The 72,089-nt window shown below is 42.7% G+C and overlaps 1 non-coding gene across 1 annotated transcript; it reads right to left on the bottom strand.

Moving 5' to 3' along the window:
• Positions 1 to 44,673: 44,673 nt before the first annotated feature.
• On the bottom strand, positions 44,674 to 44,746 carry TRNAP-CGG (transfer RNA proline (anticodon CGG)). Its single transcript has one exon. It is a non-coding gene; the product is annotated as a tRNA-Pro (tRNA).
• Positions 44,747 to 72,089: the final 27,343 nt, after the last annotated feature.

The following is a 72,089-nucleotide window of genomic DNA, read 5'->3' as shown; positions in this document are numbered from 1 at the left end:
CTCTTATACAACCTAAACACACCAAGTCTGCCAGTACGAGACCCTCGTTCAATAAAATAAGGGAAAGAAGTGTATACCTAAGGGCTCGTTTTTCCGTGATTTAACACAACATTAATGAGATCTAACAGACAGTCATTCCAAGGAATGTACAGGGGAAGTTATTATAACCAATGGAATGTCAATAAAAAGAAAGAAAATGGATGAAAAAATAACCAGCCGTGGGCAGAAATCGAACCTAAGACCTTCGAATAACGCGTTCGATGCTCTAACCACTGAGCTACCACAGCGGCCTTCCCTCCATCCACTTTTCGAATTTATGTGTGAATTTAGAAGTAGGAGTGACAGTCAGCGCCATCTATAATTCAAACGACGAATGTGTAAACACACTTATGCGCATGTTTGGCGTCACGTAGCACGTGAACTTATTATGAGTGGGCAGCTGATTAATTGTCCCTCTTATACAACCTAAACACACCAAGTCTGCCATTACGAGACCCTCGTTCAATGAAATAAGGGAAAGAAGTGTATACCTAAGGGCTCGTATTTCCGTGTTTTAACACAATAATAATGAGATCTAACAGACAGTAATGCCAAGGAATGTACATGATTGATTGATTTGTGGGGTTTAAAGTCCCAAAACCAGCATTTGTTTATGAGAGACGCCGTAGTGGAGGGCTCCGGAAATTTCAACCACCTGGGGTTCTTTAACGTGCGCCCAAATCTGAGCACACAGGCCTACAACATTTCCGCCTCCATCGGAAATGCAGCCGCCGCAGCTGGGCAAGGAATGTACAGGGGAAGTTATTAGAACCAATGGAATGTAAATAAGAAGAAAGAAAAGTGGATAAAAAAATAACCAGCCGTGGGCAGGAATCGAACCTACGACCTTCGAATAACGCGTTCGATTCTCTAACAATTGAGATACCACAGCGGCCTTCCCTCCATCCACTTTTTTGAGTTTAGATGTGAATTTAGAAGTAGGAGTGACAGTCAGCGCCATCTATAAGCGAAACGACGAATATGAAAACACTCTTAAGCGCGTGTCTGGCGTCACGTAGCACGTGAACTTATTATGAGTGGGCAGCTGATTAATTGTCCCTCTTATAGAACCTAAACACACGAAGTCTGCCAGAACGAGATCCTCGTTCAATGAAATAAGGGAAAAAAGTGTATACCTAAGGGCTCGTTTTTCCGTGTTTTAACACAATATAATTGAGATCTAACAGACAGTAATGCCAAGGAATGTACTGGGGAGGTTATTAGAACCAATGGAATGTATATAAGAAGAAAGAAAAAAGGATGAAAAAATAACCAGTCGTGGGCAGGAATCGAACCTACGACCTTCTAATAACGCGTTCGATGCTCTAACCACTGAGCTACCACAGCGGCTTTGCCTCCATCCACTTTTTCGAGTTTATGTGTGAATGTAGAAGTAGGAGTGTCAGTCAGCACCATCTATAAGCCAAACATCGAACGTGAAAACACTCTTTTGCGCATGTTTGGCGTCATGTAGCACGTGAATTTATTATGCGTGGGCAGCTGATTAATTGTCCCTCTTATAACACCTAAACACACCAAGTCTGCCAGTACGAGACCCTCGTTCAATGAAATTAGGGAAAGAAGTGTATACCTAAGGGCTCGTTTTTCCGTTTTTTAACACAATATTAATGAGTTCTAACAGACAGTAATGCCAAGGAATGTAGAGGGGACGTTATTAGACCCAATGGAATGTCAATAAAATGAAAGAAAATGGATGAAAAAATAACCAGCCGTGGGCAGGAATTGAACCTTCGACCTTCGAATAACGCGTTCGATGCTCTAACCACTGAGCTACCACAGCGGCCTTCCCTCCATCCACTTTTTCGAGTTTATGTTTGAATTTAGAAGTAGGAGTGACAGTCAGCGCCATCTATAAGCCAAACGACGAATGTCAAAACACACTTATGAGCATGTTTGGCGTCACGTAGCATGTGAAATTATGAGCGGGCAGCTGAATAATTGTCCCTCTTATACAACCTAAACACACCAAGTCTGCCAGTACGGGACCCTCGTTCAATAAAATAAGGGAAAGAAGTGTATACCTAAGGGCTCGTTTTTCCGTGATTTAACACAACATTAATGAGATCTAACAGACAGTCATTCCAAGGAATGTACAGGGGAAGTTATTATAACCAATGGAATGTCAATAAGAAGAAAGAAATTGGATGAAAAAATAACCAGCCGTGGGCAGGAATCGAACCTAAGACCTTCGAATAACGCGTTCGATGCTCTAACCACTGAGCTACCACAGCGGCCTTCCCTCCATCCAATTTTCGAATTTATGTGTGAATTTAGAAGTAGGAGTGACAGTCAGCGCCATCTATAATTCAAACGACGAATGTGTAAACACACTTATGCGCATGTTTGGCGTCACGTAGCACGTGAACTTATTATGAGTGGGCAGCTGATTAATTGTCCCTCTTATACAACCTAAACACACCAAGTCTGCCATTACGAGACCCTCGTTCAATGAAATAAGGGAAAGAAGTGTATACCTAAGGGCTCGTATTTCCGTGTTTTAACACAATAATAATGAGATCTAACAGACAGTAATGCCAAGGAATCTACATAATTGATTGATTTGTGGGGTTTAACGTCCCAAAACCAGCATTTGTTTATGAGAGACGCCGTAGTGGAGGGCTCCGGAAATTTCAACCACCTGGGGTTCTTTAACGTGCGCCCAAATCTGAGCACACAGGCCTACAACATTTCCGCCTCCATCGGAAATGCAGCCGCCGCAGCTGGGCAAGGAATGTACAGGGGAAGTTATTAGAACCAATGGAATGTAAATAAGAAGAAAGAAAAGTGGATGAAAAAATAACCAGCCGTGGGCAGGAATCGAACCTACGACCTTCGAATAACGCGTTCGATGCTCTAACCATTGAGATACCACAGCGGCCTTCCCTCCATCCACTTTTTTGAGTTTAGATGTGAATTTAGAAGTAGGAGTGACAGTCAGCGCCATCTATAAGCGAAACGACGAATATGAAAACACTCTTATGCGCGTGTCTGGCGTCACGTAGCACGTGAACTTATTATGAGCGGGCAGCTGATTAATTGTCCCTCTTATAGAACCTAAACACACGAAGTCTGCCAGAACGAGATCCTCGTTCAATGAAATAAGGGAAAGAAGTGTATACCTAAGGGCTCGTTTTTCCGTGTTTTAACACAATATAATTGAGATCTAACAGACAGTAATGCCAAGGAATGTACTGGGGAGGTTATTAGAACCAATGGAATGTATATAAGAAGAAAGAAAAAAGGATGAAAAAATAACCAGTCGTGGGCAGGAATCGAACCTACGACCTTCTAATAACGCGTTCGATGCTCTAACCACTGAGCTACCACAGCGGCCTTGCCTCCATCCACTTTTTCGAGTTTATGTGTGAATGTAGAAGTAGGAGTGTCAGTCAGCACCATCTATAAGCCAAACATCGAACGTGAAAACACTCTTTTGCGCATGTTTGGCGTCATGTAGCACGTGAATTTATTATGCGCGGGCAGCTGAATAATTGTCCCTCTTATAACACCTAAACACACCAAGTCTGCCAGTACGAGACCCTCGTTCAATGAAATTAGGGAAAGAAGTGTATACCTAAGGGCTCGTTTTTCCGTTTTTTAACACAATATTAATGAGATCTAACAGACAGTAATGCCAAGGAATGTACAGGGGACGTTATAAACCCAATGGAATGTAAATAAAAAGAAAAAAAAGTGGATGAAAAAATAACCAGCCGTGGGCAGGAATCGAACCTACGACTTTCGCATCACGCGTTCGATGCTCTAACCACTGAGATACCGCAGCGGGCTTCCCTCCATCCACTTTTTCGAGTTTATGTGTGAATGTAGAAGTAGGAGTGTCAGTCAGCACCATCTATAAGCCAAACATCGAACGTGAAAACACTCTTTTGTGCATGTTTGGCGTCATGAAGCACGTGAATTTATTATGCGCGGGCAGCTGATTAGTTGTCCCTCTTGTACAACCTAAACACACCAAGTCTGCCAGTACGAGACCCCCGTACAATGAAATAAGCGAAAGAGGTGTATACCTAAGGGCTCCTTTTTCCGTGATTTACCACAGCAATAATGAGATCTAACAGACAGTAATGCCAAGGAATGTACAGGGGAAGTTATTATAACCAATGGAATGTCAATAAAATGAAAGAAAATGGATGAAAAAATAACCAGCCGTGGGCAGAAATCGAACCTACGACCTTCGAATAACGCGTTCGATGCTCTAACCACTGAGCTACCACAGCGGCATTCCCTCCATCCACTTTTTCGAGTTTATGTTTGAATTTAGAAGTAGGAGTGACAGTCAGCGCCATCTATAAGCCAAATGACGAATGTGAAAACACACTTATGAGCATGTTTCGCGTCACGTAGCATGTGAAATTATGAGCGGGCAGCTGATTAATTGTCCCTCTTATACAACCTAAACACACCAAGTCTGCCAGTACGAGACCCTCGTTCAATAAAATAAGGGAAAGAAGTGTATACCTAAGGGCTCGTTTTTCCGTGATTTAACACATTAATGAGATCTAACAGACAGTCATTCCAAGGAATGTACAGGGGAAGTTATTATAACCAATGGCATGTCAATAAGAAGAAAGAAAATGGATGAAAAAATAACCAGCCGTGGGCAGGAATCGAACCTAAGACCTTCGAATAACGCGTTCGATGCTCTAACCACTGAGCTACCACAGCGGCCTTCGCTCCATCCACTTTTCGAATTTATGTGTGAATTTAGAAGTAGGAGTGACAGTCAGCGCCATCTATAATTCAAACGACGAATGTGTAAACACACTTATGCGCATGTTTGGCGTCACGTAGCACGTGAACTTATTATGAGTGGGCAGCTGATTAATTGTCCCTCTTATACAACCTAAACACACCAAGTCTGAAATTACGAGACCCTCGTTCAATGAAATAAGGGAAAGAAGTGTATACCTAAGGGATCGTATTTCCGTGTTTTAACACAATAATAATGAGATCTAACAGACAGTAATGCCAAGGAATCTACATGATTGATTGATTTGTGGGGTTTAACGTCCCAAAACCAGCATTTGTTTATGAGAGACGCCGTAGTGAAGGGCTCCGGAAATTTCAACCACCTGGGGTTCTTTAACGTGCGCCCAAATCTGAGCACACAGGCCTACAACATTTCCGCCTCCATCGTAAATGCAGCCGCCGCAGCCGGGCAAGGATTGTACAGGGGAAGTTATTAGAACCAATGGAATGTAAATAAGAAGAAAGAAAAGTGGATGAAAAAATAACCAGCCGTGGGCAGGAATCGAACCTACGACCTTCGAATAACGCGTTCGATGCTCTAACCATTGAGATACCACAGCGGCCTTCCCTCCATCCACTTTTTTGAGTTTAGATGTGAATTTAGAAGTAGGAGTGACAGTCAGCGCCATCTATAAGCGAAACGACGAATATGAAAACACTCTTATGCGCGTGTCTGGCGTCACGTAGCACGTGAACTTATTATGAGCGGGCAGCTGATTAATTGTCCCTCTTATAGAACCTAAACACACGAAGTCTGCCAGAACGAGATCCTCGTTCAATGAAATAAGGGAAAGAAGTGTATACCTAAGGGCTCGTTTTTCCGTGTTTTAACACAATATAATTGAGATCTAACAGACAGTAATGCCAAGGAATGTACTGGGGAGGTTATTAGAACCAATGGAATGTATATGAGAAGAAAGAAAAAAGGATGAAAAAATAACCAGTCGTGGGCAGGAATCGAACCTACGACCTTCTAATAACGCGTTCGATGCTCTAACCACTGAGCTACCACAGCGGCCTTGCCTCCATCCACTTTTTCGAGTTTATGTGTGAATGTAGAAGTAGGAGTGTCAGTCAGCACCATCTATAAGCCAAACATCGAACGTGAAAACACTCTTTTGCGCATGTTTGGCGTCATGTAGCACGTGAATTTATTATGCGCGGGCAGCTGATTAATTGTCCCTCTTATAACACCTAAACACACCAAGTCTGCCAGTACGAGACCCTCGTTCAATGAAATAAGGGAAAGAAGTGTATACCTAAGGGCTCGTTTTTCCGTGTTTTAACACAACATTAATGAGATCTAAGAGACAGTAATGCCTAGGAATGTACAGGGGAAGTTATTAGAACCAATGGAATGTATATAAGAAGAAAGAAAAAAGGATGAAAAATAACCAGTTGGGAGCAGGAATCGAACCTACGACCTTCGAATAACGCGTTCGATGCTCTAACCACTGAGCTACCACAGCGGCCTTGCCTCCATCCACTTTTTCGAGTTTATGTGTGAATGTAGAAGTAGGAGTGACAGTCAGCGTCATCTATAGGCCAAACAACGAATGTGAAAACACACTTTTGCGCATGTTTGGCGTCATGCAGCACGTGAATTTATTATGCGCGGGCAGCTGATTAATTGTCCCTCTTATACAACCTAAACACACCAAGTCTGCCAGTACGAGACCCTCGTTCAATGAAATAAGGGAAAGAAGTGTATACCTAAGGGCTCGTTTTTCCGTGACTTAATACAGCATTATTGAGATCTAACAGACAGTAATGCCAAGGAATGTACAGGGGAAGGTAATATAACCAATGGAATGTCAATAAGATGAAAGAAAATGGATGAAAAAATAACCAGCCGTGGGCAGGAATTGAACCTACGACCTTCGAATAACGCGTTCGATGCTCTAACCACTGAGCTACCACAGCGGCCTTCCCTCCATCCACATTTCGAATTTATGTGTGAATTTAGAAGTAGGAGTGACAGTCAGCGCCATCTATAATTCAAACGACGAATGTGTAAACACACTTATGCGCATGTTTGGCGTCACGTAGCAGGTGAACTTATTATGAGTGGGCAGCTGATTAATTGTCCCTCTTATACAACTTAAACACACCAAGTCTGCCATTACGAGACCCTCGTTCAATGAAATAAGGGAAAGAAGTGTTTACCTAAGGGCTCGTATTTCCGTGTTTTAACACAATAATAATGAGATCTAACAGACAGTAATGCCAAGGAATGTACATGATTGATTGATTTGTGGGGTTTAACGTCCCAAAACCACCATTTGTTTATGAGAGACGCCGTAGTGGAGGGCTCCGGAAATTTCAACCACCTGGAGTTCTTTAACGTGCGCCCAAATCTGAGCACACAGGCCTACAACATTTCCGCCTCCATCGGAAATGCAGCCGCCGCAGCTGGGCAAGGAATGTACAGGGGAAGTTATTAGAACCAATGGAATGTAAATAAGAAGAAAGAAAAGTGGATGAAAAAATAATCAGCCGTGGACAGGAATCGAACCTACGACCTTCGAATAACGCGTTCGATGCTCTAACCATTGAGATACCACAGCGGCCTTCCCTCCATCCACTTTTTTGAGTTTAGATGTGAATTTAGAAGTAGGAGTGACAGTCAGCGCCATCTATAAGCGAAACGACGATTATGAAAACACTCTTATGCGCGTGTCTGGCGTCACGTAGCACGTGAACTTATTATGAGCGGGCAGCTGAATAATTGTCCCTCTTATACAACCTAAACACACGAAGTCTGCCAGAACGAGATCGTCGTTCAATGAAATAAGGGAAAGAAGTGTATACCTAAGGGCTCGTTGTTCCGTGTTTTAACACAATATTATTGAGATCTAACAGACAGTAATGCCAAGGAATGTACTGGGGAGGTTATTAGAACCAATGGAATGTATATAAGAAGAAACAAAAAAGGATGAAAAAATAACTAGTCGTGGGCAGGAATCGAACCGACGACCTTCTAATAACGCGTTCGATGCTCTAACCACTGAGCTACCACAGCGGCCTTGCCTCCATACACTTTTTCGAGTTTATGTGTGAATGTAGAAGTAGGAGTGTCAGTCAGCACCATCTATAAGCCAAACATCGAACGTGAAAACACTCTTTTGCGCATGTTTGGCGTCATGTAGCACGTGAATTTATTATGCGCGGGCAGCTGATTAATTGTCCCTCTTATAACACCTAAACACACCAAGTCTGCCAGTACGAGACCCTCGTTCAATGAAATTAGGGAAAGAAGTGTATACCTAAGGGCTCGTTTTTCTGTGTTTTAACACAATATTAATGAGATCTAACAGACAGTAATGCCAAGGAATGTACAGGGGACGTTATTAGACCCAATGGAATGTAAATAAAAAGAAAAAAAAGGATGAAAAAATAACCAGCCGTGGGCAGGAATCGAACCTACGACCTTCGCATAACGCGTTCGATGCTCTAACCACTGAGCTACCGCAGCGGGCTTCCCTCCATCCACTTTTTTGAGTTTATATGTGAATTTAGAAGTAGAGTGACAGTCAGCGCCATTTTGAGGCCAAACGGCGAATGTGAAAACACACTTATGCGCATGTTTGGCGTCACGTAGGATGTGAAATTATGAGCGGGCAGCTGATTAATAGTCCCTCTTATACAACCTAAACACACCAAGTCTGCCAGTACGAGACCCTCGTTCAATGAAATAAGGGAAAGAAGTGTATACCTAAGGGCTCGTTTTTCCGTGTTTTAACACAACATTACTTAGATCTAAGAGACAGTAATGCCAAGGAATGTACAGGAGAAGTTACTAGAACCAATGGATTGTATATAAGAAGAAAGAATAAAGGATGAAAAAATAACCAGTTGTGGGCAGAAATCGAACCTACGACCTTTGAATAACGCGTTCGATGCTCTAACCACTGAGCTACCACAGCGGCCTTGCCTCCATCCACTTTTTCGAGTTTATGTGTGAATGTAGAAGTAGGAGTGACAGTCAGCGCCATTTATAAGCCAAACAACGAATGTGAAAACACACTTTTGCGCATGTTTGGCGTCATGTAGCACGTGAATTTATTATGAGTGGGCAGCTGATTAATTGTCCCTCTTATACAACCTAAACACACCAAGTCTGCCATTACGAGACCCTCGTTCAATGAAATAAGGGAAAGAAGTGTATACCTAAGGGCTCGTAATTCCGTGTTTCAACACAATAATAATGAGATCTAACAGACAGTAATGCCAAGGAATCTACATGATTGATTGATTTGTGGGGTTTAACGTCCCAAAACCAGCATTTGTTTATGAGAGACGCCGTAGTGGAGGGCTCCGGAAATTTCAACCACCTGGGGTTCTTTAACGTGCGCCCAAATCTGAGCACACAGGCCTACAACATTTCCGCCTCCATCGGAAATGCAGCCGCCGCAGCTGGACAAGGAATGTACAGGGGAAGTTATTAGAACCAATGGAATGTAAATAAGAAGAAAGAAAAGTGGATGAAAAAATAACCAGCCGTGGGCAGGAATCGAACCTACGACCTTCGAATAACGCGTTCGATGCTCTAACCATTGAGATACCACAGCAGCCTTCCCTCCATCCACTTTTTTGAGTTTAGATGTGAATTTAGAAGTAGGAGTGACAGTCAGCGCCATCTATAATTCAAACGACGAATGTGTAAACACACTTATGCGCATGTTTGGCGTCACGTAGCACGTGAACTTATTATGAGTGGGCAGCTGATTAATTGTCCCTCTTATACAACCTAAACACACCAAGTCTGCCATTACGAGACCCTCGTTCAATGAAATGAGGGAAAGAAGTGTATACCTAAGGGCTCGTATTTCCGTGTTTTAACACAATATATTTGAGATCTAACAGACAGTAATGCCAAGGAATGTACTGGGGAGGTTATTAGAACCAATGGAATGTATATAAGAAGAAAGAAAAAAGGATGAAAAAATAACCAGTCGTGGGCAGGAATCGAACCTACGACCTTCTAATAACGCGTTCGATGCTCTAACCACTGAGCTACCACAGCGGCCTTGCCTCCAACCACTTTTTCGAGTTTATGTGTGAATGTAGAAGTAGGAGTGTCAGTCAGCACCATCTATAAGCCAAACATCGAACGTGAAAACACTCTTTTGCGCATGTTTGGCGTCATGTAGCACGTGAATTTATTATGCGCGGGCAGCTGATTAATTGTCCCTCTTATAACACCTAAACACACCAAGTCTGCCAGTACGAGACCCTCGTTCAATGAAATTAGGGAAAGAAGTGTATACCTAAGGGCTCGCTTTTCCGTTTTTTAACACAATAATTATGAGATCTAACAGACAGTAATGCCAAGGAATGTACAGGGGACGTTATTAGACCCAATGGAATGTAAATAAAAAGAAAGAAAAGTGGATGAAAAAGTAACCAGCCGTGGGCAGGAATCGAACCTACGACTTTCGCATAACGCGTTCGATGCTCTAACCACTGAGCTACCGCAGCGGCCTTCCCTCCATCCACTTTTTTGAGTTTATATGTGAATTTAGAAGTAGAGTGACAGTCAGCGCCATTTTTAAGCCAAACGACGAATGTGAAAACACTCTTTTGTGCATGTTTGGCGTCATGATGCACGTGAATTTATTATGCGCGGGCAGCTGATTAGTTGTCCCTCTTGTACAACCTAAACACACCAAGTCTGCCAGTATGAGACCCCCGTACAATGAAATAAGCGAAAGAGGTGTATACCTAAGGGCTCGTTTTTCCGTGATTTACCACAGCATTAATGAGATCTAACAGACAGTAATGCCAAGGAATATACAGGGGAAGTTATTATAACCAATGGAATGTCAATAAAATGAAAGAAAATGGATGAAAAAATAACCAGCCGTGGGCAGGAATTGAACCTACGACCTTCGAATAACGCGTTCGATGCTCTAACCACTGAGCTACCACAGCGGCCTTCCCTCCATCCACTTTTTCGAGTTTATGTTTGAATTTAGAAGTAGGAGTGACAGTCAGCGCCATCTATAAGCCAAACGACGAATGTGAAAACACACTTATGAGCATGTTTGGCGTCACGTAGCATGTGAAATTATGAGCGGGCAGCTGATTAATTGTCCCTCTTATACAACCTAAACACACCAAGTCTGCCAGTACGAGACCCTCGTTCAATAAAATAAGGGAAAGAAGTGTATACCTAAGGGCTCGTTTTTCCGTGATTTAACACATTAATGAGATCTAACAGACAGTCATTCCAAGGAATGTACAAGGGAAGTTATTATAACCAATGGCATGTCAATAAGAAGAAAGAAAATGGATGAAAAAATAACCAGCCGTGGGCAGGAATCGAACCTAAGACCTTCGAATAACGCGTTCGATGCTCTAACCACTGAGCTACCACAGCGGCCTTCCCTCCATCCACTTTTCGAATTTATGTGTGAATTTAGAAGTAGGAGTGACAGTCAGCGCCATCTATAATTCAAACGACGAATGTGTAAACACACTTATGCGCATGTTTGGCGTCACGTAGCACGTGAACTTATTATGAGTGGGCAGCTGATTAATTGTCCCTCTTATACAACCTAAACACACCAAGTATGCCATTACGAGACCCTCGTTCAATGAAATAAGGGAAAGAAGTGTATACCTAAGGGCTCGTATTTCCGTGTTTTAACACAATAATAATGAGATCTAACAGACAGTAATGCCAAGGAATCTACATGATTGATTGATTTGTGGGGTTTAACGTCCCAAAACCAGCATTTGTTTATGAGAGACGCCGTAGTGGAGGGCTCCGGAAATTTCAACCACCTGGGGTTCTTTAACGTGCGCCCAAATCTGAGCACACAGGCCTACAACATTTCCGCCTCCATCGGAAATGCAGCCGCCGCAGCTGGGCAAGGAATGTACAGGGGAAGTTAATAGAACCAATGGAATGTAAATAAGAAGAAAGAAAAGTCGATGAAAAAATAACCAGCCGTGGGCAGGAATCGAACCTACGACCTTCGAATAACGCGTTCGATGCTCTAACCATTAAGGTACCACAGCGGCCTTCCCTCCATCCACTTTTTTGAGTTTAGATGTGAATGTAGAAGTAGGAGTGTCAGTCAGCACCATCTATAAGCCAAACATCGAACGTGAAAACACTCTTTTGCGCATGTTTGGCGTCATGTAGCACGTGAATTTATTATGCGCGGGCAGCTGATTAATTGTCCCTCTTATAACACCTAAACACACCAAGTCTGCCAGTACGAGACCCTCGTTCAATGAAATTAGGGAAAGAAGTGTATACCTAAGGGCTCGTTTTTCTGTGTTTTAACACAATAATAATGAGATCTAACAGACAGTAATGCCAAGGAATGTACAGGGGACGTTATTTGACCCAATGGAATGTAAATAAAAAGAAATAAAAAGGATGAAAAAATAACCAGCCGTGGGCAGGAAGCGAACCTACGACCTTCGCATAACGCGTTCGATGCTCTAACCACTGAGCTACCGCAGCGGGCTTCCCTCCATCCACTTTTTTGAGTTTATATGTGAATTTAGAAGTAGAGTGACAGTCAGCGCCAATTTTAGGCCAAACGACGAATGTGAAAACACACTTATGCGCATGTTTGGCGTCACGTAGGATGTGAAATTATGAGCGGGCAGCTGATTAATAGTCCCTCTTATACAACCTAAACACACCAAGTCTGCCAGTACGAGACCCTCGTTCAATGAAATAAGGGAAAGAAGTGTATACCTAAGGGCTCGTTTTTCCGTGTTTTAACACAACATTACTTAGATCTAAGAGACAGTAATGCCAAGGAATGTACAGGAGAAGTTACTAGAACCAATGGATTGTATATAAGAAGAAAGAATAAAGGATGAAAAAATAACCAGTTGTGGGCAGGAATCGAACCTACGACCTTTGAATAACGCGTTCGATGCTCTAACCACTGAGCTACCACAGGGGCCTTGCCTCCATCCACTTTTTCGAGTTTATGTGTGAATGTAGAAGTAGGAGTGACAGTCAGCGCCATTTATAAGCCAAACAACGAATGTGAAAACACACTTTTGCGCATGTTTGGCGTCATGTAGCACGTGAATTTATTATGAGTGGGCAGCTGATTAATTGTCCCTCTTATACAACCTAAACACACCAAGTCTGCCATTACGAGACCCTCGTTCAATGAAATAAGGGAAAGAAGTGTATACCTAAGGGCTCGTATTTCCGTGTTTCAACACAATAATAATGAGATCTAACAGACAGTAATGCCAAGGAATCTACATAATTGATTGATTTGTGGGGTTTAACGTCCCAAAACCAGCATTTGTTTATGAGAGACGCCGTAGTGGAGGGCTCCGGAAATTTCAACCACCTGGGGTTCTTTAACGTGCGCCCAAATCTGAGCACACAGGCCTACAACATTTCCGCCTCCATCGGAAATGCAGCCGCCGCAGCTGGGCAAGGAATGTACAGGGGAAGTTATTAGAACCAATGGAATGTAAATAAGAAGAAAGAAAAGTGGATGAAAAAATAACCAGCCGTGGGCAGGAATCGAACCTACGACCTTCGAATAACGCGTTCGATGCTCTAACCATTGAGATACCACAGCGGCCTTCCCTCCATCCACTTTTTTGAGTTTAGATGTGAATTTAGAAGTAGGAGTGACAGTCAGCGCCATCTATAATTCAAACGACGAATGTGTAAACACACTTATGCGCATGTTTGGCGTCACGTAGCACGTGAACTTATTATGAGTGGGCAGCTTATTAATTGTCCCTCTTATACAACCTAAACACAACAAGTCTGCCATTACGAGACCCTCGTTCAATGAAATAAGGGAAAGAAGTGTATACCTAAGGGCTCGTATTTCCGTGTTTTAACACATTATAATTGAGATCTAACAGACAGTAATGCCAAGGAATGTACTGGGGAGGTTATTAGAACCAATGGAATGTATATAAGAAGAAAGAAAAAAGGATGAAAAAATAACCAGTCGTGGGCAGGAATCGAACCTACGACCTTCTAATAACGCATTCGATGCTCTAACCACTGAGCTACCACAGCGGCCTTGCCTCCATCCACTTTTTCGAGTTTATGTGTGAATGTAGAAGTAGGAGTGTCAGTCAGCACCATCTATAAGCCAAACATCGAACGTGAAAACACTCTTTTGCGCATGTTTGGCGTCATGTAGCACGTGAATTTATTATGCGCGGGCAGCTGATTAATTGTCCCTCTTATAACACCTAAACACACCAAGTCTGCCAGTACGAGACCCTCGTTCAATGAAATTAGGGAAAGAAGTGTATACCTAAGGGCTCGCTTTTCCGTTTTTAACACAATAATTATGAGATCTAACAGACAGTAATGCCAAGGAATGTACAGGGGACGTTATTAGACCCAATGGAATGTAAATAAAAAGAAAGAAAAGTGGATGAAAAAATAACCAGCCGTGGGCAGGAATCGAACCTACGACTTTCGCATAACGCGTTCGATGCTCTAACCACTGAGCTACCGCAGTGGCCTTCCCTCCATCCACTTTTTTGAGTTTATATGTGAATTTAGAAGTAGAGTGACAGTCAGCGCCATTTTTAAGCCAAACGACGATTGTGAAAACACTCTTTTGTGCATGTTTGGCGTCATGAAGCACGTGAATTTATTATGCGCGGGCAGCTGATTAGTTGTCCCTCTTGTACAACCTAAACACACCAAGTCTGCCAGTATGAGACCCCCGTACAATGAAATAAGCGAAAGAGGTGTATACCTAAGGGCTCGTTTTTCCGTGATTTACCACAGCATTAATGAGATCTAACAGACAGTAATGCCAAGGAATATACAGGGGAAGTTATTATAACCAATGGAATGTCAATAAAATGAAAGAAAATGGATGAAAAAATAACCAGCCGTGGGCAGGAATTGAACCTACGACCTTCGAATAACGCGTTCGATGCTCTAACCACTGAGCTACCACAGCGGCCTTCCCTCCATCCACTTTTTCGAGTTTATGTTTGAATTTAGAAGTAGGAGTGACAGTCAGCGCCATCTATAAGCCAAACGACGAATGTGAAAACACACTTATGAGCATGTTTGGCGTCACGTAGCATGTGAAATTATGAGCGGGCAGCTGATTAATTGTCCCTCTTATACAACCTAAACACACCAAGTCTGCCATTACGAGACCCTCGTTCAATGAAATAAGGGAAAGAAGTGTATACCTAAGGGCTCGTATTTCCGTGTTTTAACACAATAATAATGAGATCTAACAGACAGTAATGCCAAGGAATCTACATGATTGATTGATTTGTGGGGTTTAACGTCCCAAAACCAGCATTTGTTTATGAGAGACGCCGTAGTGGAGGGCTCCGAAAATTTCAACCACCTGGGGTTCTTTATCGTGCGCCCAAATCTGAGCACACAGGCCTACAACATTTCCGCCTCCATCGGAAATGCAGCCGCCGCAGCTGGGCAAGGAATGTACAGGGGAAGTTAATAGAACCAATGGAATGTAAATAAGAAGAAAGAAAAGTCGATGAAAAAATAACCAGCCGTGGGCAGGAATCGAACCTACGACCTTCGAATAACGCGTTCGATGCTCTAACCATTGAGGTACCACAGCGGCCTTCCCTCCATCCACTTTTTTGAGTTTAGATGTGAATTTAGAAGTAGGAGTGACAGTCAGCGCCATCTATAAGCGAAACGACGAATATGAAAACACTCTTATGCGCGTGTCTGGCGTCACGTAGCACGTGAACTTATTATGAGCGGGCAGCTGATTAATTGTCCCTCTTATAGAACCTAAACACACGAAGTCTGCCAGAACGAGATCCTCGTTCAATGAAATAAGGGAAAGAATTGTATACCTAAGGGCTCGTTTTTCCGTGTTTTAACACAATATAATTGAGATCTAACAGACAGTAATGCCAAGGAATGTACTGGGGAGGTTATTAGAACCAATGGAATGTATATAAGAAGAAAGAAAAGAGGATGAAAAAATAACCAGTCGTGGGCAGGAATCGAACCTACGACCTTCTAATAACGCGTTCGATGCTCTAACCACTGAGCTACCACAGCGGCCTTGCCTCCATCCACTTTTTCGAGTTTATGTGTGAATGTAGAAGTAGGAGTGTCAGTCAGCACCATCTATAAGCCAAACATCGAACGTGAAAACACTCTTTTGCGCATGTTTGGCGTCATGTAGCACGTGAATTTATTATGCGCGGGCAGCTGATTAATTGTCCCTCTTATAACACCTAAACACACCAAGTCTGCCAGTACAAGACCCTCGTTCAATGAAATTAGGGAAAGAAGTGTATACCTAAGGGCTCGTTTTTCCGTTTTTTAACACAATATTAATGAGATCTAACAGACAGTAATGCCAAGGAATGTACAGGGGACGTTATTAGACCCAATGGAATGTAAATAAAAAGAAAGAAAAGTGGATGAAAAAATAAGCAGCCGTGGGCAGGAATCGAACCTACGACCTTCGCATAACGCGTTCGATGCTCTAACCACTGAGCTACCGCAGCGGGCTTCCCTCCATCCACTTTTTTGAGTTTATATGTGAATTTAGAAGTAGAGTGACAGTCAGCGCCATTTTTAAGCCAAACGACGAATGTGGAAACACTCTTTTGCGCATGTTTGGCGTCATGTAGCACGTGAATTTATTATGCGCGGGCAGCTGATTAGTTGTCCCTCTTGTACAACCTAAACACACCAAGTCTGCCAGTACGAGACCCCCGTACAATGAAATAAGCGAAAGAAGTGTATACCTAAGGGCTCGTTTTTCCGTGATTTACCACAGCATTAATGAGATCTAACAGACAGTAATGCCAAGGAATGTACAGGGGAAGTTATTATAACCAATGGAATTTCAATAAAATGAAAGAAAATGGATGAAAAAATAACCAGCCGTGGGCAGGAATTGAACCTACGACCTTCGAATAACGCGTTCGATGCTCTAACCACTGACCTACCACAGCGGCCTTCCCTCCATCCACTTTTTCGAGTTTATGTGTGAATTTAGAAGTAGGAGTGAAAGTCAGCGCCATCTATAAGCCAAACGACGAATGTGAAAAAACACTTATGCGCATGTTTGGCGTCACGTAGCACGTGAAACAATGAGCGGGCAGCTGATTAATTGTCCCTCTTATACAACCTTAACACACCAAGTCTGCCAGTACGAGACCCTCGTTCAATGAAATAAGGGAAAGAAGTGTATACCAGAGGGCTCGTTTTTCCGTGATTTAACACAGCATTAATGAGATCTAACAGACAGTAATGCCAAGTAATTTACAGGGGAAGGTATTATAACCGATGGAATGTCAATAAGATGAAAAAAATGGATGAAAAAATAACCAGCCGTGGTCAGGAATCGAACCTACGACCTTCGAATAACGCGTTCGATGCTCTAACCACTGAGGTACCACAGCGGCCTTCCCTCCATCCACTTTTTCGAGTTTATGTTTGAATTTAGAAGTAGGAGTGACAGTCAGCGCCATCTATAAGCCAAACAACGAATGTGAAAACACACATATGAGCATGTTTGGCGTCACGTAGCATGTGAAATTATGAGCGGGCAGCTGAATAATAGTCCCTTTTATACAACCTAAACACACCAAGTCTGCCAGTACGAGACCCTCGTTCAATGAAATAAGGGAAAGAAGTGTATACCTAAGGGCTCGTTTTTTCGTGTTTTAACACAACATTAATGAGATCTAAGAGACAGTAATGCCAAGGAATGTACAGGGGAACTTATTAGAACCAATGGAATGTATATAAGAAGAAAGAAAAAAGGATGAAAAATAACCAGTTGTGAGCAGGAATCGAACCTACGACCTTCGAATAACGCGTTCGATGCTCTAACCACTGAGCTACCACAGCGGCCTTGCCTCCATCCACTTTTTCGAGTTTATGTGTGAATGTAGAAGTAGGAGTGACAGTCAGCGCCATCTATAAGCCAAACAACGAATGTGAAAACACACTTTTGCGCATGTTTGGCGTCATGTAGCACGTGAATTTATTATGCGCGGGCACCTGATTAATTGTCCCTCTTATACAACCTAAACACACCAAGTCTGCCAGTACGAGACCCTCGTTCAATGAAATAAGGGAAAGAAGTGTATACCTAAGGGCTCGTTTTTCCGTGACTTAACACAGCATTATTGAGATCTAACAGACAGTAATGCCAAGGAATGTACAGGGGAAGGTAATATAACCAATGGAATGTCAATAAGATGAAAGAAAATGGATGAAAAAATAACCAGCCGTGGGCAGGAATTGAACCTACGACCTTCGAATAACGCGTTCGATGCTCTAACCACTGAGCTACCACAGCGGCCTTCCCTCCATCCACATTTCGAATTTATGTGTGAATTTAGAAGTAGGAGTGACAGTCAGCGCCATCTATAATTCAAACGACGAATGTGTAAACACACTTATGCGCATGTTTGGCGTCACGTAGCAGGTGAACTTATTATGAGTGGGCAGCTGATTAATTGTTCCTCTTATACAACTGAAACACACCAAGTCTGCCATTACGAGACCCTCGTTCAATGAAATAAGGGAAAGAAGTGTATACCTAATGGCTCGTATTTCCGTGTTTTAACACAATAATAATGAGATCTAACAGACAGTAATGCCAAGGAATGTACAGGGGAAGGTAATATAACCAATGGAATGTCAATAAGATGAAAGAAAATGGATGAAAAAATAACCAGCCGTGGGCAGGAAGCGAACCTACGACCTTCGCATAACGCGTTCGATGCTCTAACCACTGAGCTACCGCAGCGGGCTTCCCTCCATCCACTTTTTTGAGTTTATATGTGAATTTAGAAGTAGAGTGACAGTCAGCGCCAATTTTAGGCCAAACGACGAATGTGAAAACACACTTATGCGCATGTTTGGCGTCACGTAGGATGTGAAATTATGAGCGGGCAGCTGATTAATAGTCCCTCTTATACAACCTAAACACACCAAGTCTGCCAGTACGAGACCCTCGTTCAATGAAATAAGGGAAAGAAGTGTATACCTAAGGGCTCGTTTTTCCGTGTTTTAACACAACATTACTTAGATCTAAGAGACAGTAATGCCAAGGAATGTACAGGAGAAGTTACTAGAACCAATGGATTGTATATAAGAAGAAAGAATAAAGGATGAAAAAATAACCAGTTGTGGGCAGGAATCGAACCTACGACCTTTGAATAACGCGTTCGATGCTCTAACCACTGAGCTACCACAGGGGCCTTGCCTCCATCCACTTTTTCGAGTTTATGTGTGAATGTAGAAGTAGGAGTGACAGTCAGCGCCATTTATAAGCCAAACAACGAATGTGAAAACACACTTTTGCGCATGTTTGGCGTCATGTAGCACGTGAATTTATTATGAGTGGGCAGCTGATTAATTGTCCCTCTTATACAACCTAAACACACCAAGTCTGCCATTACGAGACCCTCGTTCAATGAAATAAGGGAAAGAAGTGTATACCTAAGGGCTCGTATTTCCGTGTTTCAACACAATAATAATGAGATCTAACAGACAGTAATGCCAAGGAATCTACATAATTGATTGATTTGTGGGGTTTAACGTCCCAAAACCAGCATTTGTTTATGAGAGACGCCGTAGTGGAGGGCTCCGGAAATTTCAACCACCTGGGGTTCTTTAACGTGCGCCCAAATCTGAGCACACAGGCCTACAACATTTCCGCCTCCATCGGAAATGCAGCCGCCGCAGCTGGGCAAGGAATGTACAGGGGAAGTTATTAGAACCAATGGAATGTAAATAAGAAGAAAGAAAAGTGGATGAAAAAATAACCAGCCGTGGGCAGGAATCGAACCTACGACCTTCGAATAACGCGTTCGATGCTCTAACCATTGAGATACCACAGCGGCCTTCCCTCCATCCACTTTTTTGAGTTTAGATGTGAATTTAGAAGTAGGAGTGACAGTCAGCGCCATCTATAATTCAAACGACGAATGTGTAAACACACTTATGCGCATGTTTGGCGTCACGTAGCACGTGAACTTATTATGAGTGGGCAGCTTATTAATTGTCCCTCTTATACAACCTAAACACAACAAGTCTGCCATTACGAGACCCTCGTTCAATGAAATAAGGGAAAGAAGTGTATACCTAAGGGCTCGTATTTCCGTGTTTTAACACATTATAATTGAGATCTAACAGACAGTAATGCCAAGGAATGTACTGGGGAGGTTATTAGAACCAATGGAATGTATATAAGAAGAAAGAAAAAAGGATGAAAAAATAACCAGTCGTGGGCAGGAATCGAACCTACGACCTTCTAATAACGCATTCGATGCTCTAACCACTGAGCTACCACAGCGGCCTTGCCTCCATCCACTTTTTCGAGTTTATGTGTGAATGTAGAAGTAGGAGTGTCAGTCAGCACCATCTATAAGCCAAACATCGAACGTGAAAACACTCTTTTGCGCATGTTTGGCGTCATGTAGCACGTGAATTTATTATGCGCGGGCAGCTGATTAATTGTCCCTCTTATAACACCTAAACACACCAAGTCTGCCAGTACGAGACCCTCGTTCAATGAAATTAGGGAAAGAAGTGTATACCTAAGGGCTCGCTTTTCCGTTTTTAACACAATAATTATGAGATCTAACAGACAGTAATGCCAAGGAATGTACAGGGGACGTTATTAGACCCAATGGAATGTAAATAAAAAGAAAGAAAAGTGGATGAAAAAATAACCAGCCGTGGGCAGGAATCGAACCTACGACTTTCGCATAACGCGTTCGATGCTCTAACCACTGAGCTACCGCAGTGGCCTTCCCTCCATCCACTTTTTTGAGTTTATATGTGAATTTAGAAGTAGAGTGACAGTCAGCGCCATTTTTAAGCCAAACGACGATTGTGAAAACACTCTTTTGTGCATGTTTGGCGTCATGAAGCACGTGAATTTATTATGCGCGGGCAGCTGATTAGTTGTCCCTCTTGTACAACCTAAACACACCAAGTCTGCCAGTATGAGACCCCCGTACAATGAAATAAGCGAAAGAGGTGTATACCTAAGGGCTCGTTTTTCCGTGATTTACCACAGCATTAATGAGATCTAACAGACAGTAATGCCAAGGAATATACAGGGGAAGTTATTATAACCAATGGAATGTCAATAAAATGAAAGAAAATGGATGAAAAAATAACCAGCCGTGGGCAGGAATTGAACCTACGACCTTCGAATAACGCGTTCGATGCTCTAACCACTGAGCTACCACAGCGGCCTTCCCTCCATCCACTTTTTCGAGTTTATGTTTGAATTTAGAAGTAGGAGTGACAGTCAGCGCCATCTATAAGCCAAACGACGAATGTGAAAACACACTTATGAGCATGTTTGGCGTCACGTAGCATGTGAAATTATGAGCGGGCAGCTGATTAATTGTCCCTCTTATACAACCTAAACACACCAAGTCTGCCATTACGAGACCCTCGTTCAATGAAATAAGGGAAAGAAGTGTATACCTAAGGGCTCGTATTTCCGTGTTTTAACACAATAATAATGAGATCTAACAGACAGTAATGCCAAGGAATCTACATGATTGATTGATTTGTGGGGTTTAACGTCCCAAAACCAGCATTTGTTTATGAGAGACGCCGTAGTGGAGGGCTCCGAAAATTTCAACCACCTGGGGTTCTTTATCGTGCGCCCAAATCTGAGCACACAGGCCTACAACATTTCCGCCTCCATCGGAAATGCAGCCGCCGCAGCTGGGCAAGGAATGTACAGGGGAAGTTAATAGAACCAATGGAATGTAAATAAGAAGAAAGAAAAGTCGATGAAAAAATAACCAGCCGTGGGCAGGAATCGAACCTACGACCTTCGAATAACGCGTTCGATGCTCTAACCATTGAGGTACCACAGCGGCCTTCCCTCCATCCACTTTTTTGAGTTTAGATGTGAATTTAGAAGTAGGAGTGACAGTCAGCGCCATCTATAAGCGAAACGACGAATATGAAAACACTCTTATGCGCGTGTCTGGCGTCACGTAGCACGTGAACTTATTATGAGCGGGCAGCTGATTAATTGTCCCTCTTATAGAACCTAAACACACGAAGTCTGCCAGAACGAGATCCTCGTTCAATGAAATAAGGGAAAGAATTGTATACCTAAGGGCTCGTTTTTCCGTGTTTTAACACAATATAATTGAGATCTAACAGACAGTAATGCCAAGGAATGTACTGGGGAGGTTATTAGAACCAATGGAATGTATATAAGAAGAAAGAAAAGAGGATGAAAAAATAACCAGTCGTGGGCAGGAATCGAACCTACGACCTTCTAATAACGCGTTCGATGCTCTAACCACTGAGCTACCACAGCGGCCTTGCCTCCATCCACTTTTTCGAGTTTATGTGTGAATGTAGAAGTAGGAGTGTCAGTCAGCACCATCTATAAGCCAAACATCGAACGTGAAAACACTCTTTTGCGCATGTTTGGCGTCATGTAGCACGTGAATTTATTATGCGCGGGCAGCTGATTAATTGTCCCTCTTATAACACCTAAACACACCAAGTCTGCCAGTACAAGACCCTCGTTCAATGAAATTAGGGAAAGAAGTGTATACCTAAGGGCTCGTTTTTCCGTTTTTTAACACAATATTAATGAGATCTAACAGACAGTAATGCCAAGGAATGTACAGGGGACGTTATTAGACCCAATGGAATGTAAATAAAAAGAAAGAAAAGTGGATGAAAAAATAAGCAGCCGTGGGCAGGAATCGAACCTACGACCTTCGCATAACGCGTTCGATGCTCTAACCACTGAGCTACCGCAGCGGGCTTCCCTCCATCCACTTTTTTGAGTTTATATGTGAATTTAGAAGTAGAGTGACAGTCAGCGCCATTTTTAAGCCAAACGACGAATGTGGAAACACTCTTTTGCGCATGTTTGGCGTCATGTAGCACGTGAATTTATTATGCGCGGGCAGCTGATTAGTTGTCCCTCTTGTACAACCTAAACACACCAAGTCTGCCAGTACGAGACCCCCGTACAATGAAATAAGCGAAAGAAGTGTATACCTAAGGGCTCGTTTTTCCGTGATTTACCACAGCATTAATGAGATCTAACAGACAGTAATGCCAAGGAATGTACAGGGGAAGTTATTATAACCAATGGAATTTCAATAAAATGAAAGAAAATGGATGAAAAAATAACCAGCCGTGGGCAGGAATTGAACCTACGACCTTCGAATAACGCGTTCGATGCTCTAACCACTGACCTACCACAGCGGCCTTCCCTCCATCCACTTTTTCGAGTTTATGTGTGAATTTAGAAGTAGGAGTGAAAGTCAGCGCCATCTATAAGCCAAACGACGAATGTGAAAAAACACTTATGCGCATGTTTGGCGTCACGTAGCACGTGAAACAATGAGCGGGCAGCTGATTAATTGTCCCTCTTATACAACCTTAACACACCAAGTCTGCCAGTACGAGACCCTCGTTCAATGAAATAAGGGAAAGAAGTGTATACCAGAGGGCTCGTTTTTCCGTGATTTAACACAGCATTAATGAGATCTAACAGACAGTAATGCCAAGTAATTTACAGGGGAAGGTATTATAACCGATGGAATGTCAATAAGATGAAAAAAATGGATGAAAAAATAACCAGCCGTGGTCAGGAATCGAACCTACGACCTTCGAATAACGCGTTCGATGCTCTAACCACTGAGGTACCACAGCGGCCTTCCCTCCATCCACTTTTTCGAGTTTATGTTTGAATTTAGAAGTAGGAGTGACAGTCAGCGCCATCTATAAGCCAAACAACGAATGTGAAAACACACATATGAGCATGTTTGGCGTCACGTAGCATGTGAAATTATGAGCGGGCAGCTGAATAATAGTCCCTTTTATACAACCTAAACACACCAAGTCTGCCAGTACGAGACCCTCGTTCAATGAAATAAGGGAAAGAAGTGTATACCTAAGGGCTCGTTTTTTCGTGTTTTAACACAACATTAATGAGATCTAAGAGACAGTAATGCCAAGGAATGTACAGGGGAACTTATTAGAACCAATGGAATGTATATAAGAAGAAAGAAAAAAGGATGAAAAATAACCAGTTGTGAGCAGGAATCGAACCTACGACCTTCGAATAACGCGTTCGATGCTCTAACCACTGAGCTACCACAGCGGCCTTGCCTCCATCCACTTTTTCGAGTTTATGTGTGAATGTAGAAGTAGGAGTGACAGTCAGCGCCATCTATAAGCCAAACAACGAATGTGAAAACACACTTTTGCGCATGTTTGGCGTCATGTAGCACGTGAATTTATTATGCGCGGGCACCTGATTAATTGTCCCTCTTATACAACCTAAACACACCAAGTCTGCCATTACGAGACCCTCGTTCAATGAAATAAGGGAAAGAAGTGTATACCTAAGGGCTCGTATTTCCGTGTTTTAACACAATAATAATGAGATCTAACAGACAGTAATGCCAAGGAATCTACATGATTGATTGATTTGTGGGGTTTAACGTCCCAAAACCAGCATTTGTTTATGAGAGACGCCGTAGTGGAGGGCTCCGGAAATTTCAACCACCTGGGGTTCTTTAACGTGCGCCCAAATCTGAGCACACAGGCCTACAACATTTCCGCCTCCATCGGAAATGCAGCCGCCGCAGCTGGGCAAGGAATGTACAGGGGAAGTTAATAGAACCAATGGAATGTAAATAAGAAGAAAGAAAAGTCGATGAAAAAATAACCAGCCGTGGGCAGGAATCGAACCTACGACCTTCGAATAACGCGTTCGATGCTCTAACCATTAAGGTACCACAGCGGCCTTCCCTCCATCCACTTTTTTGAGTTTAGATGTGAATGTAGAAGTAGGAGTGTCAGTCAGCACCATCTATAAGCCAAACATCGAACGTGAAAACACTCTTTTGCGCATGTTTGGCGTCATGTAGCACGTGAATTTATTATGCGCGGGCAGCTGATTAATTGTCCCTCTTATAACACCTAAACACACCAAGTCTGCCAGTACGAGACCCTCGTTCAATGAAATTAGGGAAAGAAGTGTATACCTAAGGGCTCGTTTTTCTGTGTTTTAACACAATAATAATGAGATCTAACAGACAGTAATGCCAAGGAATGTACAGGGGACGTTATTTGACCCAATGGAATGTAAATAAAAAGAAATAAAAAGGATGAAAAAATAACCAGCCGTGGGCAGGAAGCGAACCTACGACCTTCGCATAACGCGTTCGATGCTCTAACCACTGAGCTACCGCAGCGGGCTTCCCTCCATCCACTTTTTTGAGTTTATATGTGAATTTAGAAGTAGAGTGACAGTCAGCGCCAATTTTAGGCCAAACGACGAATGTGAAAACACACTTATGCGCATGTTTGGCGTCACGTAGGATGTGAAATTATGAGCGGGCAGCTGATTAATAGTCCCTCTTATACAACCTAAACACACCAAGTCTGCCAGTACGAGACCCTCGTTCAATGAAATAAGGGAAAGAAGTGTATACCTAAGGGCTCGTTTTTCCGTGTTTTAACACAACATTACTTAGATCTAAGAGACAGTAATGCCAAGGAATGTACAGGAGAAGTTACTAGAACCAATGGATTGTATATAAGAAGAAAGAATAAAGGATGAAAAAATAACCAGTTGTGGGCAGGAATCGAACCTACGACCTTTGAATAACGCGTTCGATGCTCTAACCACTGAGCTACCACAGGGGCCTTGCCTCCATCCACTTTTTCGAGTTTATGTGTGAATGTAGAAGTAGGAGTGACAGTCAGCGCCATTTATAAGCCAAACAACGAATGTGAAAACACACTTTTGCGCATGTTTGGCGTCATGTAGCACGTGAATTTATTATGAGTGGGCAGCTGATTAATTGTCCCTCTTATACAACCTAAACACACCAAGTCTGCCATTACGAGACCCTCGTTCAATGAAATAAGGGAAAGAAGTGTATACCTAAGGGCTCGTATTTCCGTGTTTCAACACAATAATAATGAGATCTAACAGACAGTAATGCCAAGGAATCTACATAATTGATTGATTTGTGGGGTTTAACGTCCCAAAACCAGCATTTGTTTATGAGAGACGCCGTAGTGGAGGGCTCCGGAAATTTCAACCACCTGGGGTTCTTTAACGTGCGCCCAAATCTGAGCACACAGGCCTACAACATTTCCGCCTCCATCGGAAATGCAGCCGCCGCAGCTGGGCAAGGAATGTACAGGGGAAGTTATTAGAACCAATGGAATGTAAATAAGAAGAAAGAAAAGTGGATGAAAAAATAACCAGCCGTGGGCAGGAATCGAACCTACGACCTTCGAATAACGCGTTCGATGCTCTAACCATTGAGATACCACAGCGGCCTTCCCTCCATCCACTTTTTTGAGTTTAGATGTGAATTTAGAAGTAGGAGTGACAGTCAGCGCCATCTATAATTCAAACGACGAATGTGTAAACACACTTATGCGCATGTTTGGCGTCACGTAGCACGTGAACTTATTATGAGTGGGCAGCTTATTAATTGTCCCTCTTATACAACCTAAACACAACAAGTCTGCCATTACGAGACCCTCGTTCAATGAAATAAGGGAAAGAAGTGTATACCTAAGGGCTCGTATTTCCGTGTTTTAACACATTATAATTGAGATCTAACAGACAGTAATGCCAAGGAATGTACTGGGGAGGTTATTAGAACCAATGGAATGTATATAAGAAGAAAGAAAAAAGGATGAAAAAATAACCAGTCGTGGGCAGGAATCGAACCTACGACCTTCTAATAACGCATTCGATGCTCTAACCACTGAGCTACCACAGCGGCCTTGCCTCCATCCACTTTTTCGAGTTTATGTGTGAATGTAGAAGTAGGAGTGTCAGTCAGCACCATCTATAAGCCAAACATCGAACGTGAAAACACTCTTTTGCGCATGTTTGGCGTCATGTAGCACGTGAATTTATTATGCGCGGGCAGCTGATTAATTGTCCCTCTTATAACACCTAAACACACCAAGTCTGCCAGTACGAGACCCTCGTTCAATGAAATTAGGGAAAGAAGTGTATACCTAAGGGCTCGCTTTTCCGTTTTTAACACAATAATTATGAGATCTAACAGACAGTAATGCCAAGGAATGTACAGGGGACGTTATTAGACCCAATGGAATGTAAATAAAAAGAAAGAAAAGTGGATGAAAAAATAACCAGCCGTGGGCAGGAATCGAACCTACGACTTTCGCATAACGCGTTCGATGCTCTAACCACTGAGCTACCGCAGTGGCCTTCCCTCCATCCACTTTTTTGAGTTTATATGTGAATTTAGAAGTAGAGTGACAGTCAGCGCCATTTTTAAGCCAAACGACGATTGTGAAAACACTCTTTTGTGCATGTTTGGCGTCATGAAGCACGTGAATTTATTATGCGCGGGCAGCTGATTAGTTGTCCCTCTTGTACAACCTAAACACACCAAGTCTGCCAGTATGAGACCCCCGTACAATGAAATAAGCGAAAGAGGTGTATACCTAAGGGCTCGTTTTTCCGTGATTTACCACAGCATTAATGAGATCTAACAGACAGTAATGCCAAGGAATATACAGGGGAAGTTATTATAACCAATGGAATGTCAATAAAATGAAAGAAAATGGATGAAAAAATAACCAGCCGTGGGCAGGAATTGAACCTACGACCTTCGAATAACGCGTTCGATGCTCTAACCACTGAGCTACCACAGCGGCCTTCCCTCCATCCACTTTTTCGAGTTTATGTTTGAATTTAGAAGTAGGAGTGACAGTCAGCGCCATCTATAAGCCAAACGACGAATGTGAAAACACACTTATGAGCATGTTTGGCGTCACGTAGCATGTGAAATTATGAGCGGGCAGCTGATTAATTGTCCCTCTTATACAACCTAAACACACCAAGTCTGCCATTACGAGACCCTCGTTCAATGAAATAAGGGAAAGAAGTGTATACCTAAGGGCTCGTATTTCCGTGTTTTAACACAATAATAATGAGATCTAACAGACAGTAATGCCAAGGAATCTACATGATTGATTGATTTGTGGGGTTTAACGTCCCAAAACCAGCATTTGTTTATGAGAGACGCCGTAGTGGAGGGCTCCGAAAATTTCAACCACCTGGGGTTCTTTATCGTGCGCCCAAATCTGAGCACACAGGCCTACAACATTTCCGCCTCCATCGGAAATGCAGCCGCCGCAGCTGGGCAAGGAATGTACAGGGGAAGTTAATAGAACCAATGGAATGTAAATAAGAAGAAAGAAAAGTCGATGAAAAAATAACCAGCCGTGGGCAGGAATCGAACCTACGACCTTCGAATAACGCGTTCGATGCTCTAACCATTGAGGTACCACAGCGGCCTTCCCTCCATCCACTTTTTTGAGTTTAGATGTGAATTTAGAAGTAGGAGTGACAGTCAGCGCCATCTATAAGCGAAACGACGAATATGAAAACACTCTTATGCGCGTGTCTGGCGTCACGTAGCACGTGAACTTATTATGAGCGGGCAGCTGATTAATTGTCCCTCTTATAGAACCTAAACACACGAAGTCTGCCAGAACGAGATCCTCGTTCAATGAAATAAGGGAAAGAATTGTATACCTAAGGGCTCGTTTTTCCGTGTTTTAACACAATATAATTGAGATCTAACAGACAGTAATGCCAAGGAATGTACTGGGGAGGTTATTAGAACCAATGGAATGTATATAAGAAGAAAGAAAAGAGGATGAAAAAATAACCAGTCGTGGGCAGGAATCGAACCTACGACCTTCTAATAACGCGTTCGATGCTCTAACCACTGAGCTACCACAGCGGCCTTGCCTCCATCCACTTTTTCGAGTTTATGTGTGAATGTAGAAGTAGGAGTGTCAGTCAGCACCATCTATAAGCCAAACATCGAACGTGAAAACACTCTTTTGCGCATGTTTGGCGTCATGTAGCACGTGAATTTATTATGCGCGGGCAGCTGATTAATTGTCCCTCTTATAACACCTAAACACACCAAGTCTGCCAGTACAAGACCCTCGTTCAATGAAATTAGGGAAAGAAGTGTATACCTAAGGGCTCGTTTTTCCGTTTTTTAACACAATATTAATGAGATCTAACAGACAGTAATGCCAAGGAATGTACAGGGGACGTTATTAGACCCAATGGAATGTAAATAAAAAGAAAGAAAAGTGGATGAAAAAATAAGCAGCCGTGGGCAGGAATCGAACCTACGACCTTCGCATAACGCGTTCGATGCTCTAACCACTGAGCTACCGCAGCGGGCTTCCCTCCATCCACTTTTTTGAGTTTATATGTGAATTTAGAAGTAGAGTGACAGTCAGCGCCATTTTTAAGCCAAACGACGAATGTGGAAACACTCTTTTGCGCATGTTTGGCGTCATGTAGCACGTGAATTTATTATGCGCGGGCAGCTGATTAGTTGTCCCTCTTGTACAACCTAAACACACCAAGTCTGCCAGTACGAGACCCCCGTACAATGAAATAAGCGAAAGAAGTGTATACCTAAGGGCTCGTTTTTCCGTGATTTACCACAGCATTAATGAGATCTAACAGACAGTAATGCCAAGGAATGTACAGGGGAAGTTATTATAACCAATGGAATTTCAATAAAATGAAAGAAAATGGATGAAAAAATAACCAGCCGTGGGCAGGAATTGAACCTACGACCTTCGAATAACGCGTTCGATGCTCTAACCACTGACCTACCACAGCGGCCTTCCCTCCATCCACTTTTTCGAGTTTATGTGTGAATTTAGAAGTAGGAGTGAAAGTCAGCGCCATCTATAAGCCAAACGACGAATGTGAAAAAACACTTATGCGCATGTTTGGCGTCACGTAGCACGTGAAACAATGAGCGGGCAGCTGATTAATTGTCCCTCTTATACAACCTTAACACACCAAGTCTGCCAGTACGAGACCCTCGTTCAATGAAATAAGGGAAAGAAGTGTATACCAGAGGGCTCGTTTTTCCGTGATTTAACACAGCATTAATGAGATCTAACAGACAGTAATGCCAAGTAATTTACAGGGGAAGGTATTATAACCGATGGAATGTCAATAAGATGAAAAAAATGGATGAAAAAATAACCAGCCGTGGTCAGGAATCGAACCTACGACCTTCGAATAACGCGTTCGATGCTCTAACCACTGAGGTACCACAGCGGCCTTCCCTCCATCCACTTTTTCGAGTTTATGTTTGAATTTAGAAGTAGGAGTGACAGTCAGCGCCATCTATAAGCCAAACAACGAATGTGAAAACACACATATGAGCATGTTTGGCGTCACGTAGCATGTGAAATTATGAGCGGGCAGCTGAATAATAGTCCCTTTTATACAACCTAAACACACCAAGTCTGCCAGTACGAGACCCTCGTTCAATGAAATAAGGGAAAGAAGTGTATACCTAAGGGCTCGTTTTTTCGTGTTTTAACACAACATTAATGAGATCTAAGAGACAGTAATGCCAAGGAATGTACAGGGGAACTTATTAGAACCAATGGAATGTATATAAGAAGAAAGAAAAAAGGATGAAAAATAACCAGTTGTGAGCAGGAATCGAACCTACGACCTTCGAATAACGCGTTCGATGCTCTAACCACTGAGCTACCACAGCGGCCTTGCCTCCATCCACTTTTTCGAGTTTATGTGTGAATGTAGAAGTAGGAGTGACAGTCAGCGCCATCTATAAGCCAAACAACGAATGTGAAAACACACTTTTGCGCATGTTTGGCGTCATGTAGCACGTGAATTTATTATGCGCGGGCACCTGATTAATTGTCCCTCTTATACAACCTAAACACACCAAGTCTGCCAGTACGAGACCCTCGTTCAATGAAATAAGGGAAAGAAGTGTATACCTAAGGGCTCGTTTTTCCGTGACTTAACACAGCATTATTGAGATCTAACAGACAGTAATGCCAAGGAATGTACAGGGGAAGGTAATATAACCAATGGAATGTCAATAAGATGAAAGAAAATGGATGAAAAAATAACCAGCCGTGGGCAGGAATTGAACCTACGACCTTCGAATAACGCGTTCGATGCTCTAACCACTGAGCTACCACAGCGGCCTTCCCTCCATCCACATTTCGAATTTATGTGTGAATTTAGAAGTAGGAGTGACAGTCAGCGCCATCTATAATTCAAACGACGAATGTGTAAACACACTTATGCGCATGTTTGGCGTCACGTAGCAGGTGAACTTATTATGAGTGGGCAGCTGATTAATTGTTCCTCTTATACAACTGAAACACACCAAGTCTGCCATTACGAGACCCTCGTTCAATGAAATAAGGGAAAGAAGTGTATACCTAATGGCTCGTATTTCCGTGTTTTAACACAATAATAATGAGATCTAACAGACAGTAATGCCAAGGAATGTACATGATTGATTGATTTGTGGGGTTTAACGTCCCAAAACCACCATTTGTTTATGAGAGACGCCGTAGTGGAGGGCTCCGGAAATTTCAACCACCTGGGGTTCTTTAACGTGTGCCCAAATCTGAGCACACAGGCCTACAACATTTCCGCCTCCAACGGAAATGCAGCCGCCGCAGCTGGGCAAGGAATATACAGGGGAAGTTATTAGAACCAATGGAATGTAAATAAGAAGAAAGAAAAGTGGATGAAAAAATAACCAGCCGTGGGCAGGAATCGAACCTACGACCTTCGAATAACGCGTTCAATGCTCTAACCATTGAGATACCACAGCGGCCTTCCCTCCATCCACTTTTTTGAGTTTAGATGTGAATTAAAGTAGGAGTGACAGTCAGCGCCATCTATAGGCGAAACGACGATTATGAAAACACTCTTATGCGCGTGTCTGGCGTCACGTAGCACGTGAACTTATTATGAGCGGGCAGCTGAATAATTGTCCCTCTTATACAACCTAAACACACGAAGTCTGCCAGAACGAGATCCTCGTTCAATGAAATAAGGGAAAGAAGTGTATACCTAAGGGCTCGTTTTTTCGTGTTTTAACACAATATTATTGAGATCTAACAGACAGTAATGCCAAGGAATGTACTGGGGAGGTTATTAGAACCAATGGAATGTATATAAGAAGAAAGAAAAACGGATGAAAAAATAACCAGTCGTGGGCAGGAATCGAACCGACGACCTTCTAATAACGCGTTCGATGCTCTAACCACTGAGCTACCACAGCGGCCTTGCCTCCATCCACTTTTTCGAGTTTATGTGTGAATGTAGAAGTAGGAGTGTCAGTCAGCACCATCTATAAGCCAAACATCGAACGTGAAAACACTCTTTTGCGCATGTTTGGCGTCATGTAGCACGTGAATTTATTATGCGCGGGCAGCTGATTAACTGTCCCTCTTATAACACCTAAACACACCAAGTCTGCCAGTACGAGACCCTCGTTCAATGAAATTAGGGAAAGAAGTGTATACCTAAGGGCTCGTTTTTCCGTTTTTTAACACAATATTAATGAGATCTAACAGACAGTAATGCCAAGGAATGTACAGGGGACGTTATTAGACCCAATGGAATGTAAATAAAAAGAAAGAAATGTGGATGAAAAAATAACCAGCCGTGGGCAGGAATCGAACCTACGACCTTCGCATAACGCGTTCGATGCTCTAACCACTGAGCTACCGCAGCGGCCTTCCCTCCATCCACTTTTTCGAGTTTATGTTTGAATTTAGAAGTAGAGTGACAGTCAGCGCCATTTTTAAGCCAAACGACGAATGTGGAAACCCTCTTTTGCGCATGTTTGGCGTCATGTAGCACGTGAAACAATGAGCGGGCAGCTGATTAATTGTCCCTCTTATACAACCTTAACACACCAAGTCTGCCAGTACGAGACCCTCGTTCAATGAAATAAGGGAAAGAAGTGTATACCTAAGGGCTCGTTTTTCCGTGTTTTAACACAACATTACTTAGATCTAAGAGACAGTAATTCCAAGGAATGTACAGGAGAAGTTACTAGAACCAATGGAATGTATATAAGAAGAAAGAAAAAAGGATGAAAAAATAACCAGTTGTGGGCAGGAATCGAACCTACGACCTTCGAATAACGCATTCGATGCTCTAACCACTGAGCTACCACAGCGGCCTTGCCTCCATCCACTTTTTCGAGTTTATGTGTGAATGTAGAAGTAGGAGTGACAGTCAGCGCCATTTATAAGCCAAACAACGAATGTGAAAACACACTTTTGCGCATGTTTGGCGTCATGTAGCACGTGAATTTATTATGCGCGGGCAGCTGATTAATTGTCCCTCTTATACAACCTAAATACACCAAGTCTGCCAGTACGAGACCCTCGTTCAATGAAATAAGGGAAAAAAGTGTATACCTAAGGGATCGTTTTTCCGTGAATTAACACAGCATTATTGAGATCTAACAGACAGTAATGCCAAGGAATGTACAGGGGAAGTTAATATAACCAATGGAATGTCAATAAGATGAAAGAAAATAGATGAAAAAATAACCAGCCGTGGGGAGGAATCGAACCTACGACCTTCGAATAACGCGTTCGATGCTCTAACCACTGAGCTACCACAGCGGCCTTCCCTCCATCCACTTTTTCGAGTTTATGTTTGAATTTAGAAGTAGGAGTGACAGTCAGCGCCATTTTTAAGCCAAACGACGAATGTGAAAACACTCTTTTGCGCATGTTTGGCGTCATGTAGCACGTGAATTTATTATGCGCGGGCAGCTGAATAATTGTCCCTCTTATACAACCTAAACACACCAAGTCTGCCAGTACGAGACCCTCGTTCAATGAAATAAGGGAAAGAAGTGTATACCTAAGGGCTCGTTTTTCCGTGTTTTAACACAACATTAATGAGATCTAAGAGACAGTAATGCCAAGGAATGTACAGGGGAAGTTATTAGAACCAATAGATTGTCAATAGGAAGAAAGAAATTGGATGAAAAAATAACCAGTAGTGGGCAGGAATCGAACCTACGACCTTCGAATAACGCGTTCGATGCTCTAACCAATGAGCTACCACAGCGGCCTTCCCTCCATCCACTTTTTCGAGTTTATCTGTGAATTTAGAAGTAGGAGTGACAGTCAACGCCATCTATAAGCCAAACAACGGATGTGAAAACACACTTATGCGCATGTTTGGCGTCACGTAGCACGTGAAATTATGAGCGGGCAGCTGATTAACTGTCCCTCTTATACAACCTAAACACACCAAGTCTGCCAGTACGAGACCCTCGTTCAATGAAATAAGGGAAAGAAGTGTATACCTAAGGGCTCGTTTTTCCGTGTTTTAAAACAACAATAATGAGATCTAAGAGACAGTAATGCCAAGGAATGTACAGGGGAAGTTATTAGAACCAATGGAATGTCAATAAGAAGAAAGAAAATGGATGAAAAAATAACCATCCGTCGGCAGGAATCGAACCTACGGCCTTCGAATAACGCGTTCGATGCTCTAACCACTGAGCTACCACAGCGGCCTTCCCTCCATCCACTTTTTCGAGTTTATGTGTGAATTTAGAAGTAGGAGTGACAGTCAGCGCCATCTATAAGCCAAATGACGAATGTGAAAACACACTTATGCGCATGTTTGGCGTCACGTAGCACGTGAAATTATGAGCGGGCAGCTGATTAACTGTCCCTCTTATACAACCTAAACACACCAAGTCTGCCAGTACGAGACCCTCGTTCAATGAAATAAGGGAAAGAAGTGTATACCTAAGGGCTCGTTTTTCCGTGTTTTAAAACAACAATAATGAGATCTAAGAGACAGTAATGCCAAGGAATGTACAGGGGAAGTTATTAGAACCAATGGAATGTCAATAAGATGAAAGAAAATGGATGAAAAAATAACCAGCCGTGGGCAGGAATTGAACCTACGACCTTCGAATAACGCGTTCGATGCTCTAACCACTGAGCTACCACAGCGGCCTTCCCTCCATCCACTTTTCGAATTTATGTGTGAATTTAGAAGTAGGGGTGACAGTCAGCGCCATCTATAATTCAAACGACGAATGTGTAAACACACTTATGCGCATGTTTGGCGTCACGTAGCAGGTGAACTTATTATGAGTGGGCAGCTGATTAATTGTCCCTCTTATACAACTTTAACACACCAAGTCTGCCATTACGAGACCCTCGTTCAATGAAATAAGGGAAAGAAGTGTATACCTAAGGGCTCGTATTTCCGTGTTTTAACACAATAATAATGAGATCTAACAGACAGTAATGCCAAGGAATGTACATGATTGATTGATTTGTGGGGTTTAACGTCCAAAAACCACCATTTGTTTATGAGAGACGCCGTAGTGGAGGGCTCCGGAAATTTCAACCACCTGGGGTTCTTTAACGTGCGCCCAAATCTGAGCACACAGGCCTACAACATTTCCGCCTCCATCGGAAATGCAGCCGCCGCAGCTGGGCAAGGAATGTACAGGGGAAGTTATTAGAACCAATGGAATGTAAATAAGAAAGAAAAGTGGATGAAAAAATAACCAGCCGTGGGCAGGAATCGAACCTACGACCTTCGAATAACGCGTTCGATGCTCTAACCACTGAGCTACCACAGCGGCCTTGCCTCCATCCACTTTTTCGAGTTTATGTGTGAATGTAGAAGTAGGAATGACAGTCAGCGCCATTTATAAGCCAAACAACGAATGTGAAAACACACTTTTGCGCATGTTTGGCGTCATGTAGCACGTGAATTTATTATGCGCGGGCAGCTGATTAATTGTCCCTCTTATACAACCTAAATACACCAAGTCTGCCAGTACGAGACCCTCGTTCAATGAAATAAGGGAAAGAAGTGTATACCTAAGGGATTGCTTTTCCGTGAATTAACACAGCATTATTGAGATCTAACAGACAGTAATGCCAAGGAATGTACAGGGGAAGTTAATATAACCAATGGAATGTCAATAAGATGAAAGAAAATAGATGAAAAAATAACCAGCCGTGGGGAGGAATCGAACCTACGACCTTCGAATAACGCGTTCGATGCTCTAACCACTGAGCTACCACAGCGGCCTTCCCTCCATCCACTTTTTCGAGTTTATGTTTGAATTTAGAAGTAGGAGTGACAGTCAGCGCCATTTTTAAGCCAAACGACGAATGTGAAAACACTCTTTTGCGCATGTTTGGCGTCATGTAGCACGTGAATTTATTATGCGCGGGCAGCTGAATAATTGTCCCTCTTATACAACCTAAACACACCAAGTCTGCCAGTACGAGACCCTCGTTCAATGAAATAAGGGAAAGAAGTGTATACCTAAGGGCTCGTTTTTCCGTGTTTTAACACAACATTAATGAGATCTAAGAGACAGTAATGCCAAGGAATGTACAGGGGAAGTTATTAGAACCAATAGATTGTCAATAGGAAGAAAGAAAATGGATGAAAAAATAACCAGCCGTGGGCAGGAATTGAACCTACGACCTTCGAATAACGCGTTCGATGCTCTAACCACTGAGCTACCACAGCGGCCTTCCCTCCATCCACTTTTCGAATTTATGTGTGAATTTAGAAGTAGGAGTGACAGTCAGCGCCATCTATAATTCAAACGACGAATGTGTAAACACACTTATGCGCATGTTTGGCGTCACGTAGCAGGTGAACTTATTATGAGTGGGCAGCTGATTAATTGTCCCTCTTATACAACTTAAGCACACCAAGTCTGCCATTACGAGACCCTCGTTCAATGAAATAAGGGAAAGAAGTGTATACCTAAGGGCTCGTATTTCCGTGTTTTAACACAATAATAATGAGATCTAACAGACAGTAATGCCAAGGAATGTACATGATTGATTGATTTGTGGGGTTTAACGTCCCAAAACCACCATTTGTTTATGAGAGACGCCGTAGTGGAGGGCTCCGGAAATTTCAACCACCTGGGGTTCTTTAACGTGCGCCCAAATCTGAGCACACAGGCCTACAACATTTCCGCCTCCATCGGAAATGCAGCCGCCGCAGCTGGGCAAGGAATGTACAGGGGAAGTTATTAGAACCAATGGAATGTAAATAAGAAAGAAAAGTGGATGAAAAAATAACCAGCCGTGGGCAAGAATCGAACCTACGACCTTCGAATAACGCGTTCGATGCTCTAACCATTGAGATACCACAGCGGCCTTCCCTCCATCCACTTTTTTGAGTTTAGATGTGAATTTAGAAGTAGGAGTGACAGTCAGCGCCATCTATAAGCGAAACGACGATTATGAAAACACTCTTATGCGCGTGTCTGGCGTCACGTAGCGCGTGAACTCATTATGAGCGGGCAGCTGAATAATTGTCCCTCTTATACAACCTAAACACACGAAGTCTGCCAGAACGAGATCCTCGTTCAATGAAATGAGGGAAAGAAGTGTATACCTAAGGGCTCGTTTTTCCGTGTTTTAACACAATATTATTGAGATCTAACAGACAGTAATGCCAAGGAATGTACTGGGGAGGTTATTAGAACCAACGGAATGTATATAAGAAGAAAGAAAAAAGGATGAAAAAATAACCAGTCGTGGGCAGGAATCGAACCGACGACCTTCTAATAACGCGTTCGATGCTCTAACCACTGAGCTACCACAGCGGCCTTGCCTCCATCCACTTTTTCGAGTTTATGTGTGAATGTAGAAGTAGGAGTGTCAGTCAGCACCATCTATAAGCCAAACATCGAACGTGAAAACACTCTTTTGCGCATGTTTGGCGTCATGTAGCACGTGAATTTATTATGCGCGGGCAGCTGATTAATTGTCCCTCTTATAACACCTAAACACACCAAGTCTGCCAGTACGAGACCCTCGTTCAATGAAATTAGGGAAAGAAGTGTATACCTAAGGGCTCGTTTTTCTGTGTTTTAACACAATATTAATGAGATCTAACAGACAGTAATGCCAAGGAATGTACAGGGGACGTTATTAGACCCAATGGAATGTAAATAAAAAGAAAGAAAAAAGGATGAAAAAATAACCAGCCGTGGGCAGGAATCGACCCTACGACCTTCGCCTAACGCGTTCGATGCTCTAACCACTGAGCTACCGCAGCAGGCTTCCCTCCATCCACTTTTTTGATTTTATATGTGAATTTAGAAGTAGAGTGACAGTCAGCGCCATTTTTAGGCCAAACGACGAATGTGAAAACACACTTATGCGCATGTTTGGCGTCACGTAGCACGTGAAACAATGAGCGGGCAGCTGAATAATTGTCCCTCTTAAACAACCTTAACACACCAAGTCTGCCAGTACGAGACCCTCGTTCAATGAAATAAGGGAAAGAAGTGTATACCAGAGGGCTCGTTTTTCCGTGATTTAACACAGCATTAATGAGATCTAACAGACAGTAATGCCAAGAAATTTACAGGGGAAGTTATTATAACCGATGGAATGTCAATAAGATGAAAAAAATGGATGAAAAAATAACCAGCCGTGGGCAGGAATCGAACCTACGACCTTCGAATAACGCGTTCGATGCTCTAACCACTGAGCTACCACAGCGGCCTTCCCTCCATCCACTTTTTCGAGTTTATGTTTGAATTTAGAAGTAGGAGTGACAGTCAGCGCCATCTATAAGCCAAACAACGAATGTGAAAACACACATATGAGCATGTTTGGCGTCACGTAGGATGTGAAATTATGAGCGGGCAGCTGATTAATAGTCCCTCTTATACAACCTAAACACACCAAGTCTGCCAGTACGAGACCCTCGTTCAATGAAATAAGGGAAAGAAGTGTATACCTAAGGGCTCGTTTTTCCGTGTTTTAACACAACATTACTTAGATCTAAGAGACAGTAATTCCAAGGAATGTACAGGAGAAGTTACTAGAACCAATGGAATGTATATAAGAAGAAAGAAAAAAGGATGAAAAAATAACCAGTTGTGGGCAGGAATCGAACCTACGACCTTCGAATAACGCGTTCGATGCTCTAACCACTGAGCTACCACAGCGGCCTTGCCTCCATCCACTTTTTCGAGTTTATGTGTGAATGTAGAAGTAGGAGTGACAGTCAGCGCCATTTATAAGCCAAACAACGAATGTGAAAACACACTTTTGCGCATGTTTGGCGTCATGTAGCACGTGAATTTATTATGCGCGGGCAGCTGATTAATTGTCCCTCTTATACAACCTAAATACACCAAGTCTGCCAGTACGAGACCCTCGTTCAATGAAATAAGGGAAAGAAGTGTATACCTAAGGGATCGTTTTTCCGTGAATTAACACAGCATTATTGAGATCTAACAGACAGTAATGCCAAGGAATGTACAGGGGAAGTTAATATAACCAATGGAATGTCAATAAGATGAAAGAAAATAGATGAAAAAATAACCAGCCGTGGGGAGGAATCGAACCTACGACCTTAATTTAACGCGTTCGATGCTCTAACCACTGAGCTACCACAGCGGCCTTCCCTCCATCCACTTTTTCGAGTTTATGTTTGAATTTAGAAGTAGGAGTGACAGTCAGCGCCATTTTTAAGCCAAACGACGAATGTGAAAACACTCTTTTGCGCATGTTTGGCGTCATGTAACACGTGAATTTATTATGCGCGGGCAGCTGAATAATTGTCCCTCTTATACAACCTAAACACACCAAGTCTGCCAGTACGAGACCCTCGTTCAATGAAATAAGGGAAAGAAGTGTATACCTAAGGGCTCGTTTTTCCGTGTTTTAACACAACATTAATGAGATCTAAGAGACAGTAATGCCAAGGAATGTACAGGGGAAGTTATTAGAACCAATAGATTGTCAATAGGAAGAAAGAAATTGCATGAAAAAATAACCAGTCGTGGGCAGGAATCGAACCTACGACCTTCGAATAACGCGTTCGATGCTCTAACCAATGAGCTACCACAGCGGCCTTCCCTCCATCCACTTTTTCGAGTTTATCTGTGAATTTAGAAGTAGGAGTGACAGTCAACGCCATCTATAAGCCAAACAACGGATGTGAAAACACACTTATGCGCATGTTTGGCGTCACGTAGCACGTGAAATTATGAGCGGGCAGCTGATTAACTGTCCCTCTTATACAACCTAAACACACCAAGTCTGCCAGTACGAGACCCTCGTTCAATGAAATAAGGGAAAGAAGTGTATACCTAAGGGCTCGTTTTTCCGTGTTTCAAAACAACAATAATGAGATCTAAGAGACAGTAATGCCAAGGAATGTACAGGGGAAGTTATTAGAACCAATGGAATGTCAATAAGAAGAAAGAAAATGGATGAAAAAATAACCAGCCGTCGGCAGGAATCGAACCTACGGCCTTCGAATAACGCGTTCGATGCTCTAACCACTGAGCTACCACAGCGGCCTTCCCTCCATCCACTTTTTCGAGTTTATGTGTGAATTTAGAAGTAGGAGTGACAGTCAGCGCCATCTATAAGCCAAATGACGAATGTGAAAACACACTTATGCGCATGTTTGGCGTCACGTAGCACGTGAAACAATGAGCGAGCAGCTGAATATTTGTCCCTCTTATACAACCTAAACACACCAAGTCTGCCAGTACGAGACCCTCGTTCAATGAAATAAGGAAAGAAGTGTATACTTAAGGGCTCGTTTTTCCGTAATTTAACACAACATTAATGACATCTAACAGACAGTAATACCAAGGAATGTACAGGGGAAGGTAATATAACCAATGGAATGTCAATAAGATGAAAGAAAATGGATGAAAAAATAACCAGCCGTGGGCAGGAATTGAACCTACGACCTTCGAATAACGCGTTCGATGCTCTAACCACTGAGCTACCACAGCGGCCTTCCCTCCATCCACTTTTCGAATTTATGTGTGAATTTAGAAGTAGGAGTGACAGTCAGCGCCATCTATAATTCAAACGACGAATGTGTAAACACACTTATGCGCATGTTTGGCGTCACGTAGCAGGTGAACTTATTATGAGTGGGCAGCTGATTAATTGTCCCTCTTATACAACTTAAACACACCAAGTCTGCCATTACGAGACCCTCGTTCAATGAAATGAGGGAAAGAAGTGTATACCTAAGGGCTCGTATTTCCGTGTTTTAACACAATAATAATGAGATCTAACAGACAGTAATGCCAAGGAATGTACATGATTGATTGATTTGTGGGGTTTAACGTCCCAAAACCACCATTTGTTTATGAGAGACGCCGTAGTGGAGGGCTCCGGAAATTTCAACCACCTGGGGTTCTTTAACGTGCGCCCAAATCTGAGCACACAGGCCTACAACATTTCCGCCTCCATCGGAAATGCAGCCGCCGCAGCTGGGCAAGGAATGTACAGGGGAAGTTATTAGAACCAATGGAATGTAAATAAGAAAGAAAAGTGGATGAAAAAATAACCAGCCGTGGGCAGGAATCGAACCTACGACCTTCGAATAACGCGTTCGATGCTCTAACCATTGAGATACCACAGCGGCCTTCCCTCCATCCACTTTTTTGAGTTTAGATGTGAATTTAGAAGTAGGAGTGACAGTCAGCGCCATCTATAAGCGAAACGACGATTATGAAAACACTCTTATGCGCGGGTCTGGCGTCACGTAGCGCGTGAACTTATTATGAGCGGGCAGCTGAATAATTGTCCCTCTTATACAACCTAAACACACGAAGTCTTACAGAACGAGATCCTCGTTCAATGAAATAAGGGAAAGAAGTGTATACCTAAGGGCTCGTTTTTCCGTGTTTTAACACAATATTATTGAGATCTAACAGACAGTAATGCCAAGGAATGTACTGGGGAGGTTATTAGAACCAATGGAATGTATATAAGAAGAAAGAAAAAAGGATGAAAAAATAACCAGTCGTGGGCAGGAATCGAACCGACGACCTTCTAATAACGCGTTCGATGCTCTAACCACTGAGCTACCACAGCGGCCTTGCCTCCATCCACTTTTTCGAGTTTATGTGTGAATGTAGAAGTAGGAGTGTCAGTCAGCACCATCTATAAGCCAAACATCGAACGTGAAAAACCTCTTTTGCGCATGTTTGGCGTCATGTAGCACGTGAATTTATTATGCGCGGGCAGCTGAATAATTGTCCCTCTTATAACACCTAAACACACCAAGTCTGCCAGTACGAGACCCTCGTTCAATGAAATTAGGGAAAGAAGTGTATACCTAAGGGCTCGTTTTTCTGTGTTTTAACACAATATTAATGAGATCTAACAGACAGTAATGCCAAGGAATGTACAGGGGACGTTATTAGACCCAATGGAATGTATATAAAAAGAAAGAAAAAAGGATGAAAAAATAACCAGCCGTGGGCAGGAATCGAACCTACGACCTTCGCATAACGCGTTCGATGCTCTAACCACTGAGCTACCGCAGCGGGCTTCCCTCCATCCACTTTTTTGAGTTTATATGTGAATTTAGAAGTAGAGTGACAGTCAGCGCCATTTTTAGGCCAAACGACGAATGTTAAAACACACTTATGCGCATGTTTGGCGTCACGTAGCACGTGAAACAATGAGCGGGCAGCTGATTAATTGTCCCTCTTATACAACCTTAACACACCAAGTCTGCCAGTACGAGACCCTCGTTCAATGAAATAAGGGAAAGAAGTGTATACCAGAGGGCTCGTTTTTCTGTGATTTAACACAGCATTAATGAGATCTAACAGACAGTAATGCCAAGAAATTTACAGGGGAAGTTATTATAACCGATGGAATGTCAATAAGATGAAAAAAATGCATGAAAAAATAACCAGCCGTGGGCAGGAATCGAACCTACGACCTTCGAATAACGCGTTCGATGCTCTAACCACTGAGCTACCACAGCGGCCTTCCCTCCATCCACTTTTTCGAGTTTATGTTTGAATTTAGAAGTAGAAGTGACAGTCAGCGCCATCTATAAGCCAAACAACGAATGTGAAAACACACATATGAGCATGTTTGGCGTCACGTAGGATGTGAAATTATGAGCGGGCAGCTGATTAATAGTCCCTCTTATACAACCTAAACACACCAAGTCTGCCAGTACGAGACCCTCGTTCAATGAAATAAGGGAAAGAAGTGTATACCTAAGGGCTCGTTTTTCCGTGTTTTAACACAACATTACTTAGATCTAAGAGACAGTAATTCCAAGGAATGTACAGGAGAAGTTACTAGAACCAATGGAATGTATATAAGAAGAAAGAAAAAAAGATGGATAAATAACCAGTTGTGGGCAGGAATCGAACCTACGACCTTCGAATAACGCGTTCGATGCTCTAACCACTGAGCTACCACAGCGGCCTTGCCTCCATCCACTTTTTCGAGTTTATGTGTGAATGTAGAAGTAGGAGTGACAGTCAGCGCCATTTATAAGCCAAACAACGAATGTGAAAACACACTTTTGCGCATGTTTGGCGTCATGTAGCACGTGAATTTATTATGCGCGGGCAGCTGATTAATTGTCCCTCTTATACAACCTAAATACACCAAGTCTGCCAGTACGAGACCCTCGTTCAATGAAATAAGGGAAAGAAGTGTATACCTAAGGGATCGTTTTTCCGTGAATTAACACAGCATTATTGAGATCTAACAGACAGTAATGCCAAGGAATGTACAGGGGAAGTTAATATAACCAATGGAATGTCAATAACATGAAAGAAAATAGATGAAAAAATAACCAGCCGTGGGGAGGAATCGAACCTACGACCTTAATTTAACGCGTTCGATGCTCTAACCACTGAGCTACCACAGCGGCCTTCCCTCCATCCACTTTTTCGAGTTTATGTTTGAATTTAGAAGTAGGAGTGACAGTCAGCGCCATTTTTAAGCCAAACGACGAATGTGAAAACACTCTTTTGCGCATGTTTGGCGTCATGTAACACGTGAATTTATTATGCGCGGGCTGCTGAATAATTGTCCCTCTTATACAACCTAAACACACCAAGTCTGCCAGTACGAGACCCTCGTTCAATGAAATAAGGGAAAGAAGTGTATACCTAAGGGCTCGTTTTTCCGTGTTTTAACACAACATTATTGAGATCTAAGAGACAGTAATGCCAAGGAATGTACAGGGGAAGTTATTAGAACCAATAGATTGTCAATAGGAAGAAAGAAATTGCATGAAAAAATAACCAGTCGTGGGCAGGAATCGAACCTACGACCTTCGAATAACGCGTTCGATGCTCTAACCAATGAGCTACCACAGCGGCCTTCCCTCCATCCACTTTTTCGAGTTTATCTGTGAATTTAGAAGTAGGAGTGACAGTCAACGCCATCTATAAGCCAAACAACGGATGTGAAAACACACTTATGCGCATGTTTGGCGTCACGTAGCACGTGAAATTATGAGCGGGCAGCTGATTAACTGTCCCTCTTATACAACCTAAACACACCAAGTCTGCCAGTACGAGACCCCCGTTCAATGAAATAAGGGAAAGAAGTGTATACCTAAGGGCTCGTTTTTCCGTGTTTCAAAACAACAATAATGAGATCTAAGAGACAGTAATGCCAAGGAATGTACAGGGGAAGTTATTAGAACCAATGGAATGTCAATAAGAAGAAAGAAAATGGATGAAAAAATAACCAGCCGTCGGCAGGAATCGAACCTACGGCCTTCGAATAACGCGTTCGATGCTCTAACCACTGAGCTACCACAGCGGCCTTCCCTCCATCCACTTTTTCGAGTTTATGTGTGAATTTAGAAGTAGGAGTGACAGTCAGCGCCATCTAAAAGCCAAATGACGAATGTGAAAACACACTTATGCGCATGTTTGGCGTCACGTAGCACGTGAAACAATGAGCGAGCAGCTGAATATTTGTCCCTCTTATACAACCTAAACACACCAAGTCTGCCAGTACGAGACCCTCGTTCAATGAAATAAGGAAAGAAGTGTATACTTAAGGGCTCGTTTTTCCGTAATTTAACACAACATTAATGACATCTAACAGACAGTAATACCAAGGAATGTACAGGGGAAGGTAATATAACCAATGGAATGTCAATAAGATGAAAGAAAATGGATGAAAAAATAACCAGCCGTGGGCAGGAATTGAACCTACGACCTTCGAATACCGCGTTCGATGCTCTAACCACTGAGCTACCACAGCGGCCTTCCCTCCATCCACTTTTCGAATTTATGTGTGAATTTAGAAGTAGGAGTGACAGTCAGCGCCATCTATAATTCAAACGACGAATGTGTAAACACACTTATGCGCATGTTTGGCGTCACGTAGCAGGTGAACTTATTATGAGTGGGCAGCTGATTAATTGTCCCTCTTATACAACTTAAACACACCAAGTCTGCCATTACGAGACCCTCGTTCAATGAAATAAGGGAAAGAAGTGTATACCTAAGGGCTCGTATTTCCGTGTTTTAACACAATAATAATGAGATCTAACAGACAGTAATGCCAAGGAATGTACATGATTGATTGATTTGTGGGGTTTAACGTCCCAAAACCACCATTTGTTTATGAGAGACGCCGTAGTGGAGGGCTCCGGAAATTTCAACCACCTGGGGTTCTTTAACGTGCGCCCAAATCTGAGCACACAGGCCTACAACATTTCCGCCTCCATCGGAAATGCAGCCGCCGCAGCTGGGCAAGGAATGTACAGGGGAAGTTATTAGAACCAATGGAATGTAAATAAGAAAGAAAAGTGGATGAAAAAATAACCAGCCGTGGGCAGGAATCGAACCTACGACCTTCGAATAACGCGTTCGATGCTCTAACCATTGAGATACCACAGCGGCCTTCCCTCCATCCACTTTTTTGAGTTTAGATGTGAATTTAGAAGTAGGAGTGACAGTCAGCGCCATCTATAAGCGAAACGACGATTATGAAAACACTCTTATGCGCGGGTCTGGCGTCACGTAGCGCGTGAACTTATTATGAGCGGGCAGCTGAATAATTGTCCCTCTTATACAACCTAAAGACACGAAGTCTTACAGAACGAGATCCTCGTTCAATGAAATAAGGGAAAGAAGTGTATACCTAAGGGCTCGTTTTTCCGTGTTTTAACACAATATTATTGAGATCTAACAGACAGTAATGCAAAGGAATGTACTGGGGAGGTTATTAGAACCAATGGAATGTATATAAGAAGAAAGAAAAAAGGATGAAAAAATAACCAGTCGTGGGCAGGAATCGAACCGACGACCTTCTAATAACGCGTTCGATGCTCTAACCACTGAGCTACCACAGCGGCCTTGCCTCCATCCACTTTTTCGAGTTTATGTGTGAATGTAGAAGTAGGAGTGTCAGTCAGCACCATCTATAAGCCAAACATCGAACGTGAAAAACCTCTTTTGCGCATGTTTGGCGTCATGTAGCACGTGAATTTATTATGCGCGGGCAGCTGATTAATTGTCCCTCTTATAACACCTAAACACACCAAGTCTGCCAGTACGAGACCCTCGTTCAATGAAATTAGGGAAAGAAGTGTATACCTAAGGGCTCGTTTTTCTGTGTTTTAACACAATATTAATGAGATCTAACAGACAGTAATGCCAAGGAATGTACAGGGGACGTTATTAGACCCAATGGAATGTAAATAAAAAGAAAGAAAAAAGGATGAAAAAATAACCAGCCGTGGGCAGGAATCGAACCTACGACCTTCGCATAACGCGTTCGATGCTCTAACCACTGAGCTACCGCAGCGGGCTTCCCTCCATCCACTTTTTTGAGTTTATATGTGAATTTAGAAGTAGAGTGACAGTCAGCGCCATTTTTAGGCCAAACGACGAATGTGAAAACACACTTATGCGCATGTTTGGCGTCACGTAGCACGTGAAACAATGAGCGGGCAGCTGATTAATTGTCCCTCTTATACAACCTTAACACACCAAGTCTGCCAGTACGAGACCCTCGTTCAATGAAATAAGGGAAAGAAGTGTATACCAGAGGGCTCGTTTTTCCGTGATTTAACACAGCATTAATGAGATCTAACAGACAGTAATGCCAAGAAATTTACAGGGGAAGTTATTATAACCGATGGAATGTCAATAAGATGAAAAAAATGGATGAAAAAATAACCAGCCGTGGGCAGGAATCGAACCTACGACCTTCGAATAACGCGTTCGATGCTCTAACCACTGAGCTACCACAGCGGCCTTCCCTCCATCCACTTTTTCGAGTTTATGTTTGAATTTAGAAGTAGGAGTGACAGTCAGCGCCATCTATAAGCCAAACAACGAATGTGAAAACACACATATGAGCATGTTTGGCGTCACGTAGGATGTGAAATTATGAGCGGGCAGCTGATTAATAGTCCCTCTTATACAACCTAAACACACCAAGTCTGCCAGTACGAGACCCTCGTTCAATGAAATAAGGGAAAGAAGTGTATACCTAAGGGCTCGTTTTTCCGTGTTTTAACACAACATTACTTAGATCTAAGAGACAGTAATTCCAAGGAATGTACAGGAGAAGTTACTAGAACCAATGGAATGTATATAAGAAGAAAGAAAAAAGGATGGATAAATAACCAGTTGTGGGCAGGAATCGAACCTACGACCTTCGAATAACGCGTTCGATGCTCTAACCACTGAGCTACCCCAGCGGCCTTGCCTCCATCCACTTTTTCGAGTTTATGTGTGAATGTAGAAGTAGGAGTGACAGTCAGCGCCATTTATAAGCCAAACAACGAATGTGAAAACACACTTTTGCGCATGTTTGGCGTCATGTAGCACGTGAATTTATTATGCGCGGGCAGCTGATTAATTGTCCCTCTTATACAACCTAAATACACCAAGTCTGCCAGTACGAGACCCTCGTTCAATGAAATAAGGGAAAGAAGTGTATACCTAAGGGATCGTTTTTCCGTGAATTAACACAGCATTATTGAGATCTAACAGACAGTAATGCCAAGGGATGTACAGGGGAAGTTAATATAACCAATGGAATGTCAATAAGATGAAAGAAAATAGATGAAAAAATAACCAGCCGTGGGGAGGAATCGAACCTACGACCTTAATTTAACGCGTTCGATGCTCTAACCACTGAGCTACCACAGCGGCCTTCCCTCCATCCACTTTTTCGAGTTTATGTTTGAATTTAGAAGTAGGAGTGACAGTCAGCGCCATTTTTAAGCCAAACGACGAATGTGAAAACACTCTTTTGCGCATGTTTGGCGTCATGTAACACGTGAAATTATGATGCGCGGGCAGCTGAATAATTGTCCCTCTTATACAACCTAAACACACCAAGTCTGCCAGTACGAGACCCTCGTTCAATGAAATAAGGGAAAGAAGTGTATACCTAAGGGCTCGTTTTTCCGTGTTTTAACACAACATTATTGAGATCTAAGAGACAGTAATGCCAAGGAATGTACAGGGGAAGTTATTAGAACCAATAGATTGTCAATAGGAAGAAAGAAATTGCATGAAAAAATAACCAGTCGTGGGCAGGAATCGAACCTACGACCTTCGAATAACGCGTTCGATGCTCTAACCAATGAGCTACCACAGCGGCCTTCCCTCCATCCACTTTTTCGAGTTTATCTGTGAATTTAGAAGTAGGAGTGACAGTCAACGCCATCTATAAGCCAAACAACGGATGTGAAAACACACTTATGCGCATGTTTGGCGTCACGTAGCACGTGAAATTATGAGCGGGCAGCTGATTAACTGTCCCTCTTATACAACCTAAACACACCAAGTCTGCCAGTACGAGACCCTCGTTCAATGAAATAAGGGACAGAAGTGTACACCTAAGGGCTCGTTTTTCCGTGTTTCAAAACAACAATAATGAGATCTAAGAGACAGTAATGCCAAGGAATGTACAGGGGAAGTTATTAGAACCAATGGAATGTCAATAAGAAGAAAGAAAATGGATGAAAAAATAACCAGCCGTCGGCAGGAATCGAACCTACGGCCTTCGAATAACGCGTTCGATGCTCTAACCACTGAGCTACCACAGCGGCCTTCCCTCCATCCACTTTTTCGAGTTTATGTGTGAATTTAGAAGTAGGAGTGACAGTCAGCGCCATCTATAAGCCAAATGACGAATGTGAAAACACACTTATGCGCATGTTTGGCGTCACGTAGCACGTGAAACAATGAGCGAGCAGCTGAATATTTGTCCCTCTTATACAACCTAAACACACCAAGTCTGCCAGTACGAGACCCTCGTTCAATGAAATAAGGAAAGAAGTGTATACTTAAGGGCTCGTTTTTCCGTAATTTAACACAACATTAATGACATCTAACAGACAGTAATACCAAGGAATGTACAGGGGAAGGTAATATAACCAATGGAATGTCAATAAGATGAAAGAAAATGGATGAAAAAATAACCAGCCGTGGGCAGGAATTGAACCTACGACCTTCGAATAACGCGTTCGATGCTCTAACCACTGAGCTACCACAGCGGCCTTCCCTCCATCCACTTTTCGAATTTATGTGTGAATTTAGAAGTAGGAGTGACAGTCAGCGCCATCTATAATTCAAACGACGAATGTGTAAACACACTTATGCGCATGTTTGGCGTCACGTAGCAGGTGAACTTATTATGAGTGGGCAGCTGATTAATTGTCCCTCTTATACAACTTAAACACACCAAGTCTGCCATTACGAGACCCTCGTTCAATGAAATAAGGGAAAGAAGTGTATACCTAAGGGCTCGTATTTCCGTGTTTTAACACAATAATAATGAGATCTAACAGACAGTAATGCCAAGGAATGTACATGATTGATTGATTTGTGGGGTTTAACGTCCCAAAACCACCATTTGTTTATGAGAGACGCCGTAGTGGAGGGCTCCGGAAATTTCAACCACCTGGGGTTCTTTAACGTGCGCCCAAATCTGAGCACACAGGCCTACAACATTTCCGCCTCCATCGGAAATGCAGCCGCCGCAGCTGGGCAAGGAATGTACAGGGGAAGTTATTAGAACCAATGGAATGTAAATAAGAAAGAAAAGTGGATGAAAAAATAACCAGCCGTGGGCAGGAATCGAACCTACGACCTTCGAATAACGCGTTCGATGCTCTAACCATTGAGATACCACAGCGGCCTTCCCTCCATCCACTTTTTTGAGTTTAGATGTGAATTTAGAAGTAGGAGTGACAGTCAGCGCCATCTATAAGCGAAACGACGATTATGAAAACACTCTTATGCGCGGGTCTGGCGTCACGTAGCGCGTGAACTTATTATGAGCGGGCAGCTGAATAATTGTTCCTCTTATACAACCTAAACACACGAAGTCTGCCAGAACGAGATCCTCGTTCAATGAAATAAGGGAAAGAAGTGTATACCTAAGGGCTCGTTTTTCCGTGTTTTAACACAATATTATTGAGATCTAACAGACAGTAATGCCAAGGAATGTACTGGGGAGGTAATTAGAACCAATGGAATGTATATAAGAAGAAAGAAAAAAGGATGAAAAAATAACCAGTCGTGGGCAGGAATCGAACCGACGACCTTCTAATAACGCGTTCGATGCTCTAACCACTGAGCTACCACAGCGGCCTTGCCTCCATCCACTTTTTCGAGTTTATGTGTGAATGTAGAAGTAGAAGTGTCAGTCAGCACCATCTATAAGCCAAACATCGAACGTGAAAAACCTCTTTTGCGCATGTTTGGCGTCATGTAGCACGTGAATTTATTATGCGCGGGCAGCTGATTAATTGTCCCTCTTATAACACCTAAACACACCAAGTCTGCCAGTACGAGACCCTCGTTCAATGAAATTAGGGAAAGAAGTGTATACCTAAGGGCTCGTTTTTCTGTGTTTTAACACAATATTAATGAGATCTAACAGACAGTAATGCCAAGGAATGTACAGGGGACGTTATTAGACCCAATGGAATGTAAATAAAAAGAAAGAAAAAAGGATGAAAAAATAACCAGCCGTGGGCAGGAATCGAACCTACGACCTTCGCATAACGCGTTCGATGCTCTAACCACTGAGCTACCGCAGCGGGCTTCCCTCCATCCACTTTTTTGAGTTTATATGTGAATTTAGAAGTAGAGTGACAGTCAGCGCCATTTTTAGGCCAAACGACGAATGTGAAAACACACTTATGCGCATGTTTGGCGTCACGTAGCACGTGAAACAATGAGCGGGCAGCTGATTAATTGTCCCTCTTATACAACCTTAACACACCAAGTCTGCCAGTACGAGACCCTCGTTCAATGAAATAAGGGAAAGAAGTGTATACCAGAGGGCTCGTTTTTCCGTGATTTAACACAGCATTAATGAGATCTAACAGACAGTAATGCCAAGAAATTTACAGGGGAAGTTATTATAACCGATGGAATGTCAATAAGATGAAAAAAATGGATGAAAAAATAACCAGCCGTGGGCAGGAATCGAACCTACGACCTTCGAATAACGCGTTCGATGCTCTAACCACTGAGCTACCACAGCGGCCTTCCCTCCATCCACTTTTTCGAGTTTATGTTTGAATTTAGAAGTAGGAGTGACAGTCAGCGCCATCTATAAGCCAAACAACGAATGTGAAAACACACATATGAGCATGTTTGGCGTCACGTAGGATGTGAAATTATGAGCGGGCAGCTGATTAATAGTCCCTCTTATACAACCTAAACACACCAAGTCTGCCAGTACGAGACCCTCGTTCAATGAAATAAGGGAAAGAAGTGTATACCTAAGGGCTCATTTTTCCGTGTTTTAACACAACATTACTTAGATCTAAGAGACAGTAATTCCAAGGAATGTACAGGAGAAGTTACTAGAACCAATGGAATGTATATAAGAAGAAAGAAAAAAGGATGAAAAAATAACCAGTTGTGCGCAGGAATCGAACCTACGACCTTCGAATAACGCGTTCGATGCTCTAACCACTGAGCTACCACAGCGGCCTTGCCTCCATCCACTTTTTCGAGTTTATGTGTGAATGTAGAAGTAGGAGTGACAGTCAGCGCCATTTATAAGCCAAACAACGAATGTGAAAACACACTTTTGCGCATGTTTGGCGTCATGTAGCACGTGAATTTATTATGCGCGGGCAGCTGATTAATTGTCCCTCTTATACAACCTAAATACACCAAGTCTGCCAGTACGAGACCCTCGTTCAATGAAATAAGGGAAAGAAGTGTATACCTAAGGGATCGTTTTTCCGTGAATTAACACAGCATTATTGAGATCTAACAGACAGTAATGCCAAGGAATGTACAGGGGAAGTTAATATAACCAATGGAATGTCAATAAGATGAAAGAAAATAGATGAAAAAATAACCAGCCGTGGGGAGGAATCGAACCTACGACCTTCGAATAACGCGTTCGATGCTCTAACCACTGAGCTACCACAGCGGCCTTCCCTCCATCCACTTTTTCGAGTTTATGTTTGAATTTAGAAGTAGGAGTGACAGTCAGCGCCATTTTTAAGCCAAACTACGAATGTGAAAACACTCTTTTGCGCATGTTTGGCGTCATGTAGCACGTGAATTTATTATGCGCGGGCAGCTGAATAATTGTCCCACTTATACAACCTAAACACACCAAGTCTGCCAGTACGAGACCCTCGTTCAATGAAATAAGGGAAAGAAGTGTATACCTAAGGGCTCGTTTTTCCGTGTTTTAACACAACATTAATGAGATCTAAGAGACAGTAATGCCAAGGAATGTACAGGGGAAGTTATTAGAACCAATAGATTGTCAATAGGAAGAAAGAAATTGGATGAAAAATTAACCAGTCGTGGGCAGGAATCGAACCTACGACCTTCGAATAACGCGTTCGATGCTCTAACCAATGAGCTACCACAGCAGCCTTCCCTCCATCCACTTTTTCGAGTTTATCTGTGAATTTAGATGTAGGAGTGACAGTCAACGCCATCTATAAGCCAAACAATGGATGTGAAAACACACTTATGCGCATGTTTGGCGTCACGTAGCACGTGAAATTATGAGCGGGCAGCTGATTAACTGTCCCTCTTATACAACCTAAACACACCAAGTCTGCCAGTACGAGACCCTCGTTCAATGAAATAAGGGAAAGAAGTGTATACCTAAGGGCTCGTTTTTCCGCGTTTTAAAACAACAATAATGAGATCTAAGAGACAGTAATGCCAAGGAATGTACAGGGGAAGTTAGTAGAACCAATGGAATGTCAATAAAAAGAAAGAAAATGGATGAAAAAATAACCAGCCGTCGGCAGGAATCGAACCTACGGCCTTCGAATAACGCGTTCGATGCTCTAACCACTGAGCTACCACAGCGGCCTTCCCTCCATCCACTTTTTCGAGTTTATGTGTGAATTTAGAAGTAGGAGTGACAGTCAGCGCCATCTATAAGCCAAATGACGAATGTGAAAACACACTTATGCGCATGTTTGGCGTCACGTAGCACGTGAAACAATGAGCGAGCAGCTGAATACTTGTCCCTCTTATACAACCTAAACACACCAAGTCTGCCAGTACGAGACCCTCGTTCAATGAAATAAGGAAAGAAGTGTATACCTAAGGGCTCGTTTTTCCGTGATTTAACACAACATTAATGACATCTAACAGACAGTAATACCAAGGAATGTACAGGGGAAGTTATTATAACTAATGGAATGTCAATAAGAAGAAAGAAAATGGATGAAAAAATAACCCGCCGTGGGCAGGAATGGAACCTACGACCTTCGAATAACGCGTTCGATGCTCTAACCACGGAGCTACTCTAGCGGCCTTCCCTCCATCCACTTTTCGAATTTATGTGTGAATTTAGAAGTAGGAGTGACAGTCAGCGCCATCTATAATTCAATCGACGAATGTGAAAAAACACTTTTGCGCATGCTTGGCGTCACGTAGCACGTGAACTTATTATGAGCGGGCAGCTGATTAATTGTCCCTCTTATACAACCTAAACACACCAAGTCTGCCATTACGAGACCCTCGTTCAATGAAATAAGGAAAAGAAGTGTATACCTAAGGGCTCGTATTTCCGTGTTTTAACACAATAATAATGAGATCTAACAGACAGTAATGCCAAGGAATGTACATGATTGATTGATTTGTGGGGTTTAACGTCCCAAAACCACCATTTGTTTATGAGAGACGCCGTAGTGGAGGGCTCCGGAAATTTCAACCACATGGGGTTCTTTACCGTGCGCCCAAATCTGAGCAATCAGGCCTACAACATTTCCGCCTCCATCGGAAATGCAGCCGCCGCAGCTGGGCAAGGAATGTACAGGGGAAGTTATTAGAACCAATGGAATGTAAATAGGAAGAAAGAAAAGTGGATGAAAAAATAACCAGCCGTGGGCAGGAATCGAACCTACGACCTCCGAATAACGCGTTCGATGCTCTAACTATTGAGATACCACAGCGGCCTTCCCTCCATCCACTTTTTTGGGTTTATATGTGAATTTAGAAGTAGGAGTGACAGTCAGCGCCATCTATAAGCGAAACGACGAATATGAAAACAGTCTTATGCGCGTGTCTGGCGTCACGTAGCACGTGAACTTATTATGAGCGGGCAGCTGATTAATTGTCCTTCTTATACAACCTAAACACACGAAGTCTGCCAGAACGAGACCCTCGTTCAATGAAATAAGGGAAAGAAGTGTATACCTAAGGGCTCGTTTTACCGTGTTTTAACACAATATTATTGAGATCTAACAGACAGTAATGCCAAGAAATGTACTGGGGAGGTTATTAGAACCAATGGAATGTATATAAGAAGAAAGAAAAAAGGATGAAAAAATAACCAGTCGTGGGCAGGAATCGAACCTACGACCTTCGAATAACGCGTTCGATGCCCTAACCACTGAGCTACCACAGCGGCCTTGCCTCCATCCACTTTTTCGAGTTTATGTGTGAATGTAGAAGTAGGAGTGTCAGTCAGCGCCATCTATAAGCCAAACAACAAATGTGAAAACACTCTTTTCCGCATGTTTGGCGTCATGTAGCACGTGAACTTGTTATGCGTGGGCAGCTGATTAATTGTCCCTCTTATAACACCTAAACACACCAAGTCTGCCAGTACGAGACCCTCTTCAATGAAATAAGGGAAAGAAGTGTATACCTAAGGGCTCGTTTTTTCGTGACTTAACACAGCATTAATGAGATCTAACAGACAGTATTGCCAAGGAATGTACAGGGGAAGTTAATATAACCAATAGAATGTCAATAAGATGAAAGAAAGTGGATGAAAAAATAACCAGCCGTGGGCAGGAATCGAACCTACGACCTTCGAATAACGCGTTCGATGCTCTAACCACTGAGCTACCACAGCGGCCTTCCCTCCGTCCACGTTTCGAATTTATGCGTGAATTTAGAAGTAGGAGTGACAGTCAGCGCCATCTATATTTCAAACGACGAATGTGAAAACACACTTATGCGCATGCTTGGCGTCACGTAGCACGTGAACTTATTATGAGCGGGCAGCTGATTAATTGTCCCTCTTATACAACCTAAACACACCAAGTCTGCCATTACGAGACCCTCGTTCAATGAAATAAGGGAAAGAAGTGTATACCTAAGGGCTCGTATTTCCGTGTTTTAACACAATAATAATGAGATCTAACAGACAGTAATGCCAAGGAATGTACATGATTGATTGTTTTGTGGGGTTTAACTTCCCAAAACCACCATTTGTTTATGAGAGACGCCGTAGTGGAGGGCTCCAGAAATTTCAACCACCTGGGGTTCTTTAGCGTGCGCCCAAATCTGAGCACACAGGCCTACAACATTTCCGCCTCCATCGGAAATGCAGCCGCCGCAGCTGGGCAAGGAATGTACAGGGGAAGTTATTAGAACCAATGGAATGTAAATAAGAAGAAAGAAAAGTGGATGAAAAAATAACCAGCCGTGGGAAATAATCGAACCTACGACCTCCGAATAACGCGTTCGATGCTATAACCACTGAGCTACCGCAGCGGCCTTCCCTCCATCCACTTTTTCGAGTTTATGTTTGAATTTAGAAGTAGGAGTGACAGTCAGCGCCATCTATAAGCCAAACAACGAATGTGAAAACACACATATGAGCATGTTTGGCGTCACGTAGGATGTGAAATTATGAGCGGGCAGCTGATTAATAGTCCCTCTTATACAACCTAAACACACCAAGTCTGCCAGTACGAGACCCTCGTTCAATGAAATAAGGGAAAGAAGTGTATACCTAAGGGCTCGTTTTTCCGTGTTTTAACACAACATTACTTAGATCTAAGAGACAGTAATTCCAAGGAATGTACAGGAGAAGTTACTAGAACCAATGGAATGTATATAAGAAGAAAGAAAAAAGGATGGATAAATAACCAGTTGTGGGCAGGAATCGAACCTACGACCTTCGAATAACGCGTTCGATGCTCTAACCACTGAGCTACCCCAGCGGCCTTGCCTCCATCCACTTTTTCGAGTTTATGTGTGAATGTAGAAGTAGGAGTGACAGTCAGCGCCATTTATAAGCCAAACAACGAATGTGAAAACACACTTTTGCGCATGTTTGGCGTCATGTAGCACGTGAATTTATTATGCGCGGGCAGCTGATTAATTGTCCCTCTTATACAACCTAAATACACCAAGTCTGCCAGTACGAGACCCTCGTTCAATGAAATAAGGGAAAGAAGTGTATACCTAAGGGATCGTTTTTCCGTGAATTAACACAGCATTATTGAGATCTAACAGACAGTAATGCCAAGGGATGTACAGGGGAAGTTAATATAACCAATGGAATGTCAATAAGATGAAAGAAAATAGATGAAAAAATAACCAGCCGTGGGGAGGAATCGAACCTACGACCTTAATTTAACGCGTTCGATGCTCTAACCACTGAGCTACCACAGCGGCCTTCCCTCCATCCACTTTTTCGAGTTTATGTTTGAATTTAGAAGTAGGAGTGACAGTCAGCGCCATTTTTAAGCCAAACGACGAATGTGAAAACACTCTTTTGCGCATGTTTGGCGTCATGTAACACGTGAAATTATGATGCGCGGGCAGCTGAATAATTGTCCCTCTTATACAACCTAAACACACCAAGTCTGCCAGTACGAGACCCTCGTTCAATGAAATAAGGGAAAGAAGTGTATACCTAAGGGCTCGTTTTTCCGTGTTTTAACACAACATTATTGAGATCTAAGAGACAGTAATGCCAAGGAATGTACAGGGGAAGTTATTAGAACCAATAGATTGTCAATAGGAAGAAAGAAATTGCATGAAAAAATAACCAGTCGTGGGCAGGAATCGAACCTACGACCTTCGAATAACGCGTTCGATGCTCTAACCAATGAGCTACCACAGCGGCCTTCCCTCCATCCACTTTTTCGAGTTTATCTGTGAATTTAGAAGTAGGAGTGACAGTCAACGCCATCTATAAGCCAAACAACGGATGTGAAAACACACTTATGCGCATGTTTGGCGTCACGTAGCACGTGAAATTATGAGCGGGCAGCTGATTAACTGTCCCTCTTATACAACCTAAACACACCAAGTCTGCCAGTACGAGACCCTCGTTCAATGAAATAAGGGACAGAAGTGTACACCTAAGGGCTCGTTTTTCCGTGTTTCAAAACAACAATAATGAGATCTAAGAGACAGTAATGCCAAGGAATGTACAGGGGAAGTTATTAGAACCAATGGAATGTCAATAAGAAGAAAGAAAATGGATGAAAAAATAACCAGCCGTCGGCAGGAATCGAACCTACGGCCTTCGAATAACGCGTTCGATGCTCTAACCACTGAGCTACCACAGCGGCCTTCCCTCCATCCACTTTTTCGAGTTTATGTGTGAATTTAGAAGTAGGAGTGACAGTCAGCGCCATCTATAAGCCAAATGACGAATGTGAAAACACACTTATGCGCATGTTTGGCGTCACGTAGCACGTGAAACAATGAGCGAGCAGCTGAATATTTGTCCCTCTTATACAACCTAAACACACCAAGTCTGCCAGTACGAGACCCTCGTTCAATGAAATAAGGAAAGAAGTGTATACTTAAGGGCTCGTTTTTCCGTAATTTAACACAACATTAATGACATCTAACAGACAGTAATACCAAGGAATGTACAGGGGAAGGTAATATAACCAATGGAATGTCAATAAGATGAAAGAAAATGGATGAAAAAATAACCAGCCGTGGGCAGGAATTGAACCTACGACCTTCGAATAACGCGTTCGATGCTCTAACCACTGAGCTACCACAGCGGCCTTCCCTCCATCCACTTTTCGAATTTATGTGTGAATTTAGAAGTAGGAGTGACAGTCAGCGCCATCTATAATTCAAACGACGAATGTGTAAACACACTTATGCGCATGTTTGGCGTCACGTAGCAGGTGAACTTATTATGAGTGGGCAGCTGATTAATTGTCCCTCTTATACAACTTAAACACACCAAGTCTGCCATTACGAGACCCTCGTTCAATGAAATAAGGGAAAGAAGTGTATACCTAAGGGCTCGTATTTCCGTGTTTTAACACAATAATAATGAGATCTAACAGACAGTAATGCCAAGGAATGTACATGATTGATTGATTTGTGGGGTTTAACGTCCCAAAACCACCATTTGTTTATGAGAGACGCCGTAGTGGAGGGCTCCGGAAATTTCAACCACCTGGGGTTCTTTAACGTGCGCCCAAATCTGAGCACACAGGCCTACAACATTTCCGCCTCCATCGGAAATGCAGCCGCCGCAGCTGGGCAAGGAATGTACAGGGGAAGTTATTAGAACCAATGGAATGTAAATAAGAAAGAAAAGTGGATGAAAAAATAACCAGCCGTGGGCAGGAATCGAACCTACGACCTTCGAATAACGCGTTCGATGCTCTAACCATTGAGATACCACAGCGGCCTTCCCTCCATCCACTTTTTTGAGTTTAGATGTGAATTTAGAAGTAGGAGTGACAGTCAGCGCCATCTATAAGCGAAACGACGATTATGAAAACACTCTTATGCGCGGGTCTGGCGTCACGTAGCGCGTGAACTTATTATGAGCGGGCAGCTGAATAATTGTTCCTCTTATACAACCTAAACACACGAAGTCTGCCAGAACGAGATCCTCGTTCAATGAAATAAGGGAAAGAAGTGTATACCTAAGGGCTCGTTTTTCCGTGTTTTAACACAATATTATTGAGATCTAACAGACAGTAATGCCAAGGAATGTACTGGGGAGGTAATTAGAACCAATGGAATGTATATAAGAAGAAAGAAAAAAGGATGAAAAAATAACCAGTCGTGGGCAGGAATCGAACCGACGACCTTCTAATAACGCGTTCGATGCTCTAACCACTGAGCTACCACAGCGGCCTTGCCTCCATCCACTTTTTCGAGTTTATGTGTGAATGTAGAAGTAGAAGTGTCAGTCAGCACCATCTATAAGCCAAACATCGAACGTGAAAAACCTCTTTTGCGCATGTTTGGCGTCATGTAGCACGTGAATTTATTATGCGCGGGCAGCTGATTAATTGTCCCTCTTATAACACCTAAACACACCAAGTCTGCCAGTACGAGACCCTCGTTCAATGAAATTAGGGAAAGAAGTGTATACCTAAGGGCTCGTTTTTCTGTGTTTTAACACAATATTAATGAGATCTAACAGACAGTAATGCCAAGGAATGTACAGGGGACGTTATTAGACCCAATGGAATGTAAATAAAAAGAAAGAAAAAAGGATGAAAAAATAACCAGCCGTGGGCAGGAATCGAACCTACGACCTTCGCATAACGCGTTCGATGCTCTAACCACTGAGCTACCGCAGCGGGCTTCCCTCCATCCACTTTTTTGAGTTTATATGTGAATTTAGAAGTAGAGTGACAGTCAGCGCCATTTTTAGGCCAAACGACGAATGTGAAAACACACTTATGCGCATGTTTGGCGTCACGTAGCACGTGAAACAATGAGCGGGCAGCTGATTAATTGTCCCTCTTATACAACCTTAACACACCAAGTCTGCCAGTACGAGACCCTCGTTCAATGAAATAAGGGAAAGAAGTGTATACCAGAGGGCTCGTTTTTCCGTGATTTAACACAGCATTAATGAGATCTAACAGACAGTAATGCCAAGAAATTTACAGGGGAAGTTATTATAACCGATGGAATGTCAATAAGATGAAAAAAATGGATGAAAAAATAACCAGCCGTGGGCAGGAATCGAACCTACGACCTTCGAATAACGCGTTCGATGCTCTAACCACTGAGCTACCACAGCGGCCTTCCCTCCATCCACTTTTTCGAGTTTATGTTTGAATTTAGAAGTAGGAGTGACAGTCAGCGCCATCTATAAGCCAAACAACGAATGTGAAAACACACATATGAGCATGTTTGGCGTCACGTAGGATGTGAAATTATGAGCGGGCAGCTGATTAATAGTCCCTCTTATACAACCTAAACACACCAAGTCTGCCAGTACGAGACCCTCGTTCAATGAAATAAGGGAAAGAAGTGTATACCTAAGGGCTCATTTTTCCGTGTTTTAACACAACATTACTTAGATCTAAGAGACAGTAATTCCAAGGAATGTACAGGAGAAGTTACTAGAACCAATGGAATGTATATAAGAAGAAAGAAAAAAGGATGAAAAAATAACCAGTTGTGCGCAGGAATCGAACCTACGACCTTCGAATAACGCGTTCGATGCTCTAACCACTGAGCTACCACAGCGGCCTTGCCTCCATCCACTTTTTCGAGTTTATGTGTGAATGTAGAAGTAGGAGTGACAGTCAGCGCCATTTATAAGCCAAACAACGAATGTGAAAACACACTTTTGCGCATGTTTGGCGTCATGTAGCACGTGAATTTATTATGCGCGGGCAGCTGATTAATTGTCCCTCTTATACAACCTAAATACACCAAGTCTGCCAGTACGAGACCCTCGTTCAATGAAATAAGGGAAAGAAGTGTATACCTAAGGGATCGTTTTTCCGTGAATTAACACAGCATTATTGAGATCTAACAGACAGTAATGCCAAGGAATGTACAGGGGAAGTTAATATAACCAATGGAATGTCAATAAGATGAAAGAAAATAGATGAAAAAATAACCAGCCGTGGGGAGGAATCGAACCTACGACCTTCGAATAACGCGTTCGATGCTCTAACCACTGAGCTACCACAGCGGCCTTCCCTCCATCCACTTTTTCGAGTTTATGTTTGAATTTAGAAGTAGGAGTGACAGTCAGCGCCATTTTTAAGCCAAACTACGAATGTGAAAACACTCTTTTGCGCATGTTTGGCGTCATGTAGCACGTGAATTTATTATGCGCGGGCAGCTGAATAATTGTCCCACTTATACAACCTAAACACACCAAGTCTGCCAGTACGAGACCCTCGTTCAATGAAATAAGGGAAAGAAGTGTATACCTAAGGGCTCGTTTTTCCGTGTTTTAACACAACATTAATGAGATCTAAGAGACAGTAATGCCAAGGAATGTACAGGGGAAGTTATTAGAACCAATAGATTGTCAATAGGAAGAAAGAAATTGGATGAAAAATTAACCAGTCGTGGGCAGGAATCGAACCTACGACCTTCGAATAACGCGTTCGATGCTCTAACCAATGAGCTACCACAGCAGCCTTCCCTCCATCCACTTTTTCGAGTTTATCTGTGAATTTAGATGTAGGAGTGACAGTCAACGCCATCTATAAGCCAAACAATGGATGTGAAAACACACTTATGCGCATGTTTGGCGTCACGTAGCACGTGAAATTATGAGCGGGCAGCTGATTAACTGTCCCTCTTATACAACCTAAACACACCAAGTCTGCCAGTACGAGACCCTCGTTCAATGAAATAAGGGAAAGAAGTGTATACCTAAGGGCTCGTTTTTCCGCGTTTTAAAACAACAATAATGAGATCTAAGAGACAGTAATGCCAAGGAATGTACAGGGGAAGTTATTAGAACCAATGGAATGTCAATAAAAAGAAAGAAAATGGATGAAAAAATAACCAGCCGTCGGCAGGAATCGAACCTACGGCCTTCGAATAACGCGTTCGATGCTCTAACCACTGAGCTACCACAGCGGCCTTCCCTCCATCCACTTTTTCGAGTTTATGTGTGAATTTAGAAGTAGGAGTGACAGTCAGCGCCATCTATAAGCCAAATGACGAATGTGAAAACACACTTATGCGCATGTTTGGCGTCACGTAGCACGTGAAACAATGAGCGAGCAGCTGAATACTTGTCCCTCTTATACAACCTAAACACACCAAGTCTGCCAGTACGAGACCCTCGTTCAATGAAATAAGGAAAGAAGTGTATACCTAAGGGCTCGTTTTTCCGTGATTTAACACAACATTAATGACATCTAACAGACAGTAATACCAAGGAATGTACAGGGGAAGTTATTATAACTAATGGAATGTCAATAAGAAGAAAGAAAATGGATGAAAAAATAACCCGCCGTGGGCAGGAATGGAACCTACGACCTTCGAATAACGCGTTCGATGCTCTAACCACGGAGCTACTCTAGCGGCCTTCCCTCCATCCACTTTTCGAATTTATGTGTGAATTTAGAAGTAGGAGTGACAGTCAGCGCCATCTATAATTCAATCGACGAATGTGAAAAAACACTTTTGCGCATGCTTGGCGTCACGTAGCACGTGAACTTATTATGAGCGGGCAGCTGATTAATTGTCCCTCTTATACAACCTAAACACACCAAGTCTGCCATTACGAGACCCTCGTTCAATGAAATAAGGAAAAGAAGTGTATACCTAAGGGCTCGTATTTCCGTGTTTTAACACAATAATAATGAGATCTAACAGACAGTAATGCCAAGGAATGTACATGATTGATTGATTTGTGGGGTTTAACGTCCCAAAACCACCATTTGTTTATGAGAGACGCCGTAGTGGAGGGCTCCGGAAATTTCAACCACATGGGGTTCTTTACCGTGCGCCCAAATCTGAGCAATCAGGCCTACAACATTTCCGCCTCCATCGGAAATGCAGCCGCCGCAGCTGGGCAAGGAATGTACAGGGGAAGTTATTAGAACCAATGGAATGTAAATAGGAAGAAAGAAAAGTGGATGAAAAAATAACCAGCCGTGGGCAGGAATCGAACCTACGACCTCCGAATAACGCGTTCGATGCTCTAACTATTGAGATACCACAGCGGCCTTCCCTCCATCCACTTTTTTGGGTTTATATGTGAATTTAGAAGTAGGAGTGACAGTCAGCGCCATCTATAAGCGAAACGACGAATATGAAAACAGTCTTATGCGCGTGTCTGGCGTCACGTAGCACGTGAACTTATTATGAGCGGGCAGCTGATTAATTGTCCTTCTTATACAACCTAAACACACGAAGTCTGCCAGAACGAGACCCTCGTTCAATGAAATAAGGGAAAGAAGTGTATACCTAAGGGCTCGTTTTACCGTGTTTTAACACAATATTATTGAGATCTAACAGACAGTAATGCCAAGAAATGTACTGGGGAGGTTATTAGAACCAATGGAATGTATATAAGAAGAAAGAAAAAAGGATGAAAAAATAACCAGTCGTGGGCAGGAATCGAACCTACGACCTTCGAATAACGCGTTCGATGCCCTAACCACTGAGCTACCACAGCGGCCTTGCCTCCATCCACTTTTTCGAGTTTATGTGTGAATGTAGAAGTAGGAGTGTCAGTCAGCGCCATCTATAAGCCAAACAACAAATGTGAAAACACTCTTTTCCGCATGTTTGGCGTCATGTAGCACGTGAACTTGTTATGCGTGGGCAGCTGATTAATTGTCCCTCTTATAACACCTAAACACACCAAGTCTGCCAGTACGAGACCCTCTTCAATGAAATAAGGGAAAGAAGTGTATACCTAAGGGCTCGTTTTTTCGTGACTTAACACAGCATTAATGAGATCTAACAGACAGTATTGCCAAGGAATGTACAGGGGAAGTTAATATAACCAATAGAATGTCAATAAGATGAAAGAAAGTGGATGAAAAAATAACCAGCCGTGGGCAGGAATCGAACCTACGACCTTCGAATAACGCGTTCGATGCTCTAACCACTGAGCTACCACAGCGGCCTTCCCTCCGTCCACGTTTCGAATTTATGCGTGAATTTAGAAGTAGGAGTGACAGTCAGCGCCATCTATATTTCAAACGACGAATGTGAAAACACACTTATGCGCATGCTTGGCGTCACGTAGCACGTGAACTTATTATGAGCGGGCAGCTGATTAATTGTCCCTCTTATACAACCTAAACACACCAAGTCTGCCATTACGAGACCCTCGTTCAATGAAATAAGGGAAAGAAGTGTATACCTAAGGGCTCGTATTTCCGTGTTTTAACACAATAATAATGAGATCTAACAGACAGTAATGCCAAGGAATGTACATGATTGATTGTTTTGTGGGGTTTAACTTCCCAAAACCACCATTTGTTTATGAGAGACGCCGTAGTGGAGGGCTCCAGAAATTTCAACCACCTGGGGTTCTTTAGCGTGCGCCCAAATCTGAGCACACAGGCCTACAACATTTCCGCCTCCATCGGAAATGCAGCCGCCGCAGCTGGGCAAGGAATGTACAGGGGAAGTTATTAGAACCAATGGAATGTAAATAAGAAGAAAGAAAAGTGGATGAAAAAATAACCAGCCGTGGAAAATAATCGAACCTACGACCTCCGAATAACGCGTTCGATGCTATAACCACTGAGCTACCGCAGCGGCCTTCCCTCCATCCACTTTTTTGAGTTTATATGTGAATTTAGAAGTAGAGTGACAGTCAGCGCCATTTTTAAGCCAAACGACGAATGTGAAAACACTCTTTTGCGCATGTTTGGCGTCATGTAGCACGTGAATTTATTATGCGCAGGCAGCTGATTAGTTGTCCCTCTTGTACAACCTAAACATACCAAGTCTGCCAGTACGAGACCCTCGTACAATGAAATAAGCGAAAGAAGTGTATACCTAAGGGCTCGTTTTTCCGTGATTTAACACAGCATTAATGAGATCTAACAGACAGTAATGCCAAGGAATGTACAGGGGACGTTATTATAACCAATGGAATGTCAATAAAATGAAAGAAAATGGATGAAAAAATAACCAGCCGTGGGCAGGAATTGAACCTACGACCTTCGAATAACGCGTTCGATGCTCTAACCACTGAGCTACCACAGCGGCATTCCCTCCATCCACTTTTTCGAGTTTATGTGTGAATTTAGAAGTAGGAATGAAAGTCAGCGCCATCTATAAGCCAAACGACCAATGTGAAAACACACTTATGCGCATGTTTGGCGTCACGTAGCACGTGAAACAATGACCGGGCAGCTGAATAATTGTCCCTCTTATACAACCTTAACACACCAAGTCTGCCAGTACGAGACCCTCGTTCAATGAAATAAGGGAAAGAAGTGTATACCAGAGGGCTCGTTTTTCCGTGATTTAACACAGCATTGATGAGATCTAACAGACAGTAATGCCAAGAAATTACAGGGAAAGTTATTATAACCGATGGAATGTCAATAAGTAGAAAGAAAATGGATGAAAAAATAACCAGCCGTGGGCAGGAATCGAACCTACGACCTTCGAATAACGCGTTCGATGCTCTAAACACTGAGCTACCACAGCGGCTTTCCCTCCATCCACTTTTTCGAGTTTATGTTTCAATTTAGAAGTAGGAGTGACAGTCAGCGCCGTCTATAAGCGAAACAACGAATGTGAAAACACACATATGAGCATGTTTGGCGTCACTTAGCATGTGAAATTATGAGCGGGCAGCTGAATAATTGTCCTTCTTATACAACCTAAACACACGAAGTCTGCCAGAACGAGACCCCCGTTCAATGAAATAAGGGAAAGAAGTGTATACCCAAGGGCTCGTTTTACCGTGTTTTAACACAATATTATTGAGATCTAACAGACAGTAATGCCAAGAAATGTACTGGGGAGGTTATTAGAACCAATGGAATGTATATAAGAAGAAAGAAAAAAGGATGAAAAAATAACCAGTCGTGGGCAGGAATCGAACCTACGACCTTCGAATAACGCGTTCGATGCCCTAACCACTGAGCTACCACAGCGGCCTTGCCTCCATCCACTTTTTCGAGTTTATGTGTGAATGTAGAAGTAGGAGTGTCAGTCAGCGCCATCTATAAGCCAAACAACAAATGTGAAAACACTCTTTTCCGCATGTTTGGCGTCATGTAGCACGTGAATTTATTATGCGCGGGCAGCTGATTAATTGTCCCTCTTATAACACCTAAACACACCAAGTCTGCCAGTACGAGACCCTCTTCAATGAAATAAGGGAAAGAAGTGTATACCTAAGGGCTCGTTTTTTCGTGACTTAACACAGCAATAATGAGATCTAACAGACAGTAATGCCAAGGAATGTACAGGGGAAGTTAATATAACCAATAGAATGTCAATAAGATGAAAGAAAATGGATGAAAAAATAACCAGCCGTGGGCAGGAATCGAACCTACGACCTTCGAATAACGTGTTCGATGCTCTAACCACTGAGCTACCACAGCGGCCTTTCTCCATCCACTTTTTCGAGTTTATGTTTGAATTTAGAAGTAGGAGTGACAGTCAGCGCCATCTATAAGCCAAACAACGAATGTGAAAACACACATATGAGCATGTTTGGCGTCACTTAGCATGTGAAATTATGAGCGGGCAGCTGATTAATAGTCCCTCTTATACAACCTAAACACACCAAGTCTGCCAGTACGAGACCCTCGTTCAATGAAATAAGGGAAAGAAGTGTATACCTAAGGGCTCGTTTTTCCGTGTTTTAACACAACATTAATGAGATCTAAGAGACAGTAATGCCAAGGAATGTACAGGGGAAGTTATTAGAACCAATGGAATGTATATAAGAAGAAAGAAAAAAGGATGAAAAAATAACCAGTTGTGAGCAGGAATCGAACCTACGACCTTCGAATAACGCGTTCGATGCTCTAACCACTGAGCTACCACAGCGGCCTTGCCTCCATCCACTTTTTCGAGTTTATGTGTGAATGTAGAAGTAGGAGTGACAGTCAGCGCCATCTATAAGCCAAACAACGAATGTGAAAACACACTTTTGCGCATGTTTGGCGTCATGTAGCATGTGAATTTATTATGCGCGGGCAGCTGATTAATTGTCCCTCTTATACAACCTAAACACACCAAGTCTGCCAGTACGAGACCCTCGTTCAATGAAATAAGGGAAAGAAGTGTATACCTAAGGGCTCGTTTTTCCGTGACTTAACACAGCATTATTGAGATCTAACAGACAGTAATGCCAAGGAATGTACAAGGGAAGGTAATATAACCAATGGAATGTCAATAAGATGAAAGAAAATGGATGAAAAAATAACCAGCCGTGGGCAGGAATCGAACCTACGACCTTCGAATAACGCGTTCGATGTTCTAACCACTGAGCTACCACAGCGGCCTTCCCCCCATCCACTTTTTCGAGCTTATGTTTGAATGTAGAAGTAGGAGTGACAGTCAGCGCCATCTATAAGCCAAACAACGAATGTGAAAACACTCTTTTGCGCATGTTTGGCGTCATGTAGCACGTGAATTTATTTTGCGCGGGCAGCTGAATAATTGTCCCTCTTATACAACCTAAACACACCAAGTCTGCCAGCACGAGACCCTCGTTCAATGAAATAAGGAAAGAAGTGTATACCTAAGGGCTCGTTTTTCCGTGATTTAACACAACATTAATGACATCTAACAGACAGTAATACCAAGGAATGTGCAGGGGAAGTTATTATAACCAATGGAATGTCAATAAGAAGAAAGAAAATGGATGAAAAAATAACCAGCCGTGGGCAGGAATCGAACCTACGACCTTCGAATAACGCGTTCGATGCTCTAACCACTGAGCTACCCCAGCGGCCTTCCCTCCATCCACTTTTCGAAATTATGTGTGAATTTAGAAGTAGGAGTGACAGTCAGCGCCAGCTAAAATTGAAACGACGAATGTGAAAAAACACTTATGCGCATGCTTGGCGTCACGTAGCACGTGAACTTATTATGAGCGGGCAGCTGATTAATTGTCCCTCTTATACAACCTAAACACACGAAGTCTGCCAGAACGAGACCCCCGTTCAATGAAATAAGGGAAAGAAGTGTATACCCAAGGGCTCGTTTTACCGTGTTTTAACACAATATTATTGAGATCTAACAGACAGTAATGCCAAGAAATGTACTGGGGAGGTTATTAGAACCAATGGAGTGTATATAAGAAGAAAGAAAAAAGGATGAAAAAATAACCAGTCGTGGGCAGGAATCGCACCTACGACCTTCGAATAACGCGTTCGATGTCCTAACCACTGAGCTACCACAGCGACCTTGCCTCCATCCACTTTTTCGAGTTTATGTGTGAATGTAGAAGTAGGAGAGACAGTCAGCGCCATCTATAAGCCAAACAACGAATGTGAAAACACTCTTTTGCGCATGTTTGGCGTCATGTAGCACGTGAATTTATTTTGCGCGGGCAGCTGATTAATTGTCGCTCTTATACAACCTAAACACACCAAGTCTGCCATTACGAGACCCTCGTTCAATGAAATAAGGGAAAGAAGTGTATACCTAAGGGCTCGTATTTCCGTGTTTTAACACAATAATAATGAGATCTAACAGACAGTATAGCCAAGGAATGTACATGATTGATTGAATTGTGGGGTTTAACGTCCCAAAACCACCATTTGTTTATGAGAGACGCCGTAGTGGAGGGCTCCGGAAATTTCAACCACCTGGGGTTCTTTAACGTGCGCCCAAATCTGAGCACACAGGCCTACAACATTTCCGCCTCCATCGGAAATGCAGCCGCCGCAGCTGGGCAAGGAATGTACAGGGGAAGTTATTAGAACCAATGGAATGTAAATAGGAAGAAAGAAAAGTGGATGAAAAAATAACCAGCCGTGGGCAGGAATCGAACCTACGACCTCCGAATAACGTGTTCGATGCTCTAACCATTGAGATACCACAGCGGCCTTCCCTCCATCCACTTTATTCTTTATTCTTTATTCATCAGATACCCCGCAGCACCCGAAGGCGTTATAGCAGGGGGGTTACATCAATAAATGAAGTACATCTCCGTTCACCGACACAATACAACTTTGTTCATACATAAATAACTGAAATACATTTTCGTTCACACACATAGCAGAATTTTGTTCACACATAATATATCTTCGTTAGGTTACAGCATGGGTTTACAGCAGTGAATAAAATATATCATCGTTCCCACTATGTACTTGCATTTCAGTTAGCCTGTTCCACTGTTTAATCGTTCTAGAAAAAAATGAATTGGCATACATGTTCGTTTGAGCTGGGTATTCCCGAATTTCGCAACTATGATCAAAACGTTTTGAAGTGTAATGAGGGTTGTGTAGGTATATTTCTCTATTAATTCCAGTTTTATTGTAGTAAATGCAGTAAAGAAATTTTAATCTCTGCTTCTGGCGGCGGTCAGAAAGACACTCCCATCCTAGCTCAGCCTTCATTGCTGTGCAGTTCTCCCCCCTTCCGTACCGTCCCAAGACGAACCTGGCAGGACGATTTTGTATTTGTTCCAGAGCAGCAATGAAGGTTACCTCGGCGGGGTCCCACACGACACAACCGTATTCTAAGATAGGCCTGATACAAGTAGTGTATGCCATACTTTTTTGAGTTTATATGTGAATTTAGAAGTAGGAGTGACAGTCAGCGCCATCTATAGGCGAAACGACGAATATGAAAACACTCTTATGCGCGTGTCTGGCGTCACGTAGCACGTGAACTTATTATGAGCGGGCAGCTGATTAATTGTCCTTCTTATACAACCTAAACACACGAAGTCTGCCAGAACGAGACCCTCGTTCAATGAAATAAGGGAAAGAAGTGTATACCTAAGGGCTCGTTTTTCCGTGACTTAACACAGCATTATTGAGATCTAACAGACAGTAATGCCAAGGAATGTACAGGGGAAGGTAATATAACCAATGGAATGTCAATAAGATGAAAGAAAATGGATGAAAAAATAACCAGCCGTGGGCAGGAATCGAACCTACGACCTTCGAATAACGCGTTCGATGCTCTAACCACTGAGCTACCACAGCGGCCTTCCCTCCATCCACTTTTTCGAGCTTATGTTTGAATTTAGAAGTAGGAGTGACAGTCAGCGCCATCTATAAGCCAAACAACGAATGTGAAAACACTCTTTTGCGCATGTTTGGCGTCATGTAGCACGTGAATTTATTTTGCGCGGGCAGCTGAATAATTGTCCCTCTTATACAACCTAAACACACCAAGTCTGCCAGTACGAGACCCTCGTTCAATGAAATAAGGAAAGAAGTGTATACCTAAGGGCTCGTTTTTCCGTGATTTAACACAGCATTAATGACATCTAACAGACAGTAATACCAAGGAATGTGCAGGGGAAGTTATTATAACCAACGGAATGTCAATACGAAGAAAGAAAATGGATGAAAAAATAACCAGCCGTGGGCAGGAATCGAACCTACGAACTTCGAATAACGCGTTCGATGCTCTAACCACTGAGCTACCCCAGCGGCCTTCCCTCCATCCACTTTTCGAATTTATGTGTGAATTTAGAAGTAGGAGTGACAGTCAGCGCCATCTATAATTGAAACGACGAATGTGAAAAAACACTTATGCGCATGCTTGGCGTCACGTAGCACGTGAACTTATTATGAGCGGGCAGCTGATTAATTGTCCCTCTTATACAACCTAAACACACCAAGTCTGCCATTACGAGACCCTCGTTCAATGAAATAAGGGAAAGAAGTGTATACCTAAGGGCTCGTATTTCCGTGTTTTAACACAATAATAATGAGATCTAACAGACAGTAATGCCAAGGAATGTACATGATTGATTGATTTGTGGGGTTTAACGTCCCAAAACCACCATTTGTTTATGAGAGACGCCGTAGTGGAGGGCTCCGGAAATTTCAACCACATGGGGTTCTTTAATGTGCGCCCAAATCTGAGCAATCAGGCCTACAACATTTCCGCCTCCATCGGAAATGCAGCCGCCGCAGCTGGGCAAGGAATGTACAGGGGAAGTTATTAGAACCAATGGAATGTAAATAGGAAGAAAGAAAATTGGATGAAAAAATAACCAGCCGTGGGCAGGAATCGAACCTACGACCTCCGAATAACGCGTTCGATGCTCTAACCATTGAGATACCACAGCGGCCTTCCCTCCATCCACTTTTTGAGTTTATATGTGAATTTAGAAGTAGGAGTGACAGTCAGCGCCATCTATAAGCCAAACAACGAATGTGAAAACACACTTTTGCGCATGTTTGGCGTCATGTAGCACGTGAATTTATTATGCGCGGGCAGCTGATTAATTGTCCCTCCTATACAACCTAAACACACCAAGTCTGCCAGTACGAGACCCTCGTTCAATGAAATAAGGGAAAGAAGTGTATACCTAAGGGCTCGTTTTTCCGTGACTTAACACAACATTATTGAGATCTAACAGACAGTAATGCCAAGAAATGTACTGGGGAGGTTATTAGAACCAATGGAATGTATATAAGAAGAAAGAAAAAAGGATGAAAAAATAACCAGTCGTGGGCAGGAATCGCACCTACGACCTTCGAATAACGCGTTCGATGTCCTAACCACTGAGCTACCACAGCGACCTTGCCTCCATCCACTTTTTCGAGTTTATGTGTGAATGTAGAAGTAGGAGAGACAGTCAGCGCCATCTATAAGCCAAACAACGAATGTGAAAACACTCTTTTGCGCATGTTTGGCGTCATGTAGCACGTGAATTTATTTTGCGCGGGCAGCTGAATAATTGTCCCTCTTATACAACCTAAACACACCAAGTCTGCCAGTACGAGACCCTCGTTCAATGAAATAAGGAAAGAAGTGTATACCTAAGGGCTCGTTTTTCCGTGATTTAACACAACATTATGACATCTAACAGACAGTAATACCAAGGAATGTACAGGGGAAGTTATTATAACCAATGGAATGTCAATAAGAAGAAAGAAAATGGATGAAAAAATAACCAGCCGTGGGCAGGAATCGAACCTACGACCTTCGAATAACGCGTTCGATGCTCTAACCATTGAGATACCACAGCGGCCTTCCCTCCATCCACTTTTTGAGTTTATATGCGAATTTAGAAGTAGGAGTGACAGTCAGCGCCATCTATAGGCGAAACGACGAATATGAAAACACTCTTATGCGCGTGTCTGGCGTCACGTAGCACGTGAACTTATTATGAGCGGGCAGCTGATTAATTGTCCTTCTTATACAACCTAAACACACGAAGTCTGCCAGAACGAGACCCTCGTTCAATGAAATAAGGGAAAGAAGTGTATAACTAAGGGCTCGTTTTACCCTGTTTTAACACAATATTATTGAGATCTAACAGACAGTAATGCCAAGAAATTTACTGGGGAGGTTATTAGAACCCATGGAATGTATATAAGAAGAAAGAAAAAAGGATGTAAAAATAACCAGTCGTGGGCAGGAATCGAACCTACGACCTTCGAATAACGCGTTTGATGCTCTAACCACTGAGCTACCACAGCGGCCTTCCCTCCATCCACTTTTTCGAGTTTATGTTTGAATTTAGAAGTAGGAGTGACAGTCAGCGCCATCTATAA

This window comes from Rhipicephalus microplus, chromosome 1 (assembly GCF_043290135.1).
Source record: "Rhipicephalus microplus isolate Deutch F79 chromosome 1, USDA_Rmic, whole genome shotgun sequence".
In the NCBI taxonomy this organism is placed as follows: Eukaryota; Metazoa; Arthropoda; class Arachnida; order Ixodida; family Ixodidae; genus Rhipicephalus; species Rhipicephalus microplus.
Note: the sequence above shows the minus strand (reverse complement) of the source record. Positions and strands in the feature narration are given on the sequence as shown.